This window comes from Mchenga conophoros, linkage group LG1, assembly GCF_057382185.1.
Source record: "Mchenga conophoros isolate Kocher_MC1m ecotype Shallow Benthic linkage group LG1, M_conophoros_male_GT1.1, whole genome shotgun sequence".
NCBI classification, from domain to species: domain Eukaryota; kingdom Metazoa; phylum Chordata; class Actinopteri; order Cichliformes; family Cichlidae; genus Mchenga; species Mchenga conophoros.
Genome location: NC_140526.1, coordinates 3823769 through 3894777, shown reverse-complemented (window position 1 = coordinate 3894777; position 71009 = coordinate 3823769). Strand labels below are relative to the sequence as shown.

Below are 71009 nucleotides of genomic sequence, written 5' to 3'. Positions count from 1 at the left end.
AGCACATTCATTCATTTATTCATGGACTCTGATAGATTTGCTTTTGTTATTTTATTCTGCAATTATGCTGCCCTGCTCTTGCAGTTTATCATTCACTTTAAGTCAAAATTCCTCTGATTGGCTGCACCTCACAAAGGGTTTTGAACCACAGGTGAGTCAGCCTGCCGTGGTCACAGTCAGAGGCATGTGCCCGAGATGGCATTTTAACAATATTCTCCCTCTAGGACATCATGCAGATCCAATAGAAGAAAAACCTGTCTGAAAGTGAGTGTGCAGAGCAGTCTGAAGCCTGAGCTGCAAGTGGCGGGTTGACGATGGCTGACTCCTCCAGTCCTCAAGTTGAAGCATCATTGGGAAAAATGCCAAACTCCAAATTACCGCTGATGGATCCATTGGAGTGTGTGATAATAAGAAAGTGCTGTCTGAATATTTGTGTAAATGGGTGAAGTGGCTTGTTATTGGCTCAGAGTAGAACAATGCTATATAAGTCCATTTACCTCCTGGCTCGCGGAGATTAGTTGTACATATTTTGGCCTCATCATTCAAATATTTTTCCATGTTTAATATGAACATCCGCCACTGAAAAAGTATATACAGAAAATAAGGAAAGAATAACAGGATTACTTTGAGTGGTGGCGGTGGTGGACTTTAGAGGATAATATTGAGGAATATTAATGGAGATTTGAGGAATCTTTGAGGAGTGTTTGGTCAATATTTGTCGGGCATATTTCTAAGTGTTTGGAAAGTGAATTCACATTGTTTATGGAGTTTTGGTTTAGTATGTGTGGGGAGCTCGGAGAGTATTTGTAAAGTGATTAGGGAGTGTTTGTGGACTATGTGGAGTGTTGGAGAAGTCACTGGCTGAGTGATGGTGATGGTGGAGCACTGGTGAAGTATTTAGACGTTTAGGAGATTACTGCCGGAGTATACAGGGGCGTGCTGATATACTGTACGACTACATCCTGTAGATTCACACATATGTTATCTCTCCCTGCAGACGGCTCAGACGGTCCTCCTGGTCGTCACTGTCTTCACTATCTGCTGGATGCCCCACCACATCATCGTCATGTGGGCGGAGTTCGGCACTTTCCCCCTGACCCAGGCGACCTATGTCTTCCGCCTCGTGTCCCACTGCCTGTCCTATGGAAACTCCTGTGTTAACCCCATCCTGTACGCCTTCCTGTCTGAGAACTTCCGCAAAGCTTGTCGCAAGGTCTTTACCTGCTACTTCCTGTACCCGCCGCCTCCCACAGAAAACGTGGTTCGTTTTCGCATGGAAAACTTCTCCACCACACACTCCACCACCAACATATGAAGGGCCAAGATAAATGACGCTCAGGGTGCTTATCTAGCAGTAAATGAGGGAAAGCTTTTTCTGAGTGGATCTGCTGCAGGCAGGTCACATGAAAATAAGACGGCACGTGATTGGAGGATTTATTCACAAGAAAACAAGAGACTCATCAGAAACTTGCAGAGCCTGCTGGACTGCTTTAAGTTTTGTGTAAAGATATTTCAGATATTGTTTTTAAGCTTTAAACTTAATATTAAAAAAACATTTTGTGATGTGTTGGTTTTTTTATCGAAAATTTTGAAACTTTCATACTTTTATGTTTTTTTTTGTTGTTGCTTTTTTTTTAAATAAGAAGAATTTTTTCAGACCATTAACGCAACCTGAAATCTTTCAGTTTGAAAATGTAAACTGTCATCATATCATACGGTATACAAACGAAATATACATAAACGTTTACATTTTTCATATTTTTATTCATTTTGTTTGGACTGACCGAGAGTCTAAAAGAAAGACATGCGAGTTTAAAGTAACCAGATCAGTTAAAAAATGTAATTATATTTAAAATATAATAAATAATTCTGCAATTTGTTTTTACAAAAATTAATTAATTACTTAAAAAAAACCTTTAAATCTGTATTTCAGTTTTAATGGTGTAAAATTATTTATCTATTTATAATAATTGTGCTGGTTCAGATTATAATTTCAGTTTTTTATAATTCAGTGTTTTTTATTCATTGGCAACCTTTTCGAACCTTTGAAAACATGAAATCTGAATATTTATCCCGATTCAAATGACATTTATAACATCTGGAGTTTGTTTGTGTCTCACGTTATGAAATTAGGTCTGATTCATTAAAAATGTATTAATAATTAATGAAGCTCGTTCAGCTTTGGTCCACAGTCAAACTTTGTGTTTCCTTTCTTTTAGGGGACAGAGAACAGAAATGACCATTTGGATGTGATGAATGTGTGTGCATGAAAGACAATAACACATGTTTATGGACAATTACTCCACATTAGCAACGTACTACCAATGATTTGACTTAACTAGGCAGTGAGCAAGGTCTGTATTTGATGATCTGTGTAATATTTATAGTGTGTGTAATCACAGGTGTTTGACCACAGTTTCTTTGTGTGTAAATAAAGTATGAACTGACTTCAACAAGCGTTGGACTCTCATGTCTATGTGAAGGGCATTGTCCGACATTTAGTGCCAGTATATGTGCAGAGCGAAGAAGAAAAGAAGAAACATATATATGGCATCAAATGAAAACCCGGCAAATAAAAGTGAATAAAACTACCATCTTTATTAAAACGTAAAAGCATAACAAAGGGAAGCAATTGTAATATTCTGTACTCTCGTACTGTTTGGTTAAACATGGTGATGTCAAGTATATCGCTGTATTCTATTATACTATACTGTGTATACTATACAACAGCGGTCCCCAACCCCCGGGCCTCGGACCGGTACCGGTCCGTGAGTCGTTTGGTACCGGGCCGCGAGAGTTGAGGCTCAGGTGTGAAATGTCTGGTTTTCAGGGTTTTATCGGTTTTCAGCGTTAGTTTGTTACCGTTTTTATCGTTAACTCGGTTTTCCTGGGTCTTTTCATGTGTGTTATGAATAAATCTTCTTTTTTTCGGTACTGGTACTAGTTTTATTTTGTTGTATTTATCCGCGACACCTTAAAGGCCGGTCCGTGAAAATATTGTCGGGCATAAACCGGTCCGTGGCGCCAAAAAGGTTGGAGACCGCTGCATTAGACTACACGTATGACCAAACATAACGACATATTCATATAGTGCTTTATTCAATACGCTTTCTATACCTGCCAGCCAATGTGGAATCACCAGTTAACCTAATATAAAGCATTTCTGTAAGTTCAGTAAGGAAGATCTGTAATCAATCATCTGACTACTTTCCTGGGTGTTAGTTCTGTTCTTTACATCACTACCTCTTTCTCATGCTGTCAGCCTCAGTACCGTCATCATTAATCTAGTCAAATCATCGTCTTCTTGCCCACCTTCTTTGAGCCACTCTGCCTCCAATTCACGTAGTTTAAATCTGTGCTCTCCATCTGCAGGGGAGGGGTGGAGATGTGCGTTTAGGGTGTGGTGTCAGGTGAGGCTGACTCACAAACCTGACCCCAATCATCTGATCATGTCTCCCCACTTGCGTATGTCGCTAGGAACTGAAGAGAGAACTGCGCGTGGTGTGAAGCTGAAGGAGGGCAGCTTGAAAGCTCCTGCAGAAAGCAATCGAAATTTAAAAACAAACACTGAGTGTGTAACGCTGTGTGAATACGTCCTTTATTATCACATTCTCCTTTTTACACTCGTGGAACCCACCCTCCTTCCCATCTCCACCAGACAGTCGCCTCAATCAGTCAGACCTCAGTCCTCATCTTCACCTCCGTCAGCATCCAGACTCCAGGGGCTCATGTCCTAAATCCTATCACTGCTGCGATTCCTTCATGCCATGATGGGTCATAGGAGTCAAATCACCAGATACATTAATTTCTCCTTCTCAATAAATCAAATTCTTACAAGTGATCTCGCCTTATTGAAATGCATATATGTATAATATGCTGGAGGAAATCTGTGCAGGCACAGAGATCTGATGTTCAAACCAGAACTCTTCTTCCTGTAAGGTGACAGGGCTAAGCACTGCACCACTGTGCCACCCACAGGACATAATGCATATGTCACGTGGGTGACAACAGGAAGAAAAAAGTTAAGAATGTTCAGCATTTGTAAGGGTGATAAAATTGCCATATAAAGCTGTTCATTCCACTCTCTCAGCAGTGCCTGTGGTGACCATGAAACATGAAGCAGTCTCCAGTCCAGAGCCGTACTGAGATAGAAGAAATGCTTTGACACAAAGTTCAAACTAAAACATTTTCTTAAATTGTTCATTACTCAGTGAGAGGTGGTCAGGGATTAAATTAAACAATGTTACAAAACAGGTAAGATTCTTATGATAATGAAGGCAAACGATAAACAGTGAAAATTTCAAGTCTACAGCAAGATTTTATGTTAATTAATCTTATTATTCTAGACAGTTTTATATTTATTTTACTGCAGATTTAATGAAGCACTTTAGTGCATAGCAAGAAAGAACACACGTGGCTTCTGTATGAAACAAAAAATCAGTCAGGTTTCGTTGTGTTTTGGCTTCAGTCCTGCACAGTTGCTATAAACTAATAAAGTAGAAGATTTCGCTGTGCTGCTGAGTTTAAAGACAAATATGTTTTTAATGCAGACACAAAGGAAAGCACCTGATCGTCTCATCATTGAGCTTCTCACTGAGGTAAGACTGTAATGTGTTTCCCTTAAAGTATGAGTTGCCTTTGTGATATATGTTGTTGTGAATAAAACTGAATTCATTTCAAGGAAATTGTTGTAGTTTATAAAATATGATCAATACAGGAGTAAAAAAAGTAGTGTTATTCAGGGAATGCTCATTGGCTAACGACGGGTCACAAGCCCGTAGCCAATGAGCATGCGATCTCTTCAGTTTTCCTTTCTTGTGCTGCTGTCTGTCAAGATCGTGACAGAGAAAACGATCAGTTAGGTTAAGGATACTATGTTTGTTGCAACTGGTTACATTTACTTTTTCTTCTGGAATTTAACAAACCAAATGCAGGAGCTTTGTGTTGGGCAGGAGGGGGGGCTGCAGCTTCAGGTTTAGCAGTTATTTCAGAGTTATTATTGGTTCAGGAATACTGAAGCATCATGCTTGCTTTATTCATCTCCCGTGAGTTCAGAGCAGGGTTCAGTCCTTCAGGATAAACAGTCGTCTGAAGAGTTCTTGGACCTGGTCCTTCCCCGTGTCCTCATGGCCCCCCACTGAACGCTGAAACCAGATCTTTGACGCTGCTGGCTGTACGTGGTGTTTCCTCGTCCTCCTTCTTCTTCTTCCTCATCTTTCTTGGGTTGGCATTGAGACTCTTGGAGCGCAGCGTTGGATACATCTGGTCCTCCCCTACCAGCAGCTCCTCCTCCTCCTCTGCATTATTATTCTGACCCTCCTGTTCATGGCTTTGCAGCTTGGTCTCATCTAGTTCCTCTTTGGATTCCTTGCTGGTCAATTCAGTGGCCCAATTCTGGTCCTGCTGGCCGGGGCTATAGATGATGTTGCTGACATACTTCTTATTGGAGGATGGAGAGCTGCTGAGGGTTGGAGAGGATAAATACTGTGTGACCTTTGACCTCTCCAGAGGGAAGGACACAGCCGCCTCCAGTCGGCCCTTCTCTATGGGTTTATCTTTGTTAGTGTCAGCCGAGTCACGTTGAGGTGAAATGGAGCAGATCTTGGGGGATTTGATGTCTGGGTCACAGGGAGAGATCAGAATGTCCACGTTTGAAAGAGACTGAGTGTCCTTAAGTCCTTGTACCTCCAGAGCTGAGCAGAACTCTTTCAATTCACCTAAAAAGAGAAGTTCAAACAGAGGATAACTGTTTACCTTCATTCTTCTGATATAATGCGTCCAATAAAGACTCATCTCCTGTCCTACCTGTTTTGGTTCTTCCCTCGCTGTTCCCACCTTGCCTCTCTGGACTCTGCTGGACCCTCTTGTCGTTTCCCTCCATGTCTCCGAAAACCGACGTCCTGTCGTCGTGCTCCAGCTGGTATCTGTACAGACTGTACCCGTCAGCGCTGTTGATGCTGCCTTGGCGCAGCAGAGTGCCCGGCTCACACACGGACGATCCTCTGGAGTGCGTGCGGACGAGCTCAGCTCGGTCGACGCCCGCCAGCTTCTCCAGAGCGTTCATCATTCGGTTAGAGAACTCCTCCAGCTGAGCCAGGCGGAGGTCGACCGTCTGCAGGGATGCCTTCATCGAGTGTTCCCTTTCATTTACCTCCTCCAGACGCATGAACATGTTCTCCACCCTGAACACACGACATGAGTACTCAGGGCTGTGATGGCAACAAGTTGTAAGTTATGCTGTCTCACTTAAGTTTCAGTTGCCGGGTAAATCATTACATTTTTGTTTGTTTTTTTTCACATTTAACAGCATTTTAAGTTTTATTCAGTTCTTAACGTATGTATTTTTGATTCTGGCAGTTTTGGTCCTCCACAGATTGCACGCTGAGATGAACACGAACCTTTCAGACGTGACTCTTATTCGCTCGTTGTTAGACGACTGCTTCTCATCGTCCTTCTCTCTGAAGTATTCCTCCACACACTGTTCCTCAAACTCATGCAGACTCTTCAGCTCATCTGCATTCAGCACCAGCTCTGAGGGAACACAGCATTTTAAACTCGGCACACAAACACACGTGACTGCAATGTGTGCCTCAGACTGGTAGAGGTGGTTCTGATAGCTCGAGAAATACCAGGATTATGCTGTATTCATACTGAGCCTTTAACCTACTTTAGCTTCTGTTAGTGATATGCTTAAACATATTACATTTTTAGATATCAGATACTGAAAAAAACTGAACAGGATCCAGAGTTTAAGTTCAGGTTCTGATTATGGCGGTCTCTGTCTTACGCAGTCGTCTTTCGCGGTCGTCGTACTCTCCACCCTCTGCTCTCCGTCTGCAGTGGCAGCACAGCCTCTTCAGTACAATGTAGATGTGGGGGAAGACGATTAGCGGCGGGGGCAAGATGGGGCGGTCATGGAAGGTCATGATCAGCTGATATCGCTGGAACTTCCACACCTGGTTAGAGATGGACTTCACCTCAAAAAAGGTGTTGCTGTGGAGCAAGTGGAGAAAATCTCTTAACTCATTCACTGCCATTGACCTCTATAGCCGTCAATTGCAGTGTATGAGTCAATGGGTTTAACTCATTCACTGCCAATGGCTGGCAGTGAATGAGTTAATTATCACTTTATCATTATATAATCAGGTTTTCAAAGTTCAAGGTGAAGTTATCAACTGGAACCGTGAGCTAACTAGAAAATGGTTTCTAGGTATTTTTCCTTCCCACCAGTTAATAGATTATGGTGACATCTACACAGGAAGTGACATTCCCAGCCCGGGCTATTGTTTTCAGTGCATCTCTACTGTACCTCTGTAGAGCAATTGAGGGGACACACTGCAGATCTAAGCAGTTTGTCCTCAGATGTTTCCTTGGATAGAAAATTTTCCAACAAAATGATTTCCTCTCAAGGTCTTGATATAGACACAGTATAGCACCAATAACATCAACTCGTGTTCCTGCTGCCAGATGGATACTTTGTTTCTATTGATCACACAGCCCTTTGTATCAGAGCAGAGAAGCTAAAAGGTCAAAGTTCATTTAAAAGCTTTGTTAAATTGGAAGTGTGCAAAAGTCTGCTTGGGTCTGAGTGATGAAAAATTTGTCATCAATGGGGTGAACATGAGGCTTCTTTTGGATGTCAGCATGCTCTACAGTCTGTCGCGACACTAATGTTACAGAGTTTGAACTATAAGGGCACAAACAGTGTGTTCATCCTCCAGCTCCGAGCAAATGAGTGAGTATAAGGCCGGGATTATACATGCTTGTGGACATGAACAGCTGTGTACTTGGGCAGTCACCACTTGATAATGAACCTCACGTCACATACTAAGTATGTACGTACGGCAAAGTAAACACTGCCATAATCAGCAGCCAAATGGTTTTTAGGACACATACGGATCATTCTCAGTATTTTGTCCACATATTTTTCTGTTTCCCCCATTTCCCCTTTTTCGACACTGAAACTAAACTCAACTCTTCTTCACTGCATTTAACTTGAAAAATATGACAAGTGTTTTTAAAGTGGGTTTTGTCTGAGTCAGTGTCTGCAACCCCTAATTTCCTTGTCTGCAGTGCAAGTGTCAAAGCTTAATTGACAGTTGTCTACACCTTACAAGGTGTGGATAAAGGCATGCCTGAGGCTGGCTTTGGGGGATGCCAGTTTTTGTCTTTGTGCTCTCTGGGCTGTCATGTGTAGCTCGGGTTACTAACGGATTTAAAATTAAATGTTGTTTCCTCTTTATGTTGTGACTTTTAAGCCACGACGGAACATATGTTACAGCTCGTGTCTGCAACGACTGCTCGGTGTACTGACTTGAAGACGGCAATGAGCAGGTTGACCAGAAGGATGTTGGCTACCAGCAGGTAACAAGCCATGATGGCGGGCGTGAGCCAGGCTCCAGGGATGCAGGGAGGAAGCTTCTTCCCATCTTCATCATATAAGTTTTCTCCACAAGGAGCTGAAACCCAAATACACACACACACACACGCATAGACTTGCAGCACTCATTAAATCTGACATAAAGAGTAAACTATAACAATGCAAAAGACAACATCAGGCAACAGCATTTATGAGCAACTGAGTTTTTATGAGTGTTACCAAAGAAATTTTAAATAGGGTCTGTAACACCCACCCTCAGAACCTCCTTGTTTCATAGACAGCACTTATGAAATGACACATTTTTGTGAGGGTAGCTTAGTTATTTCAGCTGCTAAACTCATTTCAGCCTCTTCTGGTTCAATGAGACTGAACCGAAGGGAGTTAAAAGAAAATCAGTGAGTTTAAAAGCATAAATTCAACAAATGATGGTCAGTAGATAATACAACTGAGATTTCACAACACTATGAGATTAGCCTTGTATGACCTCAAATGCACAGATGAGCACATTGACTGTTTGGTTTGAGTGGGTTAGTGCTTTTAGATGCTTACGGTTGATTTCCATCGCGTAAACTGTCCAGGAGCAGCGGAAGGAAAGAAGGAAGAAAAATAATCAGCTGAAAATCCTCAAAAAGTGAAGAAGACTTCATGTTGGAACCACTGAAGGAGATAATGTCTAACAAAGGAGAGGATGACAATCACAGTCACAATGAACACAACAAATCAACTGCAGGGGAAAAAATAAAATTCGTTTGTAGTATCCAAATGATTAATAAAAAGCATAAGTACAGTGAAAGTAAATACAGAGATCAATTGTTTTTGGAGAGAGAGGACAGCAGGGTGTGTGGACTAACTGATAGTTTACAGCATGGAGGGAGGACGGGGTAAGGACAGCATGAGGACAGGGGACTAACAGCTGTCTTACTATGGATTCTAGTCTTACGGTCTATGGAGTCGGCAAACACCTCTCCGTAGATCATCCAGTAGGGCATGTAGAAGATGTTGCGGGCCAAACGCCACGTCGGCTCCTCATCTGGGTGGAGGATGGCCTGCCGAGCTACACCAAAACTCATCAGCACCACCAGCATGATAACCACGAAGTACAACATGTCGATCATCTGGAGACATGTGGGAACACGAGACATTTAACCCAATCAATGTGGACTCTGTGACGATATCAATATTATACCACACGTATAAACAATAACCTGTGTGCACTGCTGGTACCCCACATAAATCTGATAATACAGTGTACATGTAGCTGTGTACTGTGAGGTACCAGTACATCACAGTCCTTTTAAATGTAAGACTATGATTTCCTGGTGCCTTTACAAAAGGTTGTGTAACATTGCGTTGGCCTGACTGTAAGTGCGGTTTCCTGAATGAAAACATAAGAAGAAACCCACACCAGGGGTCCTACCATTTTGCCGATCATCATGACATAGGGCCCCAGGTATTTGTTTACTCCGAAGATGTCAAGAACTCGGATGTACCAGAAGATGATGTCGACGCAATAGATGACGCGGCCATATCCCATGTAGGGCTCAGGCTCCAGCCGCAGCAGGAACCCAAAGATGAAGACCGAGATAGCCACCAGGTCTGTGATGTTCCAGTAGTCCTCCAACCACACGTTGATCTTCTGCTTCAGCTTCCCAGGCTCGGACATCAGGATCTGACCAAGCAAGTGTTTTCATCCAGGTCAGAAGAAAAGGTCAGAAGTTCATTTTTCAGAGACTGTAAACACGTTACTGTACAACCCGCTTGAACTGTAATGATTTGAAAAGTTTCCTAAAGTATCAATATTGCTAATGTAATTCAGTCTAATGCATTTCTAATGGAACAAAACAATTAAGGATCAAATGTTGTGGTAAAAGTGTAATTCAAGAAGAGACCCTTTAATATGAGATCACCTTTCAACCTGTCAGCTCAGAGGATTAAACCTTTAGGTTCCGCCATTGAGCATAATTTCAGTTGCATTTGGTTACATTTTTTCATGTAGTTTCTTCAGTAAAGTGTAAAATTCTAATTAGGCAAAAATAAAACTTTCTTTTTCTGTTATTAGCTGTTCAGATCTCACCCTGCACCCCGATCAGATTTCATTTTGTCCTCACACCTACTGAGCTCATGCTAACTGTTAATGGCTGTTTTGTTTGTTTGTTTTTCAGGCACAAACTTTGCTTTGCCTTCAAAATTTTAATGACCTTCAGAGCAGAATCCAGAGTTCATAACAAGCTCACACTCAGTCTGAAAATGTAAAAAATAGACTTGTCAGACAAGAGCAGTGTCTGTGTTATATAACACAGTACTGGCATACCAGTATAAATTGCAACTTGGAGCAGCAGAGATAATGTTGTTCTTGCACACCTTCACAGACTGGAAGAGAACCTGATGTGGATCGATTTAACCACCTGGGCCAGTTCTTGTGTAGTTAGGGACTGAAATCTGCTGCTGAGTGAGTGTCACAGAAGCAGGCGGGGGTTAAACAGCCAGGTGTGTTTGATGTTCACCTGTCTGAATTTCTCCAGGCCCAGAGTGACGATGTAAGAGACGACGATCCACTCTTGCAAAGACGGCCACCGCTCCATCTTCACCAGGATTATGTAGTTATACAACATCAGATACACCAGGTATGAGATCTGGCATGGACAAAAAACACAAGGATCATAGAATCTAAAAGTAAAAATTCAGCTTCTGGATTTATGATGGACAGCTAGAATTGGGAACGTTTCAGACTCTTAGACCTCTGAGTCTTGATGTGCCAATTTATTTAAGCACATAACATTGTCCTTCAGAGTTACGACTCCTGGGAGACCCGGGCAACCCTTGGATAGTAAGTTCATTAAAGATATGGGAAAGAGTACTTAAAAAGTATCAATTAAACCAGAGGGCCGGATTCCTTAAGTGGTTTGCATATGACCCAGAATTTTTGCCTAGTAAGATCGACTCAACATTCAAAACATGGGCAAATAAAGGTCTCACCACATACAGTACGTTGTTGAAAAATGGAAAAGTGATGAGTTTCCAGGACCTTAAGAAAAAGTTTGGGTTGCAAAATCAAGATTTTTTTTAGATATTTGCAACTGAGGGACTTTCTGAATAAAAAGTTAAAAAATCCTCAGTTATCAACTGGGAATGAAGAGATTATATATATATATTCGAGAATGTATATAGAGATGGACCCTATTACAAAATTTTTTCCAAATTATATTGTTCACTGATCAATCTACGGGGTGATGATACAAGATATGTTAAAGCAAGATGGGAAACAGAGAGCAACCTATCCCTAACAGGAGAGGAATGGGATGGGATCTGTAGACAGCAGTGGTCAGTAACAAGCTCCCCCTCATGGAGGGAATTCAGTTGGAAGAATGTAATTCGTTATTTTATTACCCCAGCTCGAAAATCCAATTATTCTCAGAATACAACATGCTGGAAGCATTGTGGACATGCAACAGCAAATCATTTCCGCATTTTTTGGGAATGTCCCCATGTGGTTCCATTTTGGAAGGAAATACATAAGGTCATGGAAACAATCTTCCAAAAGAAAATACAATTTCATTTTGCATTATTGTACCTAGGTAACCTAGAGAGTCTTAATCTATGCAAACCGGATAAATATTTGTTCAGTGTGCTGTCGGTAGCTTCCAAAAAGGCCATAACTCGCCTTTGGCTTAAAGAGGATACTCCTACTATAGATGAATGGATTGATGTGATATATAATATTTTTGTTATGGAAAGAATAACTTTTAGGCGAAAGTGGCAGATGGACTCATTTGACAAATATTGGTTGAAATATGTACAAAATGGGAGGCCCGATTTTGTATAATGTCATTGTATTTCTTGGTTTGTTTCGTTTGTTTTTGTGTTTTGTTTGGTTTTGTTTTGGTCCGTTTGTCTCTTTTGTTGTTGTTTTGTTTTGCCTTGCTTTCCCCCCCCACGGTGATTAAGTTGAATTTGTTGTACATGTTGTATAAATAAGAAAACTAATAAAACATAAATTTTAAAAAAACAAAAAAAACATTGTCTGTTGCAGTTCTGTCAAACACGAAGTTTCAGGGAAAATATTCATAAATGTTCAGTCTTTTTATATCTACCAGATACTTATTTTTATTATCTGAAATGCCCTTTTATATATTTCTCATTTTAAATATTGAAATGTGCACTTGCCGTGTTGAACCAGAACTTGGTGAATGGGGCATTGTAGAACTCATAGATTTTCCTCCCGATAGGAACCCTCTTCCCGTGCTTCTTGTCACTCTCATTTTCTTCTTCATCTCCTTTCTTTGAAGTAGCGTCAACATTAGATGCTGCATCCTGAAACAAAGTCTTAGTTACTCAAACAGCCTGATTTTATGCCGATGTTAACGACACGAGAGTTTTATACCTTGTTTGACTTCTTGTCATCTTTAGTTTTTCCATCATTGCTTCCTTTGGATGAATGATGAGGAGCTTCATCCCCAAGACGAAAGTCCAGGAGCATGATGGCAGGAGGGAAAATAATCCCTAAAATGACCTGGAGACAGGGTGAGGAGGGGACAAAGGTCAAGCTTAACAGAATTATGTTAACATATAGATGCCTCTACTGCTGGGATCCCTCAGGGTTCTATCCTTGGGCCCATTTAATTTAAAAATTATATTTTAACTTGTGAAGTTCTGAAAAGCAAACAAACTCTTAACCTTTTCTGTCTATCCAGTTTCTTTATTCTACCCTTTTCCTGAGAAAACCTTGCTGCTGTATTCTGCTGGTACCTTGAGGCTGTTGCTTTTGCCCATCCTCAGACAGCCCATCCACATGTCGGTCAGCAGCATCTGGCTGCAGGTGTGGGCAATGAAGTCTCTGTGTTTGGCAGCTACAGCCAGCTTCAGGCAGGTGGAGTTGCTCCAGTTTTTTAGCTCGTAGGTCAGGAGCTTCATGGCCACCTGCTCATCGTGTTTGTAGGATTGATCCAACAGCTCATAGGCCAGCTGACCAAAGTCCCTGCAAAGAAAAAGGCCAACACCCTCCTTAGGCTGCCTCACAGTGGATACTTTAAAGCTGGAAAACCAGCATGTGGCTTTAACAAACACAACTGAGAAGGTTTAAAAGATAACAAGGGCCTTAAGAGTATAAACAGAAGCTGGACACGATGTCCAGGATTGTGTGTGGGACTCACTTGGAGTTGTTCTCCAGGTCCTGGTAGATGTCATCCACCAGCTCGCTTTGGGAAGACTCGTGAGCCATGGCCTTGTAGAGCTTGCAGGCTACTAGAGCCTTTGCCATGGCCTCCTCCCCTCGCTGCCACAGGAACAATGCCATCTTTTGGCGCTTCATCAACACCGCCCACACCATCAGTTCATGGAAGGGGTATTGGAACCTGCTGACTTCAGGGTCATCTACATCAATGTCTACTTCCTCCTCCTTTTTCTTGTTCTTCTTTCCTTTCCCCTTTGGACGGGGTTCATCATCCTGCAGAAACCAAGCAGGTCAGCAAGTCTTCCTCTCAGAGCAGATCACCTTTAGTTTTCAGATCTACATGTACATACCTCCATGCCAAGAAGCTTCAGCGCTTTGGGCTGTAAGACACAAGATGAAAATGTGAGTAAATATTAGTGTATTGATGCTACAGCAGATGCAAGGTCATTTCTATCGCAGCTCCACCAACTTTACTCACTCTTTTGAGGCCATACAGGTTGTTATACAGAGTCCTGAAACTCTTCCTTGTGTACTTGCAGCGGTACGCTCCACCCATCAGGAACTCCAGGACCAGTCCAATATCGATCAGTGTGATCTGGTAATCTGGAGGAAGATTCCCCTGAAACACATGTCATTGGATTATGCATCTTTTGTTCAGTCATTCCTCATATTTTCTTTGATTTGCTAGTTTTCTTTCTGCAGATGCAGTGTAGAAGAGCCGATTTCCTTCAGTGAACAGGACACTTATACCTCGTTTTTAAAGGTCGTGAACATATTTTCTATGATGTGCAGCTGCGGTTCTGCCCTGGTACCTTCTGGGGACAAGCAGCCTGAGCTCAAAGCATATACTGCAGTTTAAATATTTCATGAACTCGGTGAATCCAGAGCACGGTACTCACCTTTTTGACATCTCGGACCAAAAAGTGCAGAGTGTTGGCTGGTCCCAGTTTCTGCAGAAACCAACCACAAAACAAGGTGATGCGAATAAAAACAGTGGTGGCTTCTCTGCTTAATACAATTTATACAAATTAACAGATTCACTTAGAGACCAGAGGACGTGATGAGCGGGATGCACGCAGACAGCAGCAGAGAGCTGTTTTGTAATCTGACAATAATGTGGTTAAACCATTGTTTTAAGAGCTTTTATGTCTGTGGATCAGAGCTAGATTAGAGACAGCAGCAGTGATATAACAGAAGAAGGACATTAAGCTGCAGAGCAACGTGTCAGCGAGAGTAAAGTGGTTAGAGCAGAGCTTTTGTTTTGTTAACAGATGTCCAAATTTTATTGAGATCAAACAAGCATGAAGGTATTATATTACAAGGGAAGAGTAACAAATGGTGAAGTACCAAGAAATTGGAGCATTTTCTGCCTGATGTATATGAGCAGTGTCCCTGAGAGAATTAAGATTTTTCAATGCATCATATAAAACCAAAACTTTTTTTAAGGTTTCTGCTGATTCAAACAGTGCAGTTTAATCTTACTCTCATATTCAACAAACCAGCCCTCATTACTGCATCAATAACAAACAGGCAGACTGGGAAAAACATTTGAAAGGTGACATAACATGTATTACCAGCAGGGTGTGCTCAAGCTCCACTGCAGCTCAGTTCAATGCTCTTCCAGCCCCCATTGAAGATAAGATAAAATAACTCTTTATTGTATTTTGAATGAACCTGAGGTTTATGTGTGTGTTACCAGCCTGCTGTGAGCACCAAATAATCAGGGCTCTCACCCTGCTACGTCTAACATCTTGATTCAGGATAATCACACCCAGTTTAACACCACCATAAATCGGTTACCCAGTTTCATTACCCCGTCATAAAATGATGCTTTGTACTGGGTTTAAAATGGGTTATTTCTTTCTGCTGCTGATGGATTTTTATGCTGATTTCATTCAAGGTCATTTTTAATTTTTATTTATCATATAATTCTTGCAAAGAGCACTTTTTCCGTTGTAAATCAACTATGACTCTGCACACGGGAGGTGTCATGGAGTAGGTCCTCCTCTCACCGTGTTGTACAGCTCCTCCAGACGGGGGATGGTGAGGAAGTGGTGGATGTTGACGCCGTTCTCAATCAGAAGTTTAACGAAGTCGACCCTGTCCAACACCAGAGCGTCCAGCATGGCCTGTTCCAGTGAGTTCACCTGTCCCACACAAAAACACCATCATGACAATCATCCCCTGCCACCTGCTTCTGGATCACAGATTTGCCTCGATGTGTCAGTCACTGAGCGGATGCTGGTGGCGGCTATTCAAGATGATAACATCACTTTTAGTCCAGTCTCCTACCCAGTTGAGCAGCTCCAGTTTCCGAGGGTCCGTCTCTTCAGGAGGTTCAGGTTTGCTTTTTCCTCCTTTTCCCTTCTTCCCCCGGGGTTTCCCTTTAGCCCCTCCTGCTGATGGTCGCTGGGCTACCGGGCTCTTTGGACGGTCAGAAGGTGAAGTTCGCACAGGCTGAAACAGAAAGCAAACGCAAGTGGGGAATCAATAATCCACAAACACATAAGTAAAAGACACCTAGGCTGAGGAAGCAGACAAATGGATGACAGAACGCTGATGTCAAAGAAAAAAGTTTCTCTTGAAAGAAAAACAAAGTTTACGGAGTGACTGAAGCTGTTGTATCTGTGAACTCACAGGCCAGTGGAGTCCATACACAAAGATCTGACTGCGAGCAATGTCCACTCTGTTCCAGGCCAGAGCCAAGCTCAGCTGATCAGACGCAGATGCATTTGTACCTGAAACCAGGAAAAAAGATCTCACCCTCAGTTCCGTCCCTACACAGACATGTTTTTGGAATAAATATTAGAAATATGAATGTGTTGCTGTTACATTGACCAATTAAACCATGTGAAATCACTGCGACTCCATATGCTTGAAGAAATTATCTGTATTGCCAGCAACATGTGGCTTTCATGACACTCATTACACCAAATGTCCCAATTTAAGTGGAGAAAAGCATAATTTGCTTTGATGTACTCAGACCTATCAGAGAAATGATCCTGAACTGAAACACAGGCCAACATTTCTCTTAGGCAGTCGCCTGTCTAAAATGTTACCTAACACAACAGCATTAACATTGTTGTGCGTTTCCTTCTTAAAACCCTTTCACACACCAACCTTTGAGCAGAGCTGTGAGGATGGACATCTCAATGTCCTGCTGTCCCTCTGAGCCCATCCTGAACACTGTAATCTACACAATCAACAAAGAAACAGCACAGTGAGCGACACAAACCGCACCAGACACCCAGAGCCTGAGAGGCAAAGCTCAGGGCAGAGAACCGGTCCCATTATAGGTCATCCGTCTCAAATCAATGTGCATCTTCTGCTTTGCTGGCTCCAACTTACTTATAAATCTTATGGTGCAAAGCTTGGACACATATAGACTGATTACTGTGACAATTTAGCTTCATTTATCTAATATTTTTCAAGATTCTTTCTTTGAGTCAACATAAATTAATTTAATGTCAGAAAGAATTGTGCATGCTTTATTTTGCATTTTATTTAGCATCAAATATTAGACAAGAGACCTTAATGTTTTCATAGTACTCATTCATTCACACAGTGACATTTTTAGCCTTTTTGAGATGTTCATGAAAAGTGGATCAGCTGATCATTTAAAGGATTCAAAAAGATCTTTAAAGGATTAAAAATATATGAAGCTAAAATTTCACAGGAATCATCATTTATCTTCAAACTATCTACAATAACAATTTTATGCAAATTGGAGACGATAAAGCAGGTCGTAAAAATGTGATTGAGATGGAATAAGGCATACGTAATCTGGTAAATCTGTACCTGTTATCTCTGAGCCGCCAAGGATCTATTTCCTTTGATCAGATATAAAAGTTGGATGCAGACATTAGATGTAAATGTGATGAAACTGTCAGAATTCCAGATCTAACAGACGTTGGTCTTGATTTATGCAGCAGACCAGGGTCTGAGCAGCTCTCCTGCAGAGGTGGTGTCCAATGCAGCAACCTGAACACAAATGTCTTGTGACATTTGCCAATAATGTTATTTGTATTTATTTTTAGATGCAGGCTGTATCACATTCAACTCTTAATCAACACCGATTGTGCATCTATTTTTTATTTTATTTAAAAAGACCTTAAATGAAAGAATAGGTCATCTGATGACGTCCTCTAATATATTCCAGCAGCATCAATCCAGCCTACTCATGAGGAAACCGTTTGGTTTTTAAACCCCCTTATCTGGCGATCTCAGCTAGACCATTGAGTGTCACTGAAAATGACATTGAAGGCTTCCCAGTGTGGTAAAATATGAAGGACCCTCAGTAAGTGTCAGTAAAGGATGAATCTGGAGTGAGAATCTGTTGTTTGGACATGTGCGGCAGGTTTTCAGATGCGTTGCACTGCTGGTTTCCCCCCCATCCCATCTGTATTCTGTTGATTTGGTCTTTGTGCTTATTTACTAATTGATTTACATTCAAAAGGCAGGTTCTTCTCTGGAAGAGATTAATGGATAATGATATCATCACTGGAAGTCAAAATCTGAACAGGCATTTTCACGTGTGTGATTTACACGAGCTTTATTTTCCTCATGTTTCTGACTTCAGGTCATGTCTGCAGACGAACATGTGAACCTGCAGCAAAGCAATTTTAATCTGACAGCAGATCAGTTTAAGTGAATTGATGTTCAGATTTTTACATTTATGGGCAGCCTGCTGTTGCAGCTGTTCTCTGGAAGAAGCAGAGGATTGTGGGATTAAATAAATGGTGGAGGGTCACAGAACAATCTCCACTAAGTGCTGCAGTGTCAGTTCAAAGGGAAACCCTTCATTGTGCAAATGTCACAGTGAACAGGTTTGTATAACATGAATCTGTAATCTGCAGAAACGGTGCCCAACCAGTAGTGTAGGTTAACGTACCACAGTTACACATGTGAGGTTTAAAAGAACTTAAACAATGTTTAAATTGTTTAAGTTCCACACACACACACCTGAGCTTATGTCATTACAATCAAGTGTTTGCTCAGTGCTGGTTCAGAGACTTAAGCCATTGTTCTCAAATTGGCACCAACACTTGTGCACCCTGGCATGTAAGGTAGCTCCCCCTGGTTGCGTTCGGTCATCAGGCCTCTACATGGCTTTAATTCTTTTGCAGGGTTGGACTGTTACAGGACACCCTGCCCTACACAGTACAAAAGAAAAATGGTGCATAGCCAAGACGAAGGAAAAATAAAAACCAAAATCTGGCGCAGACAGTTTAATTTTGAGAAAAATTAATGCGTTTCATTGTGAACTCAAATCACAGTTTGACATTCGGTTGTTGTCTTTAGTAAGTCTGCAGCATATTCATGCACTCCTGAACCACTCCGATCCAGGCAGGGATTATTTCGTCCCCAACAGTAACACAGTGTATGAAGGCAGTAGGGCTGGTTTGTGATAAATGACTGAGACGAGATGGGTTGGGGATGGAGATCAGGTTTATTAATGAACTGATGAGGACATACGTGACAGACAAATGCAGTTATGAACCCCCCCCCCCAAAAAAAAAAAAAAAAAAAAAAAAACCCCACACACCTTAATTTCAATTTGCCCCCAACCTACCAGAGCTCTCTTCTTCATGCACTCCATCACCATGAGGAAGATCTGCTGTGCCTGGCTGCGGCTGTAGTTGAAGGTCTTCTGGATGGTGACCAGCAGCTGGTCTTTGACACTCTCACTAACCAACCTGCGCAAGAGAAACATCCAGGTAGCCACATTAACATTAAACTGAGGAACGCAGAGGGGTATAACGATAAAGATATTCCCATATTAAAACTGGAAAACTATGAGCGTCTCACATGATCTGATAAATTGAATTATTAGTAATTGTGCATTTTAGAAGCAAATGTGATTTTCTACATGACATTGTAGTCTGGCTATTTAACTTCAATCTGTCGATGACAATCCTCAGTGATTGTATCAATACCATAACTGCCACCAGGTGTGATCGTCTAGTTAAGCCTGGCTTTTACGTTCGTTCAGCTCACCCATCTTCCTCGCAGTATCTGTGAGCAAACGAAAGGATGTCTGAAGCTCGACCACTGCCATCACAGACCACCACTGGGACAGGGGGCTCCTCCTTCAAGCTCTCCAGTGTGATTGAGATAACATTTGGACCACCTTCTACGATTAGACAGACCACTGGGACCCCCTGACCAAGACCTGAAACCACCATACACAAAAATAAGTTCTAAGGCCAACTTCTATCAGCATCTGCAATTCAAAATAATGACCTTTAGCATTCAGTGATTAGCTTCACTTGCACCAATTTGGTTTTCCTTTTCTGAAGAGTCACTCATTCACACAGAGTGCTGTGCAGCTTTAGCATTGCTGAGCCACCCACCAGAAAACTGCTCTCATGCATGGTCTTCCACCTTTATGCAGGACCACGTACCCAAACCCAGCACCCCTTTCACTCTGGAACTGCTTTCTAGCCATGCATTGTGCTCAAACTAAAAATGGTTTGTTAAAGACAACATTTCTGCCACAAGTAGTGTGAAACAGCCGCCTCACTTAGACTTACCTGACTCGATACAGTTAAGGTTTGATAGAAAAAAAAAAAAAGTCTTTATTTTCTGGTCATTTATGGTGGCCTCATGAAGTGAGAGGTGACAGCTGAGCTCCCCTTTGCTGTCCCTGCCTTACAGACAGCTCCAGGCATAGGATGACAAAGGGAAACCCACAGGTCACACAGATTGATGACTGATAAGCTTCAGACTGACACTAAAAGCAATTGTGCATTTTGGGTAGGTCACATGTTTGACTCACGTGTGTTGATTTTCTGCAGAGAGATATGCTTCTCCAGCTGCCGGCGGAGGCGAACCTCAGCGCCGTACTTTCCACACGTCCCGTTATCAGCAAGGATAAAGTGGGAGTGGCTGCTGTTCAGGACTGACAGCTTGCTGAGCGGGTTGGACATTGTCTGATAAGGCCGGGTCACCTAAAACATGAAACCCCATGTTTCACCCAAGTGAGGAACAGCACATTCTGCTGCCAGGTGTTTTACTACATAAATATCTGCAAACACTGTCGGCTTAGACTCCGTCTGGTTTGTCTTACATCTCTCCCAATCAGGTCTTCTTTGTTCTCCACAATCCCCCATGGTGCAATCCCGATAGCACAAACTTTCCCTCTGGACTTTGAAGAATGGTCTTTCAGAGCATCGCCAACATGGCGGATGACTCCTGGGGAAAGGAAAAAAAAAAAAAAAAAAAGTCATGATATACAAAATGACTCTTTTTGATGTCAAAGAACAGCAATGGCATCAAGTCATCTTTGCATAAAGAATGAAGGCTGTACCTGTACTGACTCCTCCAGTGAAGATCCAGGCTCCAGTGGTGACAGCAGCTTTGATCAGCCCTTTACCAAAGACCTGCTTCAGCTTGGGAGGCAGGTCAAAGTTCTGGAGGCCTCCATGAACAGAGATGAGTAGTGTGGGAAGCTCCAGCTGCCAGTCCTTCACCATCAGGTGGAGCAGGGAATCTGGTTTGGAGTCAAAGGAGACCCTGATGTACTGCAGGAGGAGGAAGAGGTGTCAGTGCTAGAACGCTACAGAAGCAGTGAAGCTGGCGTGTCACTCCTCAGGCACACTACCATGGCCTTGTTGACATGTCCTCCTCCCTGAAACTCCAGCACCCCGTAGGCATCAGTGGGGGAGACCTGGGTGTGTTTGAGGGCACTCCATCTCTCCGTAGATTGGACTTCCAGCTGGACCAGTGGGGCCCCGTCCTCTTTGGTCCCCAGAGGGATGGCGGTGTGCTGTGCCACCAGCTGACCACAGCTGCACCTGAACAAAAACAGCAGCACAAACAGGTTACAGGCACTGATGTTCATTTACCGCCTCACTGTGTAAGGTAACTGTTGCACTGAGCAGAGGGGGAACTGTCGTTTCTACTATAATATGACGAGATGAGAAACTATCATTTCCACTTTAACCATTTTTGCTTTTATAGGATATCAACTCTGCAGACGGGCTTTCATTAAATTGCAGGAACTGAATGTTTTGTGCAACATTACCGCAAATAAAATTTCTGAACCTGAAGTTAAACACTAATAGTACAGGTTCTCCAAGAATTCTTCATAGCAGCAGAACTCACATTATAAACCGGTGGTCAACTCGTTTTTACCATCAAGCTCGTCTCGTTTGTCATTTAACAGACATGAGGTCATATGACTAAAGCACATAATCAACAGCGAGTGACCAGTCACATTACACTGAATGAAGCGATCAGTGTAGAAGAGAAGCAGCTAATAAAGACAGACTCCAGTCACTGGAAAGCTTTTTGGCTCCTCTGGAACTTGAGTTGCTTGTAACAAAAACAAGTTAGAAAGCCGCACTCATGGCCTCAAGTACAACACAATTACAACACTCAGGCAGACGGGAGCGATTCCAGAAAACCAGCCTTAATTTACATTACACTCAAAAACCCGAACACCAACGAGCACAAGCTCAGAGCCAAGAACACACAGAGGCTAAGGTGAAAGACTGGTCTGTTTATACAGATGAGTTCATCAGGGAAGTGGAGACAGCTTGGGGAAAAGGGACACAGGTGAAGACAATAAGGACAATCATTAAGGATTAGCTCAAAGACACAAAAGAAACAAAGGAAAAAGGAAATAAACTAAACACAAAGGCAAGAAAACAGAGGCTGGAACAATAGACCAAAACACAAAAAATACGAAGAGCTAACTGAAATATCAAACTCCAAAAATGAAAATGAGGGTTAAAAAATTTAAAAGAAAAGAAATAACACAACAAACCCCAGAGGAAGCTGTAATTATAGCTGCATGAGGAGGACCAGCTGCTAAAGATCACTTGAAAGTGACTGAACGCAGCTCGTCTCCTCGTTCATAATCATTCTGTCCGGTGAGAGAAATTAAAAAGAAGAGAAAATTCTCTCTCTGAGGTTCTGCACTCGATTGTGTCGTTACCTGCTGGCGTCTTTGCTGGGAATGATCTGGATACATTCCCTCTTCTGGAAGGTTCTGTCGATCCAAGCTCTCTGGATCTGAAAATATGTGATTACGAAGAAACATGAGGATGACTCTGCTTCTCCTTCTTCACAGTAACAAAGTAACAGGTTAACTGTCATCAAGAAAAACATGAAACCGAATGTCCGAGAAACACCTGCTTCCTTTCATCTTCAAAGGAACTTTAATTATTAATTTATCAAATTAAACTTCACTCATCCAACACAGTGATGTTTTTAATTTAAGGACTATATTTTTCCAACTCTACTGATAAATTCACATCATCTGCACAAAGAAGGTAACAAAAGGCAAAGAGACAGAATCATTGTTTTGTCAGTTTGATCATAGAAAATGATTTATTCCACTTTTCCTGCTGTTAATAATAAATAAATAACTAACTATTTGGTGGTGTATCCTAAGGTGGATATTATGGATTAAATATGTCTCACATCAGCAAGATTACAAGATAAACTTAGTCGTGGATCAGAGTAAGTTTTTATAATAAAAACAAAAACTTTATTCAGTCACTAATATAGAAAACTATAAACAGGAAGTCAGCTGAGCGTGTCGGTGCTCTCTGTGGTTCATTCTTGTTCCTGTGTTCAGCTGCAGAATGACTCAAATGAAACACCAAACTGCTCATGTCTGAATATATCTGGCTAATTTCTGGGAGAGTGGAGCTTTCCATTTCTTTATGCACCCAATCCTCTTACCCTCCGTCCTAATCCTGGAGCTGCACAGAAAAACACACGGAACTCCCCTTTAAAGCTCTATTTCCTGTGTGTTTAAATCCAAACAGCACCAATGACTGGTTGTTATTGTATGTCTGCACTTTGTAAAATTCCTGCACTCTGGATGATGGAGGATTAACGTCCGAACGGCACATGAGCCTCAGCGTCATTGTCTATTTCACGTGAGCGATAACCCTCCACCATCATCATCATCATTATCTTTCCCTCCCCATCCTCCTGACAGCTGAGGAAGAAGAGGAAGAGAATCAGGTAAATTCAGTGATTCATCAGGCAGCAAACGTTCTGTAGAGAAGGAAACCAAAGTTACTGTTCTGGGTTTAACTTTAAACGAAACAAAGACGTGTCAGAGAAAATACTTCAGATGTGAAGAAGTCACAATTAAAGGGCATGATTTTCACATCAGGATGTGTGTGAGAATTCAAATGTAGCCCTCAGTACAAATCCGTCTGATATCCAGCAAGGCCAACATTAGAAATTAGAAAATAACTTTCTAATGTATGCTGCTTTATGTATGCTTGAGCCAGGCAGTGCCCACACCTGCAGCAAACTGAGTGTTTCCAGTAGTAAAAATGCTTTTCAGAGAGCTCCATGTGGGAAAAGTTGACTTTGTTCCCATCAGGATTCTCCCCAAATTGTCCAGAGTTTCCTGTGTGACAACAGCTAGAGGGAGAAATGGTTAAATGAAAGTGGGTGAGCCATTGCCTCTAGCTAGGATTCTGCAGTTGTTTTAGCCTGCAGAATAAAAACCCAGGAACGGAACCAATCCCAAAAAGTTCTGTTCATTTGGACGTAATGATTCAGTGGGAGAAACGTTTCCTTACTTATCCAAGTGTCAGCTGACTGCAGGTTTCCCCAACCTTATAAACAGTACCTTTGCACAATGACTGAAGCCAGCACCACTAACGATGGACTGCAACTGATTCATGACAACTGTCTGATTTTGTTTTTTCAAACCCAGAAAGCAGCTCGAAATTATCTAGTGGCAATGAAGGATGTCAACCTCAAGAATAGCCAAATTTTATGGTGGACAAAATCTTGCTTCTTGTTCGTTTCTCTTCAGTTTTTTCAGTGTGTCGAGGTCGTAAACACATTGACAGGGATAAACCTAAAAAAGTACTTTTTAGACATTTTTTAAAATTAATCTTTGAACAGATAAAATAGATTTGTTGTACATTCGCTCTATTTCTATCCACTATGAATATCATTCTTACAGAATCTTTCAGAAACCAACAAACCTCTCAGATGCTTCATGTTCAGATCGGGCGAAGAAGAGTCAGAAGTCTGTGTGGACACCAGCAGCAGCCTGCACATCTACTCCAACGTCCAAACATCTCACTCAGTGCTAAACCTGAAGTGAACTGCAGACCCAGCAGCTCTGTGAGCTCCCACTGGCTTCCAGCTCCGCGAGGACCCTGTGAGGACTGGGTCTGGGTGCAGCTCAGCAGATAAGAAAGGAGTTGACTTTATGCAGCTGAGCAAGTTCATGTGACAAGCATGTGAGGCAGCAGGGCTCTTTGTTCGACCTGGTCTCATGACTCCAGGCCGAGGTAATCCTTCTGGGAGTCTCATGACCCATCAAGCTTCAACACAAGAGCATTTTCATGAGCTGCTGGGACCAGACTCAATAAATCTGCTTTTAAAAATCCCCCAAAAACATAACCGCCCAAAACCTCCCAAACCCTGATCCTCCATGTGCTCAGCTTTAAACTGAAACCTGTTGAACCTGCTCCCCCTCAAGATTTCGGTTTGTCTTCATGGAAACTGAGTCCATCTTCTTTGGTTTGAATCGTTTTGCTTCTTTACTCCAGTTTTTACATTTGGTTGCTTTTCCACCGCATCTCAGAGAGGAATTCTGTGCTCTTTTCTTCACTACGGTCACCTCCACACAGGAGTTTAGAAATGCAGAGCCCACTTTAATTCAGGACGGCCTCACCTGTGGACCAACCAGACTTTCTAACATTTTATCATGGCACGAAAAGCACCGCTGATATAACTGCATCTGGATTCTGGGAAACACTCGTGAAAACAAAGTTTGCCTGCACAACAGACCGAACACACATTCAGTTCATATGACAGTTTAATCGATCAGAACATGTACTTTTACTTCTGATACTGTAAATAATACTGATGGACCTCTTCACAGGGATTTTATTGCAGTACTTATACTTGAAAATTTAGTGGAGTATTTGTTCCGTTCTTCTGTGCAATAATATTCTGCTAAAGTACTTTTAAAGTGAATAAAATAAAATCAAGGAGTGTTTTCTCAACGAAAACAGAAAAAAGGAAGGACTCAGCAACAATGCACAGGGTGTGTGAGAGAGGCCTGGAGATTTGGATTATCAGGGGTTTAAATGAGATTAATGCTGTTCAGAGGAACTACTTGTTTGCATAATGAGCTGTTGTATTATGCTCTATTTTATTTCATTCAGAGACAGGAAGTGGACCGCAGCTCTGAACCAATCAGAGAATAACAAGGTAGGAATAAACAGCAAATCTCTTCAGTCGGCACAACAGCAGCACAATGCATTGATGGGGAGGAATCAGCAAAAATCAAACACTTATTCTTTGTTTTTGAACAGATTTAGTGCATGTCACATATGTAGTACCAACACCAGTTGGGGTTGTACAACAATCCCTGGTGGTCTCTAGTTTGCATGTGTGTTTCCATGTGAACTGGAGCCTATTTCAATTTATTTCTATAAATATTGTATGAAAACATATTAAAAATATATACTGATGATAATTCGTTCAACGGTGAAAGCAATATTTAGGAAACTGATAAACCTGTGCCAGAAGTAAATGTGTAAAGTTCTTCTTTTGGACTTGCATCAACACTTAACTGAGGTTCATCGGGGCAGTTGTTACACAATCTTTCTGACAGACACACAAACAGCAACAAAAATATTTCTGTAAGATCTCAAAAAGTAGCATCAAAAAGCTAAAATAAAAACCTCAATGAAAAAATGCTGGAAGAATTTAAAAAGAAAAGAAAAGAAAAATCAAGCATTTGTGCCAAAAATACAAAAAAACCCCAAAAAAACCTGCAGTTCCCACGATCGCCACGGGCTTCCGTTTTTTTAAAATGTCCAACTTTACAGCAGAAATTTAAAAAATAATGTTTACAGCCTGCGATGTGAAACAGTTTTGGGTTCTCTTTATATAATACCTACTTCGTATTTCAGTTGCATTAAGGCTCAAAATTGGCATTATTAAGTCTGAGCTGGATGCTTATAAAGGTGGTTTTAGCTGAAATGTTTAACTGGTTACCACTAATTTGATTTACTGAATTGGGTCCCATGCAGGTTTACTATGATGATGCCTTTTGAAAGTTTTCATACAATTATGAATCCATTTTATTAATTTTATCAAACTCATTTTATATATGAGTATAATCTGTGATAAATATCAATATCAAAAATTCTTTGCTCCAGTTTGGGAGAAGGATATTCTAGGATTTTTTTCTAATTTAATTATGTTGTTCTATGAATGAATGTTCTTTCTGCCTTTCTGGCACTTTATCTTACAAAAGGCTTTGTGCAATCCTTTTCTTCCTATAGGAAAAGTGCCTGTCTTAGTTTTTATAAACAAGTATAACCCTCGATGACATTCAGTCAATTTAATTTGTTCCTTTTCTTCATAACTTCTAAAAACTTTTCACAATATGCAACGTTTTTTCCCATTTTTTTCATTCATCAAATTAACGGGAAACTGATTAACTGAGGAGATACAGGTGAAGCTTGCGTCTGACAGAAAGGATCTGGTTCGAGTGTTAAGACGAGCGTGTTACTCATCTGTGCGACGTTGGCGTCTCTGTTTTATTAATTAGACCCTTTGCTGTTCGCACTTTAATGTGTCTGATTTCACAGTCACATGTTTTCCAGGGAAAATAAACAGATGATTGTGTTCATTGAGCAAAATCACATGAAGCCAATGAACCGTGAAGTGAGCGGGCCACATGATCTGAGGAGGAAGAGGAGGGGAGAAGGGCATGAGTAGGTCACATGGTCTGAGAGAAGGTGCTGCTGCTTCCTCCCTGAACCTAAAAACAAAAATCTGATTTCTTTGTTTTGTTCAGATATTTGTCTTTTTGTTTTTTTAATTCTACTAAATGTGAAGTTGCAGTAGCACTTTATTTAAACCAGTTTAACTGTCCTCTAACTGACCTCCAAACCCAGCTTCCTGTTCTGACCCGGGGGGGGGGGGGGCCTTGCACTGTTACAACCCTCGGTCATAAAAGAGTGCAAAGATTTCTGTGTTCATGCTGTTGTTGATTGGCTGTCTCCCTGTGGATTCAGTGTCTGCAGATAATTTTCTGTGGAGTTTTTCAAACATTTCTCAGAACAAAACCTCAGAGTCAGATGGAGGCGGTGGTGGTGATGATGATCAGAACAAAGATATATAAGAAAATGCAAGACTGAAAGAAAAATGATTAAAACAGCACAATGGCACCAGTGAGAGAAAACCGCAAACCACAAACAAGGACCAAACCAGCACGAGGAGGCCTTCAGATATTCAGTGAGTGTTTTCAGAACTGCAAATGAGTTTCAGAACGTTTGCTGAAAAACACTGACACCAAAAAAAGTCCAGAAAAAAATCAAACAGGCTTCACAGAGTTCATCTTAACATCTTAACGGAGAGACCAGGAAACGTTTCTCCAAGAGCTCACTCTGGTTCACACCCACCAGCTAATTTTAACTTACACTCAAAACATCTGTAAGAGGCAGCATTATGCTAAACAATCTCAAGGGGAATGATTGCAGGATATTCATATTAAGGTAAGTCTGAGGTGCAGGGGTGGAGCCAAATAGTGGCCAGGTGGGTCCAGTGACAGAACAGAAGTCTTGCAGCATGCATGCATCCTATAGAAGGCTGTGCATGTGTACAGCTGATGTTACCTGCAGTGACTACTAAAGAGCTTTTTCTCTTAATGCTTGTTTAACCACCTGCTTTAATTGCAGTTATGGATGAGCTTCTTTAACAGTTCAAAAAGAGGAACTATAGGTAACATTTCAGGTACTTTTTGACCATTTGATGCTGTAAGTAACGATCTCATCCTGGCCACCGCAGTAAATATTGCCACCTTCCCAGGTGAGTTTTCCATCCTACCTTCTGTGATGCAGAGGATGCGCTGCGTTTTATGGATGAGCGCTTGAAAGACCCATCAGTTCCTCTCCTCCCTCTGCTGTCCATGTTGGTAAAGTTTAGCTTTCCTCCACCTTCATCGTCCCATCTCCCCTTCTGTACGCGTGTCCTCTGTCTCTTCTCTGTCTCCCGTGTCCTCTTGTGGTCGTCGCAATCCCGTCCTCAGTCTGTGATGCGTTCATCTCTGGGTGGGGTGTGGTGGGTGGAGACCCCATCCTGTCTCTCCATGTGTAATCAGGATTAGTGGATGCTACAGACGGCCAAGGGTGGTGCTCTACGAGGGATGCAGATTTAATAAATGATGATTGGAGGTAAATCTACTTTAAACCTTGCCTAACTCAGTGCAGACAGGATAAAGTTCTGTCTTTTATTCTTTCATAAAACTGAAGTACCACTCCAACATATTTGGATGTGCAGCTCCACCTCAGCACTTTCACTGCTGTGAAATTTTAAATGAGAGTGAGTTGGGTCAGATTCCCCACTGCTGTTTGCATTGATAGCATTAATGAGAGGTAAAGGCTCCATCTGCAGGTTGACTTGAACATGACAAATTTATTCATGACAAGAACATATCAGTTGCTCCAATTAATCATTTTTCTGCAGCATAAAGCAGGATCAGGTGACCCTGCAAAAGGCTCAGGCTGCAGGAGGACTTCCCCTGATGCACTGAGAACTTCTCCTCCATGTGCCTTAAGTGCTGCTTTCTCCCATACTATTTGCCTATACGCTGTTTTTCTTCTCTGTCCTCTCACGCCCCAACCATTTGCGGCAGTTCGCGCAAGCATCGTTCTGCAGAAGGTCTCTTCCTGTTTTAAGGGTGTTCTTCCTTCACACAGTCAACAAGTGCTTAACAAATTAGGACTAAAAATAAAACATTAAAACATATTTAATAAAACTTCTATAAAATAGAGTGGCTGTCACGGGTTGCCGGGGCAAGCCGTGTGGGAGTTATTTAGGACCAAAATGCGGCAGCTCTAGTGCAAGTGAGTTTATTAAACAGAAGTAGATACAAACAGAAATGGCAAAGGTGAGTATGGAACTACGAAAACCTAAACTAGGCAAAACTAACAAAACCAACCAGAAACGAAGATGCAGGGAGGCACAGGAAACCGGACGGCGAGAAGCAGACGAACGAGGACGAGGTAACACACACTATAAATACACACACCAGGAATCAAGGGATGGGAAACAGGAGGGGAACACACCTGGAAGACATCACAGCTGACGAGGCAGGGGGAACGTAAACAGAACACACTGACATAAGACAGAGCCCTTCAGAGTAAAACAGGAAACACATACGCGTAATGACACAGACTCAGAGACGCGGACTAAACACAGAGACCTAATACACTAAGGAGATACACAAGCAGGGAAGACACCAAACAGAGGAAACACAACTAAACCCTAGGAAACCCAAAACAACAGTCATAATACAAAACTATCAAAAGTAAAAGCACAAAACCAAAAACACTGGGTCACCGACCCAGGACCATGACAGTGGCAGCAGAATAAAAAATAGTCTTTGCTGAATCTTTGTTACGGAAACATCGGCATGGAGTTTGGGGTGCGATTCATCCCGTGTGAAGCGATGTTGAATTTCAGTGGAAGGGAAAAACAAGGATCTGCATTTTGTCCCAAGTGGTATGACATCAGTGACTCTGCACTGAATCTTGATTATGATTATGAGTCACTTTGGCAAAACCATCTTGGTGTTTTGCAACTAAATGTCATGGATGAAGCGTGCAAAAAGCAAAGGGACCAAAGTAGCCACGCCTTAAACCATCCCCTGCTTTATCATCTATTTCACTCTAACTGGAAAAATAATTTACAAAGTGAACTTTAACGTTTTGTTCAGTAAGACCCAAAACTGGTGACTGAGATCACAAATGTCTGAGGAAAATGTTTATTGAGGTCATAAGTCAAGTAAAAAGTTCTGTCATTTTTTCATACACTTCTATGCAATCAGACTTCTTTTGAGGATTTTCCTCCAGCTGATCATTAATAAGAAAATTTAAGGCTTTACTTTTCATAACTAAAGCTGCTTCCACCTTGCATACACAGTCTATCATTCAAATCACTTTTTATTTGACGACTGAATTTAATTTGAAAAAAATGTTATTGAATGCTTGACCATAACCTGGAGTCGCTCTGGGCTATAATCCAGCAACACACACATAAATAAAACCTGATTCAGTAAAAGGTTTTACATGATTTATATTACAGAGATTCAGGATTAATGTTACACTCTCACACCGGATTATTGATGAGGGTGTTTCTCTCTTATCATATATATTAGCATCTTCTATCAGAGGCGTCATTAGAAGTGATTTTGCTGGTATTATGCTTCAGATACACAGTGCATGGCGTATCCATGGAGGTTCAGCTATGGACACAAAATACTCCGTGACAGCTAGTTTGCTCTGTGTGATTTTATTATTTGTCATTTAATGTTTTTAGGCTTTTATTCTAAATAAATTGTCAATCTGGATCTTTGGTTGTCATCTGATTGAAAAGGTCCTCTGTCTTTTACAAATATGGTCAGATTGTCCAGAAACACCGCAGACCACGGCCTCTCTGTGTGAGGATCTAAACGTATTCTACGCTAGATTCGACACAGCGAACACCATGAGACCGGACAGTGTGCGCACCGCGGATGACGTCAGTGCGCACACTGTGTCTGAGGAGGATGTGCGGAGGTGCTTCAGGAAGGTGAACGCACGCAAAGCTACTGGTCCGGACGGGATTCCCGGCCTCGTCCTCAAGTCATGCGCGGCTCAGCTGGCTGGAGTGTTCACGCACATCTTCAACCTTTCCCTCTCTCTGTCTGTAGTCCCAGCCTGCTTCAAAATGGCCACCATCGTCCCTGTACCCAAATCCTCCACCATCTCCTCATTGAACGACTGGCGACCTGTAGCCCTGACCCCCATCGTAAGCAAATGCTTCGAGAAGCTGCTCAGGGACTTCATCTGCTCTGCACTACCCGACTCACTGGACCCTCTACAGTTCGCATACCGCCACAACAGGTCCACTGATGATGCCATAGCCCTGACACTACATACTGCCCTGTCACACCTGGAGAAGAGAGACACGTATGTGAGGATGCTGTTTGTAGATTACAGCTCAGCATTCAATACCATCGTTCCCTCGAAGCTGGACAGGAAACTGCAGGATCTAGGACTGAGCAGCTCCCTCTGCAGCTGGATCCTTAGCTTCCTGTCTGACAGACGCCAGGTGGTCAGACTGGGCAGCATCACCTCATCCCCCGTCACACTGAACACTGGTGCTCCACAGGGGTGTGTACTGAGCCCTCTCCTGTACTCACTCTACACCTACGACTGCACAGCCACTAACAGCTCCAACATCATTGTGAAGTTTGCGGACGACACTACAGTGGTGGGTCTTATCACCAACGGTGATGAGACAGCTTACAGGGAGGAGGTCAGCGCCCTGACCCACTGGTGTCAAGACAACCATCTCACCCTCAACGTCGCAAAGACAAAGGAGTTGATAGTGGACTTCCGGAGGTGCAGAGAAGTACACACCCCCATCACCATCAACGGCGCTGCTGTGGAGAGAGTGAGCAGCTTCCGGTTACTTGGAGTACATCTGGCTGAGGATCTTACGTGGTCAGTACACACAAACAAAACAGTGAAGAAGGCGCAGCAGCGCCTCTTCTTTCTCAGGAGACTGAAAAGATTCGGCATGAGCCCCCGCATCCTCAGGACCTTCTATCACTGTGCCATTGAGAGCATCCTCACTGGATGCATCACCACCTGGTATGGCAACAGCACCGCCTACAACTGCAAAGCTCTCCAGCGAGTAGTGCGGTGTTCTGAACGGATAATTGGAGGTGAGCTTCCCTCCCTCCAGGACATCTACAGGAAGTGAGCCTGAGGAAAGCGGGGAGGATCATCAAGGACTCCAGTCACCCCAGCCATAAACTGTTCAGACTGCTTCCATCAGGAAGGAGGTTCTGCAGCATCCGGTCCCGAACCAGCAGACTGAGAGACAGCTTCTTCCACCAGGCCATCAGACTGCTGAACACTTCATAGACACCTCAGTTCACTACTGGAACTTCAACATTATGCACTCCATACTGTACAGTAACGCCACTGTTTTGCACATGTCTCACTCTGTATATTTTATTTTATTTATTGTTTACTCTATTTAATTTGTAAAATATGTGCACACACACACACACACACACACACACACACACACACACACACACACACACACACACACACACACACACACGTAGAAAAATATTTAGTATACACATCCAGAAATGCATATACTATTATATATTGTACATATATTTATTAGTTTCAGATGTAGCCATTCTTGTATTTTGCTTGTTTACATTATTGTATTTTGCACAACTCTGTTGCTTGTGAAGCTCGCACACAAGAATTTCACTCACATGTGCTGTACCAATGTACCTGCACATGTGATGTGACAATAAAAGTGATTTGATTTGATTTGAAACCTGAAGGGCTTATTTGTATATTATAAACTACAAATACGTGAAATGTATTTGTATTCTAGCCCCAGCATCATGCAGACAAGGAAGCCTTAGGATTTTCAAAACCTGTTCCCAAACAAGTTTGGACGGCTTGTAAAATGTAAATAAAAGAATGCAAAAGCTGAACTCTTGCAGCAAAAATCTTTATTCCTCATCCCCCTGACTGTCTTCTCTCATTACTTTAAATAAAACTGACCTGCAAATGCCTTTTGGGACAAAAAAAACAAGAAACAAGAAAACCATTTTAAAGCTTTTATTTGTTCACTAAAGTTACTTACACTGCATCAACAACAATAATTAACATGTAAAGCTCTTGGGGAAGATGCAAAATATTTGTTTTGCAGAAGAAAAATCAGGCTGAAAACTTATATATAACAAAAAAAAGATTTAAAAAAATGCAAACATGGCTTCAGAAGCCTCAGCGCTGCAGAAACAGTTTGATCTTAATCTGATGTGGATCCAGAGATGATTGAGCTTTTTGGTTTGTTTGACTTTCTTTTTTGCAGGAGATTGAATATACTATATATATATATATACTATAAGTATTCATAAGTCAACACCTTTTTTTGTAATGGGCAGTGAGAATTTAATTTGCTAAACGACTTTACACACAAATTACAGCCCCATTCAGACACATGAACCTCATAGAAGGAGGTGAGCAATGAAGCCGTCACTATAGTTATTCAGGCTAACAGCAGAGGAGTGAAGTCTCAATAATGCGATATAGAGAGTCTAAGGAGGTTGGGAATAAAGCGATTGGACTCCTTTAAGTTTGGTGAAGACGTCTCACTTCTCATCCAAGAAGCTTCTTCAGTCCTGATATTTTATTGCTTCCTCCTGTGATGCTATTGGTACACCAGCTGCACATACTGAGATTTTTATTCAAACATGCAGGTGTGCTAAATGGATTCCTGGAATCAGCATTTCATGACTCCTCATGGAAATGGAAGAGGGAGCAGGGACGTTCCCTAAACTGCAGTGAACCAGAACAGTGTGGACAGCGTTAAATGAATTATTGTGTTATTGTGTTATTAAAGATGAAAGCAGAGAATAAATACATTTTTCTCTGCATCGTTGATTGTTGCACATTGTGTCAAATATCACGAGTTGCTGTATCGTGATACCATCATTATCACAGGTGACTTATTGTGATAGCATAGTATCATGAGTGGACTCGTAAGAGAAGTGGACATTCAGCTGGACAAATACAAAAGCCTCCCCATGGGGGCGCTACTGACTCAAAGGGAAGCAAAGTGTGTGCAGTTATCCTCAGAGATGGAATTTAGTCAACAAACTTAAACGTGTATCATTAGATTTAAAATGACTTCCAGAAAATGCAGAAGCTGTTTCCTGTTTTTAAGTCTGCTTCTGTGTAACCAAATAAAAACTATAGAGATAATCAGATTAGCAGCAGCACCGGTGCCTTCATAGGGAGAATGAAAGAATCTGAATCACATGAATGAGGCTCTGGACAGGGTTGAAAGCACAATAGGAGAAGCCAGGTCAGAGAAACAGCTCATTATTACTGAGCTGAACACTGAGTCACATGCTGCAGACTGGATTACCATCACTGAGCAGAGCAGGTACTGATTACATCACCCACCTCCTTGCTCTGAGTGAGAATGAACAAGAAGTCCAGATGTGTGATGAATATTTCAGCCTAAGGGGGGCGCTGATGAGTTGATATGAGGCCAATACCTCACCTCTGTCAGATCCACATCTTTATCTGCAAATCAGAATGAACAAAAGCTCTGTCCAGTGCAAACACACAGGCATCCACACAGACATAGAAGGGTCAAAGTTCAAGGTTTGGTCCAGACTAAGTGCTGTTGGGGAGCTGTGCTTCCAGTCAGCTCCCAGCAGGGGGCGCGGCCTCCGGCTCACTCATTTCTCAGCTTTCACCTTCGTGTCATACGTCCCGGCATTCTTGTACGCTCCCACGTAGCCCGTGTTCTCCACAATCTCCTCACGACCCTCGCGACCTTTGCCCTTGCCGCTGTCATCAAAGCGCTCCTTGTGTGATCCAGTGTAACGGGACGTGTCGGTCAGACGGTCCACCGCTGCTGTCTTTGCCACTTTCTGATGGAAGTAGAAAAATTAGATTAAAGTCAGTAAAAGAAAAAAATATCTTCCCTGCTTCAGGACGCGTCTCTGTTTTTTTAACAAGAGGGGAAAAATGAAGACAATGCAGAAGCGTCACAAACTGCTGTTCCTCTAATGACCACTTGAGGCCACAATGAGGTTGGCCCTTCTAGAGTTCCATGTTAACATATCCAACATTACAAAGCATGTTTACAGCCTCTAACATAAACCATCCACTACTTCAGGTCACTAAACATTATTTATTGATCGTGTGTTTGGGCGTTGGAGCCTTTTAGAGCATTTTAATAGATGACACAATAAATATTCTGGCTTGTTGTGTTTTATTCGTCTGCTTTTTAACTCACTGATGATAACGTGTGATTCCAAAAATCATCAAAATGCAAAATCATGAAGTCAACAAGTGATATCACAGTGGCTACAACTATTTTTCATAACTTCTATGTTTTCTGTACGACCATGGGTGCAACACGCAAACGCCACTTAGAAAGCAACTCTTACTGATTCACGTTTAGTTTAAAGTGGAATTAAAATTGTTGTTTGCTTTAAGCTATGATTCTGATCATTGCACAGCATTTTAGATAACACGGAGCCCTCTGCATTTAACTGCACTGAGTCCCTGTAAACTGCACCTTCATTATGCAATCCTCTCTGCCCCAGGGCATCAAATGAAGACTCCACTGCAAAACCACAACAAGAATAATATGTCTGCTTTCTTCATTAGTTTTCTTCAGGTAGCTGAAATGAGGATAAGATAGAGTAACTGGAAACTAAGCGAATGAAAAAAAGGCCCAATGTCAGAGCAGGCAAAACAAGGCAAACAGGAAGGGTAGTAGAAACCAAAGTTTAAAGAATATGGACATTTAAATAAAGCATCTGATAGTTTTTAAAGTCACATGTATTTAGCACCATTCCCACTTGATTAGCAAGTAGCAAGAGGTGCCTGCTCCTTAGCCTTTTACAGTCGTGTAGTTATCATATCAGTGTGAGAACCAATAGTGAGTGAATGGGTAGATCTGGATATGAAACAGTTCTTTTTCACCTCAGGAAAACAATGGATTTCACCAACAGTCCCATATTGTACTGCTGATAGGTAAAGTTTAAATGACATGCAGTGTCATTTGTAACTCCACAGATAGCCACCAAGAACTTCTTACTATGAAGTTCTGCTTTAATCCATGAAAACTTTAAAACTTTGAATCGATAACAGACATATGATAGATAATATAACGCTGATTCCTTCATGAACACAAAAGCTTGTAACTTGATCGTGTTTTTTACTCATGGATTGTCATCTGTAATGCATGCATTTCAGTCAGGTTAGTGTTGACTGTATCTGCTCTGATGACTGAAGAGCGTTTAATGATCTGGAGAGGATCCAGACTGCCTCTCTTGCTGGCTCAGGCTCTGAGGACCTCATCATTATAAAATAAGAGCTCTTTGATGTGTGCAGTTGTGATCTGATGGATGAACCAGCTGTGATTGAGCCATGGCTCTGAAATATTAGAGCAGAGTAAGACGCTTGTTTGTGGAGCAGCTCAGGACTTGTTTTTCTACAGCTGAAAACTGAGAAGATGAGCCTGAGGTGATTAAACGCTGAGCTAAATATAAAATATGAGCAGCACATAATCATACTCGTCTAATCATGTTTTCATGATTATGCTGCTGTTTTTCACAGACAGACACTCTTCTGTCCAAACTGTAGCTCAGAGTGTGGAGCTGGGAAATCGACTAAACTGATCAGAAAAATTCGTTTCTATGCAGATGATGCAGTTTTATGCATCATCTGCATAAAACTTCCGACTTCACTCGCCCCTTGATGTTTTTTATCATTACTTTAAATACACTGTGTTATCTACTGCCCTCTCAAATGAGGCCCTACCCCAGGTGTAGCTCCAGGGTGGAGTCCTGGTATCCCTGGTCCTCAGTCCTTAATGAATCCAATCATAGACGTTTTGAATCGCACTTAGTCTGGCCCCTCACCCAGGACCAGTTTGCCTTGGGAGACCCTACCAGGGGCAAACTGCCCCGGACAACATAGCTCCTGGGATCACTTGGGCACACAAACCCCCCCACCACGGTAAGGTGGCGATTCATGGAGGGGACTATTATATATAAGTATGGGTGTGGCTTAGTATGACAGTGTGGTTTAATCCATATAACTACATTATCACTTACCTTTAAGTCTTTTCTTTTGGAGACTCATTGCTTTTGTTTTTACACATATGCACAAAAAGAAAAATGATGCATTTCACAAAATATACATAGCATAGAATCACAATTTCCTGTTTTACTGTTGAGCATCTTTATTGTGGGATTTAGAGCTTTAAAACAACAGGCACACAAGCATCTTGTCTCACCGTCACACCAACGTTGGTAGGCTCTCGGCCTTCCACCAGCTTGTGGATAGACTGCAGTGCCTCCTCTTTGCTTTGACCTTTGAACCTCTTTGGAGCCAGCTCTTCCAGAGCTTTCTGAAACTCCTCGTAGTTGATGACCCGAGACGTCTTCTGTCTGTACAGAAATACACAAAAGGAACACAGACATGGAAGAGTTCAGAGTCTAAACTGTACTATTAATTCTCTTGGTTGGAAAATGTCTTTTAGCTGTTTTTAAATTATTAAACAGATATTTTGTTTCATCGAGAAAAGTTTGGGAAGCTGAACACAGGCACAACTGTCAGAGTAATTGTGGTGACTGGGAATTCAACAAGAACTCAAGTAACTAAAAGTAGAGCAACAAAACTACAGAAAACAAACAACAGCTGCCCCTTCGATACACCGCACTGCAATTCCTCAAAAACGTCCATCCCAGGAACACAGCAAAAAGTCTTCTTATTGCAGGTCTAAATCTTTGGCATAGTTCAAAACAGGTCCCTAAACATTTCCATTATTTTCTTGGTCCCCCGGTGTATGTTATTGTTTCTAAAGAAATACTTGACATCAATCATTTCATCCAGTGCTTAACATTTTGTCCCCCAAAACAATGATGTACTATTGTTACTAAGTTTTATAATGTAGTTCCACGACTGTCTTTATCCGCCAGTCCCATCCATGTTACACCCATGTGATGGATGACACTCATCAGTTTTCGGAGTATGACTTCAGCGCTCTGCCTGAACTAATTATGTGCTACATTTGTGTTCGAATATAGACTAAAGTGCTGCAGTTTTATCAGGGCGTGTGGAGGAGACACTGACTTAAAAACTAAATACGGAGCAAAAAGTCTTTCAGAGGTAAGATTTATGCACGTGTTTCCATACAATATGGCAACAAAAGACTTTAAGGGAGGTGGTTTTACAAATATAAGTTTGAATAATCGCCCCACCTTTGTTAAAGAGCAGGACACATTCACTCCCTGCACGCACTGTTGTCCCACATTACAAGCAAGGCTTGAACGGCGCTTCTAAAAGGGCGTTTCCAGATTAGCCATGATCTGTAGCGTGTCCGAGCACAAAGCCCTTCAAGGTTTGCACCAAACACTGAGCTCCCCATCATCCACATTAAATGTGCATATGCAATAAAAATGTGACAGCTACCTTGACAGTGGAGCACTGCTGTTTCATCAGCATAATGGTACTCAATTTTCCTCAAATTCAGTGTGGACCAGCAGGTCTTCAAATACCACAGTAAAATATCTCCAGTACTCAAAACGCACATGTCACCAGCAGGGTGTTGTGTAAAGTCACCTCTGTAATCCTTTTGAGTTTCTGGAGAGAGATTTGTACGGAAGAGGATTAGGGCGGAAGAGGATTAGGGCCACTGGAAGAAAAAAAATCAGAATTCTGACTTTTTTCTCAGAATTCTGAGAAAAAAGTCAGAATTCTGAGACTAAAGTCAGAATTCTGAGAAAAAAGTCAGAATTCTGAGATTAAAGTCAGAATTATTTTTTTTTCCCCAGTGGCCCTAATCCTCTTCCGTAGATTTGGCCATGTTAAGATGAGACGCTAGTTCATCAGCCGATGGTCACAAACTTGGTTATAAAGCTGGGAAAAATTTGCTTTCTGTTCCAGGCTGCACATTTTAATGATGACAGTTAACCAGTTCATTTCTACTGTGAGGCTGGGGATTATAAAATGGGACTCTCACTTTTGGAGCCTGCCTCAAGTGGACATTAGAGGAACTGCATTTTATGCAGTCTTTTGACACTGGCGCTGATGTGAACACTCACTTGACTTTGGAGAAGACGATGTCCACGTCAGTGCCGGTGACGTTCTTGCCGTCAGTGATCTTGCAGTCTTTGCACAGTTTGGCCCAGTTCTTCCCGGTTAGATCCTTGCCTGTTGCCTTTGTGTCTCCATGGACTGCAAACTTCCTGAAAGCTGTGAGGAGCTGCTCCATGTCTGCACTCTCCGCCATGATGAAAAGATAATCTACAATAAAATTAAGCAGAGGACAACACTGGAGATCGTGTGTGAAGGTAATCTCCTCCCCCTACAGGATTTATGAGAGCATTTTGAGTTTATAAATCAAAGCCATATGTATTACAGCTGTTCATTTAGTTTATTCACCTGTAGTCACCTGGAGCCACACACACTGTCAGATAATTCTAATTAAAATGCTTCAACAGTTACCAACATCACAGTTGTGGTTGACAGATCCAGTTTAGTGGTTCAGATGGGCCAAGAGAACAGGTGACTGTGTCGGCGGAGTCAGAGCAACCACACCCAGATCAGGCTGCCATTATGTTTTTTCATGTATGAGCGTCTGTGGAGATTGATTCGCTTTTGAAGTCACCCTCCGGTGGCCATTAGAGGAACTGCAGTTTCTGGCACAGCTTCATTACAGATTCTATCCTGTTATTTCCTGAAGGTCAATATGTCGTGCACAGCACTTTGTAAAATAAACCAGCAGAGTGGATATTTCCTCCTCTCTGTGCAAAGCTCCTCTTTCTGAATGGTTCTTGGAAACAATGCTTAGTTTTCCCTTTGGGAAACCTTCTGCTGTGCCAGTAGCAGCTAGAAGTTGTTGCTTCTGTGTGTAGGTGTTTTGGACATGAAGATCATTTTGATCATTTTGCAGCTCCAGCAGAAGTGTGCATGTGCCCACAGAATATGTGTGTGTGTGTGTGTGTGTGTAGGGTGTGAGACGTGACCTCACTGTGGTTTCTCAGGCTTGTGCGACTACACACACACACACACACACACACATTGATGCAATCCCAAACAGTGGGTTTCATGGAAACAGAACTGGCTGCATCTCTGTCCAAATACACTTGTGTCTCCTTGTCATGCTGCTTCTGGTGAAAATTCCACTTGCACAACTCTGAATCAGAGCTGCTGCAGGCCATAGCGGCTGAAGTTATAGTACAGATAGTTAATATGAGCCCTGCTTACACACACACACACACACACACACACACACACACACACACACACACACACACACACACGCACACGCACGCACACACAGTGTGTGAAAGGTGTAAGTGCATCTGTGCATTAAAACTGGTGTGTAGGTGTCAGATTCCAGGCAGTGGAGGCAGCTGCAGTTTTAATGTGAAGCAATCTCTTCTATTTGGAAGCTGATTCATTAAACCTGCTTTTTGTTTTTAGGAAGAGTGATCAGTGCAACTCCGCTGCAGTCTCTTTTTAGACGTCTCAACATAAGAAGCATCTCTGCATTCAATTGGCTCTTGTAACAATCTTCAGGGACTGACCTCTTGTGATGAGCAGCGATTTGTATCGCTTCTTTAGAAAACAGAAAATATCGCACAAAATCACACATTTAAAAATCAACCGATAGTTTAATTGCAAGGAGTCAGACTCTGGATTAGCTCACAGCAAGGCAGGTACTGTCTAACATCTATCAGATGTGTTCAGGTGCAAGACTGAAAGTCGGTCATCTCTGAACCCAAATCCCACAATCACGGCAGTTAAAACTGAAGACAGATCAAAGCAGGATTTAATCTGGTCTCATCAACAAGTTAAGACTGTTCTGAGTTCAGTCAAGTTTGAGCTGTTATTGTGGTAGAATGATTCACTCTGATACAAACCATTCCCAAGCCAACTAATCCCAACAGAGACTGACATTTAACGATCACATGTTAAAACATTCAAATCTATGAATAACTGTTAAAACAGGAGCACAGAGGTTGAGGAGAAATGCAGGAGCGTTAGAGACAAAGGAGACTATAACCAAATATTAATCGGATGTATCATGGTACATGCGATTCTAGAAATTCTAGAAATAAGAGGAAGGTGACACGGGAGATCGCTGCAGCCCCGAGGTTAAAACCAAGGTCACTGCTTACATAAACGTTAACGTCAGCGTACTTGAACTTAACTCACTGTAGTCTTTTCCTAAGAAACACGTATCGTTGCTCAGAAAAATTCCCTGCTTACTTGGAGGAATAAAACAAAGATGAAACAGTAAGGTTAAAGTTAAAATCTGGGTGGTGCACAACAAGCCGAAATGGCACCAAAAAAATGGTACGCCAGCAGTTGTGACATCACATCTGGCAGAAACAGCAAGCGAAACCTCCCTGTGCAAAGGTAGACTAACAGTTTGAAGCGTAGCAGTTTTTTTCTCATCCTCATTGTGTTTCTTGAGCATTATCGTTGACAGAAATAATGAAAAACACAAAAACATAAATTCAGATCAAAATTTGCAGCGCTAATTTAAAACATGCACTGCAGCTGGGAACTTTTTACGATACCACCCGACACAAACATTCAACGCAGTTATATGGGACATTAAACAGTGGAACAGTGGTAAAAAGTCAGCGTGACGTAAGATTTGCAAAAGGACTTCTTGTAGTGAGAACGTTGTTAGCTTCATGCTAGCACTTGTTGGGTGCTCCATGTGAGAAAGGGGAACTTCAGACACTCTCCTGAACTAATTCTTGTGAAATTGTCCAATATTTATGTGTGAAAATTACTTTTTTTTTTCCTTAACCATCGATAGACTGGGCTGCCCACATCTCGCCGTCTTTATTCTGCCCATAGTGACCAACAGCCTGTTACAAAAGCATCCTGACTGTAGCTTACTGCCTAAAGCATCTGCCTATCACTTGCACTTGTAATTCCTGGGTTTCCTGAAAAAACAAATATTCTATGCACAATTATCAGCAGGCAGGTAGGAAAAGCTGCACCTGGGTGAAACCCAGGAAAAAAGGCTGGGTTCTGACACTTCACTGCTCCTTTATGTTTTTGCTTTGAGACGCACAGACAGATATTGAAAACTTGATTGTTAATCAATAGTAGGAACTTCAGTCCTGTCTCAGTGTTAAAAACAAAGCTCAGCTAGGCTCACACGCTCTGTTTCTAGCAGCAGCTCTCCTTCAGTTTGAGTGCGTTTTAGTCATGGGGCCACACAGACTGTGTAAAGTGTATGGGCGTGCCAGTCAGTGTGTGTGCATGTGTGTGTGTGTGTGTCACTATGCAAAGACAAATAAACAGATTACCGACTGTCCACACTTTTAAAATTCATAAAACATGACAGCATGTGGCTGCACTTTAAATCCCTGCAAGTTTGTGTTCAGTAGCAGATCCCATGCACACATCGCTTTTCTAATTTTGTACTTTTTAAGCCAGCAATTTTTAGCAAATTGTAATCAAACATCTTGTCTGGTGTGAAGGATCCTGCTGTTTGCTGTTTTTTGTGAGATCTGAATATTTGTTTGGCGAGAACGCTTCATGGCTATTTCTTTCAGACATTTTAAGTTGATAAGTGGCAGCATTATTGAAGACGCAGCAGATGAATCACTGAAGCTTCCAGCTGTGCAGACTCCAAACATTCTGCTCTCTGTGCATGTCTGAAATTAAACCGACTCTGATCTTCAATCAGTGCAGAAAAAGTTTCTGGAATAAAACTAAAAAGTTGTTCCAGCACTGACTGCGTGAAGATTTTAAAAATTTATCTGAAAACTGTCCTTCTGTTTATATTAAACACATCAACTTCTACTTTTTTGTTCTTCTTAATTTTTCCATTCTTCTTCTTTGCTTTGCACTTCTGACATCTGCACCACACCCAATCTTTGAGTCTTATTCTCTAAAACTTTTTTCTTAAATTCCACGATTTCTCTCTTTTTTTTATTGCATGTGTCTCCTGCAGTTTCCTACCTGTCTGTCTTCAGTCCCCTCCGTCTGCCTCTGCTCTCCCTCTTCTGGCCCTCAGCAGCGGTGGCAGCATTCAAATGAGTTCTGAAGAGCTAAGGGCTTGTTATCATCTGTTTACCCCGTCGCCTTGGCGACATCCTGTCCAACATCAGGGGAGGGCAATAAAACAGAGAAAGAGGGGGAGAGAGAGGGAGGGTTGGTCCTACGGCAGGGCGCTTATGCAGGCTCCTGCAGTTTCCCACAGCTGCAGGTCAAAGGTCAGAGGTCATAATGATCATATAACAATGCTGCATGCAGATTTTTATGCTTTAATTGAAATTAAAGGCTGGATAAAGTGTAAACATAAAACAAGAAAAACACTCTGTTGAGCCTTTGGCAGGTTTTAGCAGCTGCTCAATACACTGGCTGAAAATAAGATTTAATGAAGTTATGATGACAGATTTCTGAGTAAATACTCTTTGCAGTCTGGCCCCTTCCTCTCTGTGTCAAAGCTGCACGTAATGACGGGCGAGTGGCTGAAAGGCAGCATCACTGCTGCCAGTGACAGAGAGGCAAACACAGAGTGCTTTGGAGAATTTCTAAGGTAAAAAGGAGACATGCGGTCATGTGAAAAAGCAAGTGCACCCTTCCTTCTACCATAGGAAGCCAGGTGCTGCTGATCAAGTGCACATGATTAACTGATCACCAACAAGTGTAAGCACCTATATAGAAGCAGGAGTTTCATCAGTTTGCTGTTCTGGACGACTTACATGTGTGTAAACACGTGTAATCTTCTTGCCATGTCCCAGAAATTCGCCCTGAGCTCATGCAATGCTCAGAGAAATTGCAAAAAACCAAGAGCTCTGTCTCAGACTCTCCAGGCTTCGGTTAGCATATTAAATGTTAAAGTTCATGAAATGGGCAATTAGAAAAGGACTGAACAAGTATGGCTTGTTTTCAGGGGGTTGCCAGGAGAAAGGCTCTTCTCTCTAAAAGAAGATTGCAGCACGGCTGCATGCAAAGATGCATCTGAACAAAAGCCTTCTGGATCAGTGTCACCTCAGACAGACAATGTGTGGGAAAACCAAACACAGCGCATCAGCACAAACACCTCATGCCAACTGTCAATCAGGGTGATGGAGGGCTGATGAACTGGGCTTGTTTTGAGCCACAGGACCTTGATAATTTGCAGTCACTGTGGTACGGCCTTTCAGTCGCTCGCCCGTGAATGCATTTGTCTGATGGCTAAAGCTTGACTCAAACTGAGTCATGCAGCAGGTGATTAAGCCAAAGCACAGCAGCAAATCTTGTACAGAGTAGCTGAAAAAGAAAAGAATCAAGCTGCTGCAGTGATCCAGTCAAAGTCCAGACCTGAGTCTGACTGAAACGCTGCGGTGGGACCTTCAAAGAGCTGGGCAAAAACAAATGTCCACAAACCTCAATGATCTGAGCCAATGCAGTAAACAAGAGTGGGCCAAAACTCCTCCACAACTATGAGACTGATAAAATCATAAAAAACATACTGCTTCACGTTATTGTTGCTGACGATGATTTTACTGATTCTACTGAAGCTGTACTTCGCTTCTCACTGAGTGCAGAGTCCTAAAAAGCCACAGGCAGACGGCGTGATAAAATCATAGCTTGGTGAAATGTCATAAACTCATGGCATTACTACAGGTGTAAACACTCCCAGAATGCACCGAGGCCTGCATCCATTGAGAAGTCTCAGGCCCTGGAGGCAGTCTGGTCTGCATACGATCACATTTTTACAGCTGAGTGTGCAAGAATGTCTGCACACGCTCTCGGCTGACATCTTCTGTGTAAGCACAACTGCAAACTCATTCACACACTGATAAATGAGCGAAACACAAACACGGACCGATTTCGCTGCGCTGGGATCAGCTGGTGCTACACATGTGCAGACTCATAATGTGTTTCAGAGCAGAAGCTGCAGAAGCAGAAGGGTGAAACTATTTTAACTCATTTTATTCCACGGTGCACCGTAAACCCTGATTTGATCTCAGGCACGTCTGGACCAGGAAAACTTTTGCATTACCTTATGCATATTTATAAAACAGAATATGAGCTGAGTGACATCTCTTGAGAAAATAAGTGTGACTTTTCCATGTTTTTTACACAAACATTTGAAACTACAGCAACTCTTTGAAGGCACAAAACCATCACATATATTGTGTTTTGAAACAGGACAGTATGAAACATTATTTTACTTCACTGTGAAATAACATAACAGTGCATTTTATTGAATTATTATTTTATTTATTTTATTGAAAAAATAATAGTAACTTGTCTTCAATTTTCATCCAGTGGGCCAACTTGCATCTCCTGATAGGCCAGACTGACACACCTGGTTTTAACTGTTTTGTTTATGTTATTCAGAACAGAATTCACTGATTATTGCTTTTGTACAGAAGATAAGACTAAAACGTGAAGCTGAACTTGTCAATGAGAACTTTCAAAAACAAAAAATACAAGGATATGACTCAAACTAAACCAGAAGCTGAAGTTAATGCAGAGGTCAAAAGGTCACGGTGCAGCACAAACGTGATGTTTTATTTCCCCTTCTCCGTCTGCAGAGAAAAAACCTGCAGAACGTTTTTAGAAATATAGATGCAGCACAAACAGTTCTTCTTGTGGCAGGAAACTGAACTTTACTGAAACTTCCTGCTGGACATGCAATGACAGATTAAATCATTGTTTGTGTTTCTGTTGTCATGGCAACAGTGTTTTGATGTTTGTCATGTAGAATCCAGTAAGACGGGATCAGCAGGCCTACACGCTGCTGCAAACATCTGCAGGTACTCCAGTGCATTTCATGTCCTGCTCAACTTGTTAAAAACAGAAAAATGCGCTTTAATCGTATTTGTTTGATTTTAAAGAAAGGAACCTCTCAGACACCAGAAGTTTTTATGGTTTATATTTTTCTCTTTTCAGCAGGGGAAAAGGAAATGTGCAAATTTGCATTTTTGACATTCATACCGAAAACACAAAGCTCTTTATTCTGCTTGAAACGGTTGAAATGCGTCTCTCTTCTCAGCACCATATTCACATAAACATTTCTCTCCTTATATAACACTGCAGACAGTCGTCACCTTAATAACAGAACAAAATGAAACTGCAGGTTGATCGGTGCAACAGGCCGACAAAGACAAAGAACAGCTGAGACGCTTTCATCGGGAGCACTTTAATCTCAGCATCTTTCTTGTTCAGTGGAAACCAAATTGAACTGGAAATTTCCAAGTTAGACATCTCAAGACCGATCGCTGAAAATGTAAACAAAGTGGCTGACAGCGATTTGGCAGGCAGCATTTTAAAAGAAGCTGAAACAAAGGCACCCTGAATTCTTAGCTATTTAGTTTTAGTCACATGGCGCTCTGCTTGAGGCACCACCAGCTTCAGGAAACCCTCCATCAGGCTTCCTGAAGTGGAACAATCAGAAGAGAGTGAAGGCATGTTGAAGAGGGAGCTGCCAGGCAGGAAGACAAAGAAGATGATCACAGAGACGGTTCATGGTTGTAGTGAAGGAGGACATGCAGAGGGTTGGTGTGACAGAGGAGGATCCTGGGATAGCATGACATAGAAGCAGGTGATCTGCTGCGGCAACCTCTAAAGGGAAGCTGAGAGAAGAAGAAGAAAGGCCTTAGTGAGGCAGAAGCTCAAACAGCTTGTCTCAGAAAGGAAGTGCTGCATGAAGGGCCAGGATGACAGAAAGAAAAATGCAGGGCCGTCCCCTTTGTTGCCATCAGATCAAATAAACGAGAGTGAATGATACGAAACAACCAACAACCACAACAGTTTCAGGAGGCTACCGTCCTAAATGCTGTAAATATCTGTGAATACCACAGAAACTACATTTCTGAGGCTCTCATTCACAGACTGTATATAAAAGATGCATGTACGGTCATGTGCAAAATTAGTGAGTCACTCTTTATTTTTTAATATTTTGTTTCCAAGGAGACTTAATTGTAATTATTAAAGTGGTCTTGAGCAATAGTTCTCCAGGCTTTTTGAAGGTCTTTCAGTTTTTCTTTGGAAATTGGCTGCTTTTTTGTTCATTTTCAGTCCAGCCCTTGGACCTGACCTCATTTTGGAGGTTATTAAGCTACTCAAGTGTGATCTGCGGATCATTCCCAATTACAAAAATGCAGATGCTGCTGGTGCAATAAGCCGTAGGTTTTACGTCCAATGGATGATGATCTGATTAGTCGACCAAAAATAATCGGTGACTAGTCGACTATCAAAATAATCGTTTGTGGCAGCCCTAATGTTTAATGAGACTTTGGATGTCTACAAGAGTGAGAGTCAACTGCTTCAAAAAGTTCAGTGTTTTTAATGTCACACTGTGCTGATTTTCCTAAATACTGCCTGTGCCACATGTCTCCATACAATAAAAGACTAAAACTAACACTGAAACTAATAAAAATAAAAGCAAAGCATTCTCAAGCAATAAAAACTAAAGTGAAACAAGCCCAGTAACTGAGACAAAACTGAATAAATAAAATCTAATTAGAAAATGCCTAACTATGTTAACTTTGGTATGCACACAGTACGTAGGAGAAGAAAACTGCTGTTTGTTTATCTGAACGACGTCCAGAAGAAGGACGGTTAAACTGACAAAGGGTTAAATCAAAGCAGCCAGTCAGAGTAACTGGTGCACGGGGCTCTGCTGTGGCTCACCGAGCGGCCTGCTAGACCATTTAACAGCGTGATTAAGTGAGTTTCTGTTCTTTACGGATAAATATCCAAACCACGATCCAGCTTTAATAAAAGCACGATAAAATGAAATCATTGTGGTTTTCATCAGCGTGGAAATGAGAACGTTCCCTCACACAGGACAGATGCTGCTGCCCTGTTTTTTCACACACAGCTTCCCAGTTTGTCTCTCACAGCGTGGGGAAACTGTCAGAGTATAACAGGTGCACTGCTGCACTCAACACTGACCTGCTCTCTGTTCGGCTCACATACTTTTAGCATTGGCTGCTCAGAGAGAAGCTAATGGACTCTGCTCACTTTCTGTTGATGGAAGCAGAACGGTTGATATAACAGAAATAACAGTAATTATCACCTATAAAAAGATATTCAACACAAAGCCTAAAGCTGAAGCTGTTCCATCAGTTTCTCTCTTTAGAAATATGAGCTGCAGTATGTCTCGTCTGCTTTGCTGCTGCCTCTTATAACATCTGATAACCTCATTGACTGATCTGAAGATGATTCGTATTGAAAGCAGATCAATCAGCTCCAGAAGAACAGATGAGATTATCTGCTGCCTCATTAATTTACCGCATGATTCTTCTTCCACAAGAGTTTATTTAACAATCATGTGTTTGTTTGACAGATACTGAGGACACTGATGAAAATTTAAATGATTTCATCATCTCGCTCTTTATTTGGTTTTCGGGTCACTGTCAGAATAATTTTGGTTTTCCACTTTGATGGGCTGAGTGAGCTCAGCTGTGATGTCTTCTTCATCCTGTTTAGGAGGATAAACACGCTGTTTACTTTTTGAGTCCGCAAAGAACAATAGGTCAGAGACTGTGAGTGTGTGTCTTTGAGCGGCAGGAAGTGAGCTCATGGCAGCGGGTGTGTCGGCAGGAAGCAGCTGTTGGTGTTCGGTTACATCATGTTGATCAGGGTCTCCAGGACAACCTGCGAGGACACAGCCATATGACTGGAGAGGACGTCAGACTTTGGCCAGAACAAAGCTTCCAGGAAATAGCCATAGCCGCACTCTGGCATCCTCCATGCTGGAGTGTTCATATTCACTCTTCGTTTGTCTGCATGTTTAGTCATGGCAGCATTAATATATAAAAATATAAAAAAGTCACCAGACTTCCTTCATGAATGCAATATTTTGGATTTTTTTCAGTCAGAGGGCATCGAATATTGTTCACATATTCAAATGAAAAAACAGAGGATAGATAGATAGATAGATAGATAGATAGATAGATAGATAGATAGATAGATAGATAGATAGATAGATAGATAGATAGATAGATAGATCGATCTTATCCTTCCTTTCTAATGAATAATATCAATATTCGCCTTACTTGTACACACTGATATGAATATAACAAACATATGCAATTATACACCTATAATCACATCTGTTTATTTATCTATTTACTTAAGCATACAAGCTACAATCAAAGGTCTCTAACTTTGACTCAAATGTCCTGATCTCCATTTTTAAGCTCCATCTCTGGACCACTTTCAGCACATCTGCTATTTTTTGATCACTCCATGGAAGACCTCTGCTGACCACTTTCACTCAGGACTTCCAGGGAAGCATCTAAAAATACTACAGATGCTGGAAGCTGTCCAGAGATGTGTGAGAGGATGACCTTAGAGGGAGATCAGGCAAACTAAAATCAGATAAGGTTTTTGCTTTTCACGGGCAGAGTCGTGTCATTCTTTGATTTCCACGCGTACTGTAAAAAAAGCTGCTGTTTTTTCTGGTAGTGTTGCAGCTCCTAAAGGGAGCAGGTGGAGGAATAACTGGAGGACAGCTGACTGCAAAAACATGACAATATTTGACGTTTGAGGCGGCAGCGTGTTAATGCGGCTGCTGACAGAGACTCACAAACATCAGTGTGTGTGTGTTCAGTGACCGCTCTCGGGTGTCACCACAGGAACACCCAGCAATGAGTGTGTGTGTGTGTGTGTGTCACATACTTCTCATTGCCACTCCTCTTTGATTGACGTTGTTATGATGTTGTCTTGACCGGTTGCCCAGGCAACTCCTCCTCACATCGTGAAGGGATGATGACATGCAACAACACACACGCACACATTATCAGCCTGTCAAAATAAAAGCTTTGGCAGATACGTGGTGATAAATATGATTCATTAAGTTAACGTCTAAATCATCCCTGTGGTGTGTGTAACCACTGTGTGTGTGTGTTCCTGTGACCTTCAGCTCTTTTGCCTCTTGCTGAGCAGCTCTGATTTTGGAAACACAAACAGCTGCAGCATGAAGGCTGACCCTCGGGACTCATAATGGGACCATTAGAGTGAAAAACAAAACAGTGCAACTTACAATTACTTTCCTAACAATGAATCATTCGAACTATTAAACATCAGAAAACGGCACAAATGTTCAGCACAGCTCCCCAGAGCTCTGATTCATTATAAATGGGCTTTTTTGTACAACCGACAGTCCAAACCCAGAAAATATTTAATCCACAAACTGTATGAGAAAGAAAAGCAGCATTTCTTTTGCCTAAATTAATGATTTCCAAATTGTGGGCCAGAGTTGCCTGGAAGGTTGTGAAGGATCTGCAACTGGGCTACACGAGGTCATTTAAATTCCCATCCTGTCATGTCTTGATCCCTTAATTCCCCGTGGAGTTATAGAAGCACTGAGCACACGAGCAGGATACCAATCCACTATCTGGAAAAGTTTTCCATGTTCACTTCTTGATGTTTTCACACCATCGCTTTCTCCGTCTTCCTCTGCACTACTTCCCTGGGCTGTTTCTTTAGTCATTTCTTGTGACCTTTTATTGCAAATAAAGGGAATGATTTACATTAACTTATTTCTAATAAAACACCTTTGATAAGACCAATCTAGGCTCTACCCCTGCTTCTTACCCCATAGCTGCTGGCACAGGCTCCAGCATGCCCACAACCCTGAACTGGATTAGTAGCTAAGAGAAAGGATGGAAACACAGCAGTAAGTTTGAAATTACATGTTATTTCAAATTTATTTAACAATTTTGGTCACTTGTGACTCCAAATAAAAAAGACAGCAATCACAAAAATGCTCAAATCAAAGCTTAAAACAGTGAGAAAAAGGTTCACAGAACAGAGTGACGTCATGGTGTGTGCCCATCTTTTATATACATGTTTCTATACTCTGAGTGCTTCACTAGCAGGATACAAGCTTAAATCTTCATTTGCATTTAATTTCTTCTTTTTATGTGGATGGATTACTCATTTACATATACAAAACCAAAATTTGTAGCTTAATGCTTTATCGTAGTCATGTGTGTTGATAAGGCTACAGAAGATTTTTATGAATTGATTGATTTTAGGCTTCTTAATCAACTAATTACTGTGGCTCTGATCTGAAAACCCAGTTGCTGTCATGACTCTTCAGGAATGAACAAGCAGGCACAGCTGAAAGTGCAGCAAACGAAGAAGAATTAAATCTCCGGACCAGCATCTGGATATAAACGTGTAACAAATGCACCAGCTTTCATTCTTTATTGTTAAATCAGCTGACAGGTGAAGCATCCTCAGCATGTCCAGCTGCACACAGACTTCAGGAGGAGTCTGAAAAAATGAAACATTTAAAGGAGCGGTTCAACATTTACTGAAAAACTTAATTCCTGTTAAGAAAGAGCCGTTCTAAGCTTTCATGTCTTTATGCTGCTTCATTCACACGTGACGGCTGAAAGAGCTACGTGGTGACATTTTCTCTGATCCCACGCCCACGCTGCACACTACCTACGCAGCAACAGCCTGTTAGCTTCCAGTTAAGAAAACTAAAGATCACCAATTCAGATGTTCGATATCTGGAATGAACTAAATGCTGAAGTGCTCCTTTAATAGGATTCAACCTGGTGTCGCAGTTTGCAGTGTAGCAGCGGGTGTAAGCTACACCCGGCAGACGTTTAAAGCATTTGTGATTGGCTGAAAAATGACGAGTGTCAGAAAATCCAAATTACAGATTTCACATAAGATAAATAAGATAAGATGTAATTGCTGAAGCTTTGAGCTTCATTTTCTAGCTTAGTGGTACTTATCGGATTAGTTACTGATGACTTCATTGACTCATTATTGGCCTTTTTGGGGTTCAAATTTAAACTCTTAAGCACCTGGTGTCTCTGTGGCCCACAGTTACCATGGAGACCAGGTTAAGTAGCAGAGGACCGATTGACAGGAAACAGTGAAAAACAATTGGGAGGTGTCCATAAAGTCTCCACAGGAACAGACACACAAACATCCACAAACACTTCATTTACCGAGACCTAAACAGGAAGTCAGGCTTTGGCTTTCAAAATTAAAGTAAATCAATAAATAGAGCAATATAAACCCTTCAGAATAAAAGTAAAATAGTTGTGCCAGTAAGTGATTGTAAAAAGATAAAGAGTAGCAGTCTGCTTTATTACTGCTCCATCCAAGAGGGAGCGCCTGAGCCCAGCGATGCCCGGGACGCTGGTCTGGACCCGGGTCTGGGCCTCAGTCCAGTCTTCCTCCTGCCCAGGCTGAGGACTTCCTCTAGGGGCTCAGTGGCCTCTCCGCTGGCCCGGCTAACGAACACTGAGGGAGGGTGCGTGGTGGCCATCTCGAACCTCAGCTCCGCCGCGTTCTTAGCGCGGGAGGAGGCGCCCTTCCTTTTAGTCCTGGGCTGTGGTGAGGGCAGAGGGAATGCCGGGACAGGCCTGTGTGAAGACGCGTCTGCTGTAGCAGCAGAGGCCGAAGAGCCCAGTTTGGCCAACGCCACCGGGATCTCCTCCAGAGACTCAGCAGAATCTGAGTGGTACTCGGCGGGAGGGGCGGCAGCCTGGACGGGGCCTGAAGTGGGGGCCAGGGGGAGCAGCGTGGCCCTCAGGGGGAATGCTGGGAAAGGAAGCCGCTGACCCAAGGACACAGTGGACACATTGCTGGGCTCTGCTAGAGAGAAAGAGACAGAGTCAGAAACAATTTACTTTCTTAGGAAAGAAAGAGGAAATTATTAATGTCATCATTTTTTTTTAGAACATTTAAGGACATATTTCAAATCAAATCAAATCAAATCACTTTTTATTGTCACATCACATGTGCAGGCACACTGGCACAGCACATGCGAGTGAAATTCTTGTGTGCGAGCCCCACAAGCAACAGAGATGTGCAAACACAACAACACAAACGAGCAAAATACAAGAATGGCCAACCTGAAACTAATAAATATATGTACAATATATAATAGTGTATGCATTTCTGGATGTGTATACTAAATATTTTCCTACGTGTGTGTGTGTGTGTGTGTGTGTGTGTGTGTGTGTGTGTATACACATTTTTACAAATTAAATAGTAAAAAAATAAAATAAAATAATAATAATAATAATAATAATAATAATAATAAAATATATAAAATATACAGAGTTGAATATGTGCAAAACAAGTGGCATTTATATACAGTGTGGAGTGGAGTTTCAGGCTTTCTGCCAGACATCGATGCAATTGTTTCATATTTGTAAAGGCTTTATTCTGTGCAGGAGCAGCTCTGTGATCCAGGAACAGAAAAATACACATTCCCACGCTACCTGATATCAGTCGCTCAAATCCCACAGCTCAGAGTCATTGCATGTCCTGACTGAATGCCACTTGAGACTCTGATTCTAACCTGAAGGAAAACACCTGAATGTTTTCCTGATTGGAGAGTTGGGGACCCTCGAGGTTAAGGCTGTGTGAATGGAAGAAGATCTCGGCTATTAACGATGGTCAGAATTGCCACCAATAGCTTGCCAATCGAGCTATATTTTTAGCATATGTGCCCATTCATCCCACCCAACCATTCTCTTTAATACATTAAATTAAAATGATCACCCTATTACGAGTCATTAGGAGTCTTGCTGCTCTTGGAATGAATGCATGTTTGGGAAGCAGCTACAATGATTCATCATCCAAAATAAGGAGAGAAAACAAACATAGGGTACTTCTGTCTGTTATTCTGATTTAATACAGCGAGCAACATTTTAGCTGTCCTACAGATAGCATCTGTTTATGGTTATCTATTCCCCCCCCACAATTTTTCCAGGTTTTTCCAGCAAATGTGAGAAGTGAAATAACCAAAACAGCAGCACCACAAATCTACACCACGTTTGGACTTGCTCCAACATCACTACAGGTCTGAACAAGATGCTTGTGAACATCTATGAGAAGAGTAAAACCTTTGTTGGTGTGACTCTAAAATTAATAAATGACAGCTGGGATCCTGAGAACAGGTACATGTTTTGTTAAAGGAGTTCAAAGTTTAGACGGGAGCTACCTGAAGACTGTCTGCACTCAGTGACCCGAGGCAGGTCACATGTGCAGCTGAAACATCAGTGTGCACAGCTGCACATGTGGAAGTAAGGGAGAAACAAAACAGGTGGAAGGGTTCAGGTTTAGGTCAATCAGTGCTCCCACCTCAAATCTAACAGTTTGTTTTGCTTTTTTACGTTGTCGAGCTGCTCTTCCTCCCTGACTTAAGGTGACAGGATCTGCTGTGTGAACACGGGACGGGCAGACGGACAGAAGCTTTGAGTGTTCCTGTTTTTGAACAGTTTCAGAGGAAAATCTAATTAAATTAAGCAGCCTGGATATGACCAAACTCAAAATGTTGCAAACTCTGTCTTTTGATTAGTTTAGCTCTTTCATCCCAACAGCTTTTCAGTAACTTTCTTTTCTATTCTTTTTTTTAAGCCTTCACTTGTTTTCACTTTGTTTAATCAGCTGGTGCCAATAAGTTTGACCTCTCCAAACAAATTCTGTGAATGGATTTGTTCTTTAATGTAAGATTTCGGATCTGTAATTGTAAACAATTTTCTCTTATTTTAGTTTCCAAAAACAACATTAGGAAAATATTTATTTTTGCTGATTAATCGTGTGCTATGCTAACTGAACTGACTGAAACTGCCCTCTGCTGTAAGGTCAAATGAAGCACCTTTATTTGCCCAAGGCTTTGTGTCATGACATTTGTGTCAGCCCGTTTTCTAACATCGCAGCTTCTGCTGTCAGACTTTCACTTCTGTGTGTGAACGCACCACAGGACCGCAAGGTTAACACCAGTAAATTTCAAAGAGGAGGTCGTTTAAGTGGAAAGCAGAGCAGACGCTTGCTACAGAGCAGCGGAACTTTGACAGCCTTTAGGTTCAGGTTAGAGAACACGGTGTGTTCAAAAGTGCCTTCATATGTACAGACAGGTGAGGCCATACCGGGAGGCGGGGCTGTGGCTGGGCAGCGCTCTCTGGTCACCTCTGCTGGGACTTTACGTACCTTCTTCTTCTTTTTCTTCTGCAGAAGAATAAAAATACAAAGCAGGTTTTTAAGTGCGGTCTCCCTCACTGCTGTTTTCTCATATTCGCTTCAAATATACACAAATTTATCCAAAGTTTCTCCTGATCCGTCAGACCTCCACAGTCTGTGCAACATCACACTGAACCTGTTATCGGGTGTGTGGTTTGTGGGCTTTTACCTGTGTGTGTCGATGTGTGTGTGCCGCTATGGCTTTCATCTCTGAAGAGACAGTGGGCGGAGCTTCTTCCTCCATGACAGGACTGGACATAGTCCTCACTCTACCATTAGCAAGGAACCTGGTACACACAAACACACACACAATGCATGATTATCTGATTGCGTACTACAGGCTGTACTAGTGCATCTAAAAAAAAAGTACCTGGATACTGTGCAAATCGTAGGAAATATTCTAATAATTTGAGACACTGGATTTGATGAGCTATAAGCCATAATCATCAACAGCAAAAGGGCTTAAATATTTCACTTTACCTTTAATGACTATAGAATAGAAACACATACACAAAGTTCTGTGAACACTAGAGATCACCCCTTAATACAGAGACCTCCTTCTCCACCAGCACAGTGCTGGTGCCCGATCTAGAGCCAGTTCCTCAGATTTCCACCAAATAAATAAATAAAGGCCTGGTGCTGATGTTAAAAAGCTGACACCAGCTTGGTACAACAAAGCTGTGGAGCACAAAGTTGGAACCAATAACACGGAGCTAGATCTGCATTGGCACCGTGTTGGTGTAAAAGAGGTAATAATGTCAATAAAAAGTAGCACACTTGTCTCCTTCACTGGGAGAAACCTCAGGTAAAGAAGACACGTGCTCAGAAAAAAGAAAAAGGTTATTACAGCTGTTGTGGAGAGGCATGTGGCTCAGGGTCAGCACTCCAGCGTCTCACCGTCGACCAATGAACCCTGTCAGTGCAGGTAAATAATCTACCTGTCGGTCGCTCACAGATCATACTAACGCTGTGCTTCTGTAATGACCCGACACACTGGAACTAGAACAATTTAACTGGACAACGACAGATTCTACGTGTGATTAAGTATCTAAACTAGTTTCCCTGTTTGTCAGTGTTTTATTTTGTGCCCTCCACGTTGTTCTCTGACTGTTCCTGCTCCACTATAAAAAAGGTTTCCTACGTCTCAGATAGACAGGATTCAGAGCAAGTGTTAAAGTGAGTGGGATTATTTATCAAGCCTTTCTGTCACACACACACGCACACACACAAAAAGCCTCCTCCCTTTAGCTCACACACACACACAATCCACACTTTGTTTGCTTCCTGAAAGTTGAAGCCAAAGAATTTCATGTTGCACTTTGTTTTCTGCAAAGAAAACCGTGTCCATGGCGACGAGGTCCGGCCTCCTCGTGTGGTGAAATAACTGTTGCCAGCTGTTTACTGAGACGTGTCGGGACCCGGTCAGTTCATCTCAGCCAATCACACGCGCCGGCTTTAAGTAGGACCCGGCCATCTGAACCAGAACAGGAGGAGCTGAGAGACTTACTCTGCCTCTCCTCGCACGGCCACAGCAGTAGGTTCCTGCACGTCCAGCTGAGGGTTGGTGTAACCCAGAGTCCCTGAGTAGTTCACATCCTGATGAGGGGACAGCAGAGGACAAAGACTCAGAGCCTGAACTCAACCCCACCCAAACCAGACTCTTTCTCCCTTTATTAACAGAGCTTATTCGCCTGCCAGTCAGTCACCTTGAGGACTGAAGGAGCTGCCGTCTCTTTCACAGATCCCGGTTTCCTCAAGTCTCTGTTGTCCACACGGTGGCGCTGCCTCACTATGTACTCGTACGTACTGAGCCTGTTCCACACTGAAACACACATACGTAAACATACATTTCCCCAGACCCTTGAACCCCGACATGGCCTTTAAAGGTCCGTCTTTGTGAAGAGAAAGAGGAAGTGGACTAAATGTCCTCAGAGGACCAGTTAAAAACACACACATAACACAAAACACACACCCACAGGATTTGTTCTGAAACACTGACGGGGTCTTGCAGCATTACCATGAGGTCAGAAACAAAGATTTAATAACCTCTGTGAGAGCGTAGACAGCACGAGGAAGGAAAAGCTCTTTATAGCTCCTTCATGCTGCTAAATAAACAAATAAATATCCAAACGTATGATATGCTGGCAGCATCACCTGAATGTGAGTGAAGTTATTAAAGAGAATTTTTTTTAACTGAATTTTCTCTCTTGGTTTTATCGAGCTGCAGACGAGTGATGTGTCTGACTCAGACTGCTGAAGCCTCATATTGCTTTTAAATAAATGAACTCTGCAATAAATCTTTACAAAGAAGGCAGACTGTGGATTTTATGCTCAATTCCCACTGAGCAGCACATCAGGTCTAATCTGAAGAAAAGGAATTATTAAAGCAATACAAATGCTGATGGCCCCCCAGTGCTACCCCTCAAAACCTTTATAAAATGCTCACATAAATATCTGATTGTTTACAAAATAAAAATAGTAGTAAAACTGATGCAAACTCACAGTTTTGTGGATTGTTATCTCTTTATAAAACCTAAAGACAACAAATGGATTCTGAAACAGGAAAACCTATTAGTTACTTTGAAAGAAAATGCTGTTTTGAAGGGACCTTTTTTTTGCCCCACTGTCATAAATACAGAAGCCATTCTACAGACTAACGTGACGTGTTGCCTGTGAACTGCACTGCCTGCATTTCATAAGCATGCTGTACCTGCAGCAGATCACCACAGAAACTTAAATCTGTGATGTACTAAAATCGGTATGTTATAGAATATGTCTGAGGCTGAGCTTCACTGGGATCATTTTTACATACGTTTTGAATTTTGAAAATATTTATTATGAACATCAGACATTACAACATTAACTGCTGGGCAGAAAATAAAGAAAAGCTTCCTCTTGTCAAAGATTTGACACGTGGACAGACAGGCAGGTGTGTTATTTCTTACTCAGGTAGATGTGGAAACAAAGCAAGTGGCAGAGCAACACGCAGGACAGAAGACCCAGAGCGATTGTGATGGCAGCCAGGACGGGAATCACCGGTGCAGCTGACCGGAGAGGCGCGACGGGCAGGAAGACGAACCACACACCTGTCTCATTCCTCACTGCGGGACACAAGAAGAGCCAACTGTGAAAACAGCATTTCTTCATTTAATGGCTGAATAACCAAACCCCAATATATCAGGAAAATCCAAGCACATCAGGTATAACTTTGAGTTTGTTTAGCTTTAAAAGTTGTTGTCGTTGTATCTGTGAGCTGGCTGGGGGCGTCAGAATGATCTTTCTAATATTCCTCCTTTTTTAGTTTAACAAAATTTCAGGTTCACGATGAAACATAATAAAAAGTCATTTATAGAGAGACAACAGTGACCTTTTGAACAGCAAAAATCACCCTAAACTCACTGAAACAACTATAAGCTGTCGACAAACTAAATAATCTTCCTCACATGAAAACACGAGACTGAAGGACAAAGACATCAGTCATCTCACTCTCCTGATCTTCCTCCCTCTGCTGTGGATGTGGACTCTCCGCCTGCAGATAACACTGAGAGGAGGGGGCATGCTTTCTCATCCTGCAGCTGAGACTGCACACAGTTCAGTTCAGTTTGCAGGTTACTCCATTCACTGTGAAGCTGCTAAATTCAGAGTATCACTCACCTGTGCTTCTTGACAAAGGAATGGGCATGGTCAGCAACAACACTCAGGTAGGCTGTGGGGTTTAACTGATCCTGAGCTGGTACTAAGGGGCCCAAAGTGTGCCAAGATAATATCCCCCACACCATAATACCACCAACTTCCCGAAACGTTGATATGAGGCAGGATGACGCCGTGCTTTTCACTCCACATTCTGATGCTACCATCTGAGACTCATCAGACCAGGCAAAAGTTTTCCAATCTTCTCTGGTCTAATTCTGTTCAGCCTGCAGGAGCCTCAGTTTCCTGTTCTCTCTTGAACAGTGGCACCCAGTGTGGCATTCTGCTGCTGTAGCCCATGTTGTGCATTCAGACATGTTCTTTTGCATACCTTGGTTGTCACAAGTGATTTTCTGCGTTACTGTGACCCTCCTATCCGCTTAAAGCAGCCAGGCCATTCTCCTCTCACCTCTGGTATTTTCCCCTTGAGAGCTGCTGCTCACTGAATACTTTCTCTTCTTTCTCTCTTTCTCAACCCATCTCTGTAAACCCACAGATGGTTTGTGTAGGAAACAAACTACTCAGACCAGCCCACCTGACACAAACAACCATGCTGCATTCAGTCACTTTAATCACCTTTCTTTCCCATTGTGATCCTCAGCTTCCACTTCTTGATTTCTGAACACCCTAACTGAGATTTCTTTTAAAATTTTTAATAAACACTATAGACTCACAGCTTTTTTACAAGGTCAGAGGTCAAATCTTACCCAGAAAGTGTTTGTCGGTGCGGAGTTTAGTGGGGTCCAGAAAGAACTCGATGAAGACGTAGGAGGCAACAACAAGAATGAGACAAACTCCCAAAAGAGCTGAGATCACACTGTGGAGGAACAACCTGCAGGACACACAGCACTGCTCAGCACACACGCCTAATGGGCATGAATGTACAAAATATATATTTCAAAAACATTGATTAAAATATTTAAAATACATAACATTTACTATCTTTGCAGCCCATGTCTATGTTGCTCCAGTATTTTAGAAGAGACTTTTGGAAATGCTTCTAACTCGGTTTTCAGTTAATGACACTTTCATCATTACAGGCAGAAGCACAGAATTATAAAAACAATGACAGACACGACTCCTCACTGAGTCACATCAGACACGACGCATCCTCCTCTGATTCATCACTCCCATCATATGGCAGCTGCCTCGTTCTGTTAGTTTGTCTGTGTTGCGGTCGTGACTTTCCTGTTTTAAAGACTTTTAATGTTGGAAAGACTCAGATGTGCACGTACAGGTGCAACAGAATCTCCTTTTCTTAAAGGAGATTCAGTGCTTTGCACAGAGCTGTATATCAGCCTCACTTCCCTGTCAGAGACAGCTGTCTTACTGGGAGTGAACCAGTGTCAGGTGACAGCATCCTTCATTGTTTGACTCCACAGAAAATTAACCAGTACTCACTTATAGTTCCTGCTGCCCACACAGTTGTTGAGCCACCGGCAGTGATGGTCGAAGTTCGCCACACACTTGTTACAGGCGCTACAATGTTTCGACTTCGGTCCCCTGAAACAACCACATACATATATCTGTGTTTACAACGAAGTGCAGCCTAGTACTAGCACTACTATACAGAATGTACAGCACGCATTGTGATACAAATCTAACTGAAACACATTCACGTTTGATGACTTTACTGCTTTGGTAAAACAGTACCAGTCAAGTTTGTTTTAATGTGTGTGGATGTTTAATGTGTGAATGAGAACTTTTTACTTCCAACACAATTCAGGTTCTTAATACACAAAATGGTACATAACTGTTATTTAAACAGCCAATCCCAGAGTTCACATCCTGGCGTTGTAAATAGGCCGTATATGCAAATAAAACTGAGGAATAATGAGGTCAGTGCACATGAGATAAAAGTCTTTTTTCTACTTGTGTGAGAAGCCCCGCCCACCAGCTGCACAAACTTCTGAGGGGCAACCAATCAGAAGAAAAATAGAAAACTGAAAAGAGCTCGAAAAAAAAAGCTCAAAAAGCTCGTTTCAGACAGGGGATGAACTGCAAAGATAAATAACATCATTTTTAACTGGGAGTCATGCAAAGCTACTCATGGAGCAGCACAACAAGCATAATAAACCACCTTTAAAATTAGTTTTCAGATTCTGAGTCAATGTGTAGCTCCTTCTCTGCAGCAGATCCAGAGGATTGTGGGTATTCATATCCGGTCCCAATGTTTATTCTGAAATGGGAGTGCTGCGCAAAGCAATGTCAGATCAGATCCAGGTTTGAGAGGGGGTTTACGGTCTGTAAGAGCCCCTGTGACCCAGTTCTCTGAGGCCTACTGAGACCAGCCCACTGACCCATATTTTTTTTTCCTCAGAGGTTGTCACTGCAGTTCAGCTCAGCTCATCACCTCCTGGCTTCAATGAGCAGCTCTATTATTTACTCAGGAACTGAGCTGCATTCAGCTGCTGAGGACTATGCAACACTGCAATTAATGAAGCCAGTAAAATATTTAAATGGAGACTTAAAATCAGCAGAATTCAGTGGTGAAGAGCTCTTGTCTGCAGTGCAGATGTACAGACAACTGGAAGCAAGTCCCAAACTGTTGTTTCTCTGAAGGTCAGTTCTGATTCATATCAAAGATGACAATCAGCTCACGCTAAACCGAAACATGTGCACCTCATTTGTGTGAGCATACTGTGAAACAGCTAATTCCTCTCGGCATTTCTTACATCTAAACACGCAGAGTCTGGAGAGTCACCAGACTGCCTGAACTGTTTCTTTAGATCAACAGTCTGAAAAAAAATCAAATGTTTTTACAGTGAATCTACACAAAGACCCTTTCAGAGTCTTTGTGTAGATTCAAATTCTAAGAAATATTGTTAGATTTAAGTGTGCACAATAGGGCCCGGTATCAATTTCTAGAATCGATTCGATTCTGATTGACAAGGTTCGATTTGATCCACGATTTCGATTCAAATCAGGGAAATTTTGCCTCAAACAGTCAGAAATATTATAATTCTGATTATTTATCAGTACTGACACTTCTGAGACTTCATCAGAGGTGTGAGCATCACAGCAGATGTCTTTGTGTCAAAGTAACTGAGGATAAAACAAAAAACATGAAGGAGATTTTCCTGGCCTGGCTTTTTATAGCAGATAACCTTAAAAATATTCTGCAGTAGAACATTTTGAAAAGTTTACATTTCTTCGGAATTGAACAGCAGAAATGAGTTTTTCTTTCAGAGGTCTTTTTAAAAAAAAAAAAACAGCGGCCGACAGCGCTGTGCACAATGGTAAACTGGTGGGTAATAAGCAAGCGAATAATGCAGAAAATTGTGATTTTTAGATGGGAAACTGTTCTTAAAGTACACTGAGAGAGAGAGAAAGAGCTGTGCAGGAAGTGTGAATTTATTGTGGTGGAAGCAAAACCGCAAAAGTAAGACAGAATTCATGACGATGCTTATCTGAAGCGTAATGTGAAGCTTAGTTTGGATCTTCTTTTGCTGCTGGTTCAGTCAGTTTTGGTTGGAGAGAGATGAAACCTGCAGCATCAGAATCTAGCGCAAAAAAAACAGTAAACACGACACGCGGACCTGACGCATCAGAATGTGCGAGGTGACAGTTTTCAGCCCCGACGATGTGTCCGACCGCGTACGTGCCGTCTGGTGAGAAAGCCCACAGCTCACTGATTCTGATGCATCAGGTCCACGCTTTGTGTTTACGTCTTTTTGCAGAATCCGTTTACCTGCTCTCATTTACTGTTTTAGCTGTTTGGTGGTTGCTGAAATAGTTTTGTGAGGTTTAACCTACATTTTTAAAAATAGATTCAGGATTTTAATGAATCGATATCGCTTTATTTAAGCTAAAATCGATTTTCATCGGAAAATCGATTTTTGTGATGTTCAGGACATAAAATGTCCTGAACATCACACTGACTTTATGCAAGCAGCCTGGCAGGTTAAAGACCATATGAGCTCTGATCTAACGGAGATGGACACTTGCAATATGTTAGGTAACATCTCAAAGGGTTCATGACTGCAGAGCATGCTTTAAAAAGGTTACAAGGAGCGGTGGACTGGAGGGAAGGAACCATCATGGGTTTAAAATTAAATTTAACATGACACATTTTCAGTTCTTTCAGCTGAAGCTTTGTGACCTCGACTTCAGATCAGTAACACTTTGTGGCATTAATAAATAAATGCAAAGTATGTGGCTGTAAATTAAATAAATCCATGACACCTTCACTTTAGTTATGGAACAAATCTTTTCTGTGCATGCAGAGAGACCCCTGATAAACAAACATGCTTAAAAAAATACTTAAAAACACCGGAGTCTGATTGGACAGTGCAAATCCAGACCATGTGACAAGCAGCTCAGAAGATGAAGCAAACTTCAGTTCATGTTCATGTTGCTACCAACAACACCAAAGCTGCTAACAGCTGACAAGCAGTTTGTGTCTGCATGTGTGTGTTTGTGCAACCTGCAGAGACTGTCCTCCTGTGAGAGACACCCAGCAGGGACATGCCAATAAAAACTCCAACAGCAGCTCAAGTAAACATACCTCCGTGACCTATTTGCAATGTTAGCTTGATAGGAAGCAAAAGGACAATTTGAGCTACAAAATCTCAGCTACTAACAGCCAATGGGGAAACTTGATCAGAAAGAGTTTCAGCCAGTGTTAGCACCATCTGCTGGCAGCAATCCACAGTGTGGTAGTTTTGATTAACCAGATCATTCAGGGTTAATGACAAAAAATATAAAACAGATGGGGTTCCTTTTGTTTGTTTTGTTTTTTTGGAGACCTTAGACAAAACCTGATTTCATCTAAAGGTATCAGCCAACACCAAGGCATCAACTGAAATAGCTGCCTGGGCCATATTGCTGCACACGAAGGGGTATAAAGGCCTTTTAGGCTAAAATGCAACAACTGTGCCTGCATCTCTTGGAAGACTTACAACACAAATGAGTATCCGCCTGCAGCTGTCTGGGTCCAATAGGGTGTGCCATACTGAATCACCCCTAATAACATCGGTTTAAATTTTGAAGTTAGATAAAAGTGTCATATCATGATATCATAGCAAGATCATGTGTTTATTTTTCCTAGTGCACAACGAGATGAGCCCAGGGATCTCTGAGAGCGAGAGCCACGTGTCAGCATCCACTTACAATTCAGTGCTCACCTCAACCTCCAACAAAGCACAGTACTACTAGAAAAATAAGCAAGAAAACTGCTCCTGCTGGAGATGGACAACTGTGGCAAATATGTTTCACCAGAGATATACCTCCAAATTGAACCAGCCAATAGCTGGTGACGTGTGACCCAAAAGTAAACAAATGACTCAGCGACCATCTCTTTTAAAACTACTGCACTATAATGCTGCTGCTGCACCTTGTAGCAATAGATTCACCCATTGCATTAGGTGGTCACAGTAACTCACTGAAAAATATTTTTCATTTTGCCAGCATAAAAAATGCAACTGCCTGCAAGCGATTACAGATCATTTAATTTTTTTTTGTCTGTATCCTCATAAATATAATTTATATCATGAATATAATTTTTGCAAATTCCCTTAAAAAAACATGACAGAATTTGGAAGCTATATCCTTACCAAACCCTAGTGTCCACTTCAGAAACAATATAATCACTATAATTAATACATTAGAATCATACAAACAACACATTTTATATAAAAAGTGAAAATCACTTGTTTTACATTTCAATAAACAAAAAGAAAATAATGTGTATTGCTCTAAAAGGTAAATTGCTCAACAGCAAGTGTAATTACAAAATTTAAAGATGATCTGTACACATCCCTATTTTTAAAAAAAATATTCCACAGCACGCTGAGACTCACCCTGAGATTAGTGCATCGAACTAACCCGACAGCATCCCATCTGAAGAGGCTGTGAGCTTTCAGATTTATCACCGCTGCTGCTGACTCATCAACAAAACTCAACAATGACCATAAAACAGCTAAATGTTAAAATACAAGCTTAGAGAGCACTTGAGAGTTTTTATCATTGGGATGAAGGTATCCGGCAGTTTCGGGAACGATAACATGATGCAGCATACATGCGTTGAAAAGCCTCTGTTTGTTACTCACACTTCGACCTGGCACAGGTAGCAGTGGCAGTTCTCGATGACGTGCGCGTGTTTGGAGCGGTCGAACACGGGGACCGGGCCTCGGACGCTCTTCGCTCTGACATTGTAGTCGGCTGGATCGATGGACACGGCCATGACGTGGACAAACAGGTGACACACAAACATGATGCCCGTACACTGACACAGAGATCAGGAATCAAACACAGATACGCCGGAGCAACACTGTAACACCTCACCTAAAGAAAAGACCTGAAATCACTGTCTGTCCCCTCAGTAACAAAAACTCAATGCTATCAGACAATATGGAAATTACATTTTGAATAGGGGTCATTTTTCATATTTTCATAGGCATCAGACACTACCAAAAACAGCTCCCTAACACTGCCAGACTTTACACTGGCTGTGCTAAATAAACCAGCAGACAGAATGAATAAATTATAGATTGTCGACTGTACAACCAAAGTATCTGGGACACAAATTTGAGAACTCACCTGAATTACGATCCAGTTAAAATAATAAAAACTGGAATTTTTAGAAGACAAAAACGCGAAATATTTAGATAAAAGCTGTAATAATTTGAGGAAAAGCATCGTCAGCTTTTGAAAGACAATTTGCTCTATTCTTTGACTAAACTAACACTATATTTTAAGGAAAGACGTTTTACTATATTTTGAGGAAAACCTCCCTTTTTTTTCCATAGAAAAAAATGCTACTGGTGTAGAAAGTTCACATGTGTTTATCTGTACACCTCGCTACCAGTGGTGCGGTGGTGGTCTGTCCACGCAGTGGAAGGATACGATGTAGCCTGCAGGGATCCAATGTGCAGGCAGCAGGGGGACGAATATGCCGAACCCGGTGACGGCAAAGTAGATGTAGAGCAGCCAGGCGAGCAGCTGGAAGGGGTGCGGAGGCCAGCTCCAACCGTTGGTCCGAGAGCAGAGCAGCACGTCAGCTCGCCGTGGGCCGTCCTCACCGACCGGCGCCGTCCGGTTCGGGTTCCTACAGCACACGTCCATCCCGAACGCGCATCCAGCATCAAAGAGCTGCCGTTTGTTGTCAGGCACAGAGCGTGGTCTCCATCACATGAGCGAGAGAGTAACCGCAGGCTGAAGCTGCATAAAGAGCCGCTTCATGATCAATGAGTTTGAGCTGCAAAGGAAACAGAGAGAGAGAACAGAGGCTCTGATTCAAACAACAACACACAGACCAACAACAGCTCTGCAGCATCACAACCGTGTGTCCCACTGTACAACACACAGCTGCAAACAGCAGTGATCTGAGACCATCAGCCCAATTAGCCACAATCAGTTTTCCACAAACCCTCAGCTTCCACCTTTCTGTAATCTGAACATCTGGGGTGAGGTGGAGTCTCTGAAGTCTTAATAAAACAATTATACCCTTTCCCTAAATTATTCATATCATCAAATAAGTTACATTTTTTACCGGTATTTGAGTTATGAGTTGTTTTTTTTATCCAGGGTCCATTTTCTGATTATTGTCATGATCAGTTCATCTGCTGGTTAATTTCTTTATCAGTTTGTCTTTGACAAAAGTCTGCATACAGCTTGGATTTGTCCAAGCAGGCTGAGATAGTAAACAGATTATTAAACAGCAGAGGTCTTTAATTGAATATCAGAAAAGATGCAGATAATTTTCGTAATCCAATCACCTCAGCTGTAAGTTTTCCAGCTCCTGTTTTTCCTGTCTCTGTTCAACTAATCCATCATCTGAGTAATGATGGTTTCACAGACTGTTATTTTACTGGCTTATACCTGAATTTATCAAAGTGTAATCAGGGGGAAATTGTTTATGTGTTTGATTCTACATGCATGATTTTTTTTTTCAAACGTTCCTGCTGAGCAGCTGGAACCAGACAACACTGCCTTCTACATGCTGCAGCTGAGGAGCAGTTCATTCATTAAGTAACCGAGTGAATGGTGCAAAAAAAAAAAAAAATGAAGTCCTCACAACAGCATCACATAATTTATCGACAATTTTTTTTGGCTTCATCTCACCACCGGACCTCCTGCTCTACGAGAGGGCAGCCCACCTGGTTAACCGGTACCCGAGCCTCATCTCATCCCGGAGCCCGGGCCTGAGCAGCGGCGTGAAGCTTTGCCGTCCCCCTTGTCCCAGGGGAAGGGGGCTGCTCTTGGGTAAACCAGAGATCCACAGATCTGGGCCACACCGTCCCAGTACTCCAGCTGTTAACTCACATCCATCCTGGTCGGCAGCCGCAGTCCTCGTTTTATCCCTGGACCCGAGCTCATCCACTGTCGAGCGGCCTCGCCGAGACCGGTGCTCAGGGAGAAACTGTGATTGGTATACAATTCTGATTAGCTCGCCAGATAGCGTGCTAAGCTGCTAACGAGACGCGACTAGCGGGACACCGCTGCTGCCATGCTTGCTCTCACTCCGGCAGACGGAGGGGGGAGGGTAACCGCAAATCAACCGCAGAGCGTAACGTTTAATATTTAAGGTGAACGACTGTTTTAAAAATTTAAGATCGCTGTGGATCCCATTAGCCTGCTAGCATGATACCCGTTAGCCTATCTGCTGCTGCCTTCCACAGTCTCCTAGCGTCTTCCAGCCTCGTAAACCGTTTCCCTGGTAACGCCGTAGGTCCACACCTATTGGTAACTGGAGCTGACCCCGCCTACTATATGAATGTAAAAACCGAGCTCCGGGAACTGATAGTTGTGTTAGTGACGTGGATCCAGCAGAGGGCGGCACATCCACGACCAACAGAACGCCGCTATGTATTTATTTATGTTGATATTTGTATATGTGAACTAGAACCATTCTCTTCAGGCGTTTACAATTTTCGTTATTATTAGCATTATTATTAGCATTATTATTATTATCCACTGTTATCTCGTTAAAGTTTTCGATTTTTAATATGATTATTAATTATTAATACTTTATTTTTGTCATTTTACCACCCGTGTTATATTTGATGTTTCACTTAGTTTTGTTTATTTTTTCATTCGTCTCAAAAACCCTTTGCTGTAACCTCAGTTTTGTCAGTGGTTGGTAAAAGGGTGCTGTTTTTTTTAGTATAAACTAAATCAGTCTCAGTTTTTGGTCGTTTTTTGAAAAGTTTCTCATTATAAGATGATCAGATAAATGCTGAGAAGTATTGCAAGCTAAAAAGTGTTTATATATTTTAATGCTGTATTTTTATGTGCAAATACAGCATATACAGCATATAAAAAGAAAGATGTAAGGTCTTTAATCTCATACATTCACATTTATATTTTTGATGCAACACTAAATTGTTACTTTAAGATCAAAGCAATTAATTTAAAAGAGATTACAACACGGATTCACTACATACAAAAGTACAAAAAATGTACAGCTAATCCAATTGAAGCTGCCTTACATACCTTCAACCTCCTACACAGTTTTTTCATGGCTCTTGTGAACTCTGGTAATATTTCACTTGTTGGCATGGAGCGTAGCACATTTACAATAGTCGACTTGAACAGACACATCTGGAATGTAGCTGTTTTATGCAAATTCTGTCCTTTTCTTTTGCATTCTTCACTCTTTGAGCAGAAAGAAAAAAGCGTGAAGTTTGTTGAACAGCTTGTGACATGCACATATACAAGTTTACTGTGAATATTCAAAAGAATACAATACAACTGACATAAATGGACATTTAAAAATTACCCAATGTATTTATTATCTCTATATGAGTAATTCAAATGTAATCCTCAAAAGGGAGTAGGAAGAAGTAAAGACTTTTACGTTTATATGAAGTCTATCTATCTATCTATCTATCTATCTATCTATCTATCTATCTATCTATCTATCTATCTATCTATCTATCTATCTATCTATCTATCTATCTATCTATCTATCTATCTATCTATCTATCTATCTATCTATCATTTGACCTGTTGTTTTTTCACAAAATGAAATTCTTACTGGTTCATGTAACTTTATGAATGAAGTAACCCCGAGGAGCTCAGCCGTGATATCTGGCATCCTGTAGACATGACCTAACCCAGATACTATACTGGAACAATGCACATGAAAAAGTACAGTTAATCAGATTAAAGCTGCCTTACGTACCTTCAGCCTCCTACACTGTTTTTTCATGGCTCTTGTGGACTCTGGTAATATTTCATTTGCTGGCATATTGTTTACAGTAGCCAACGTGAGTGGGTACATCTGGAATGTGGCTTTTTCCATCCAATTTTCTCATTTGACTTTCTTTCCAGAGAACTCTGCAAAATTTCTCCAAGTTCCAAAGGAGAAGGGTGTTCTTTATGCAGCATGCGTGCAGCTGATCCTGACATTAGATATGAAATAGGCTGGCTGTAGTTGTTTTGTTGGCATGTCCAAAGCAAGGATGTATCATTTTGTTAAATGTGGGGGTTGCCTCAACTCCTCTCTCCTGGAGTCCTCTATATGCCTCCTCCACTCGTTTCTCTGGTGGGAGTGATGAAAACATGAGGAGAGGAGGTGAGAAGAGAACTGAGGATGTATAAACTGAAACAATGAGGAGGGAAAGGCAAGGATACGCAGGGAAGACTGGGAAATTTTGCCCCCCCAGAAAATCTCATATCATGATCTACTGGGCCACCCTAGATCCTTTTTATTTAACAAATTAATAAGTTCCTCAACCAACATCCTGAAAGGTCAAAAGATTCATTCATCGTCATGTTGTGAGAAGAAAATCAAGAAATTGGGATCCAAAGTGCAGATGCTTCATATTTCTGTTGAAACATGTGATAAAAGATGCAGGAAAAGTTTCTCCTGATATTATTTAACTGTTTATGTAGCTTCGGTCCAGCCGACCCCTGAGCTGTGCCGCTGTCGGATGCTGTAGGAAAAGCTCCACATGGAAACTTTAGGATCTCCTACAAAACCTGCTTATTCTGGTTCTGACTCCCACAGTGAGCAGAAAACGACAAACATGCACCTCACTGACAAATGTGGGTCCCACAGGGGCCTGCAGCGGTGCCATATGACGGGGCTCTTTGACTTGTCTGCAGGTTACATAACAGATTCAAGGTCTGATGGAAGGTGGCCAGCACTGAGTTTCCAGAGAGGAAACTACCTTTATGCACACAAGCGAACGTGAAGAATGCACGATCCTTCAAGATATCTGATCTTATCTTATTTTAACATCATTGTTTTACTGATGTTACACTCTTACAATGGCGTTAAACTAGGTTATACTTTTTATGACCAAAAGGAAATAAAACTTTTGCCGCACTGCAGAAATGTTCAGCACAAGTTGAGCTTTTGATATTACGCTGTTGTTAAAACTTGCAAAAAGGTTTTTAAAACAAGCCCAAAGTCCGGGAGGCTCGCAGCTCAGGTGGCATGTTAAAGGTCATGTGTTCCTCTGTGCAGATGTCAATAAAGTTGTGGTCACAATACTTTGGCATCTCACTTACTCTACTGTAGATGAACAAGTTGAAACTGAGTTAAGTTTTTTCAAGTCACAGATAAATTTAACTGCAACATTTGGAACAGCTCATATAATATAAGGCTAATTGCTTCTATGCAGTCTGGATCACAGCCTGTCTGATGGCTGAATGTAAAGCGGCTGTATTTAACAGGAAGAATCAAATCCTTAATCTCTGATAACTTTCCTCTCAGAGTTGGAGGGAGGCGTACGGCTGAGAGGACAGGAGAGGAATATGACACAATATTTTGTGATGAACTGGACATTTAAAGCTCATATGTGAAGTCCTCACTCATGTTAGACTTTTTAAATCAGTGAGTGGCTCTGCAGATGATGTGTTGCTGAAGTTATCTGGTTATTTCAGAGTGAGAAACGTCTTTGAAAACAAACTAATTATGATAATTCTATGTTATTTAAAGTTTATACTGAACAGACAGTACAGGTTAAACTGGGTAGTTTGCAGTATTGTGGTATAGTTTGCAGTGATGGAGAATGATGGATGAGTGCAGGGCAGACGGTGGTAGCAGTAGAGAAATTATAAAAGAAAGGCATGGCACTGAAAGGAAATGAAATCGATGAGAGGATTGTGTAACAGCAAAGCTGGGGTAGAAGCATGATGTCAAGTGAATAAAAGCTTTTATAATCATATCTTGGGGCAAAGTCAGCAACTTTTCTGTTTTTATGATCACTGAAATTACAGCAAATTTAGATAATATTTCAAAGTAGCCAAAAAATACCCAGTGATGGGC

The 71009-nt window shown here is 41.8% G+C and overlaps 4 protein-coding genes across 6 annotated transcripts in view; 1 reads left to right on the top strand and 3 right to left on the bottom strand.

Moving 5' to 3' along the window:
• galr1b (galanin receptor 1b) overlaps positions 1-2442 on the top strand; it is a 15320-nt gene extending 12878 nt beyond the window's left edge. Inside the window, exon 3 of the mRNA XM_085286589.1 lies at positions 998-2442. Coding sequence (XP_085142715.1) covers positions 998-1315 — 318 coding nt within the window. The 3' untranslated portion in view covers positions 1316-2442. The remainder of the gene's footprint in view (positions 1-997) is intronic.
• Positions 2443-2579: 137 nt separating this feature from the next.
• Positions 2580-28678, bottom strand: LOC146582753 (transient receptor potential cation channel subfamily M member 1-like). Of its 2 annotated transcripts, XM_085286469.1 has the most exons (28): positions 28389-28678; positions 22492-22568; positions 21154-21346; positions 20860-21073; positions 20620-20744; positions 20329-20500; positions 19548-19722; positions 19123-19246; positions 16671-16743; positions 16188-16288; positions 15843-16007; positions 15563-15697; positions 14450-14500; positions 14029-14169; positions 13901-13930; positions 13531-13823; positions 13127-13355; positions 12762-12890; positions 12545-12691; positions 10885-11013; positions 9798-10049; positions 9321-9495; positions 8930-8950; positions 8315-8459; positions 6788-6993; positions 6399-6531; positions 5806-6182; positions 2580-5717 (listed from the first exon to the last, which is right to left on the bottom strand). In XM_085286469.1, exons 1-28 carry the CDS (start codon positions 28470-28472, stop codon positions 5125-5127), a joined length of 4689 nt encoding a protein of 1562 aa, XP_085142595.1. In that variant the 5' UTR covers positions 28473-28678; the 3' UTR covers positions 2580-5124. The 2 variants fall into 2 exon arrangements, with proteins under 2 accessions (XP_085142595.1, XP_085142522.1); XM_085286396.1 differs by lacking the exon at positions 28389-28678 and having other exon boundaries at positions 22492-24511.
• Positions 28679-33188: 4510 nt separating this feature from the next.
• Positions 33189-43180, bottom strand: tppp3 (tubulin polymerization-promoting protein family member 3). Its single transcript, XM_085286267.1, has 4 exons — positions 43112-43180; positions 39220-39421; positions 37410-37563; positions 33189-35028 (listed from the first exon to the last, which is right to left on the bottom strand). The coding sequence occupies exons 2-4, from the start codon at positions 39405-39407 to the stop codon at positions 34834-34836; spliced, it is 537 nt and encodes a 178-aa protein (XP_085142393.1). The 5' UTR covers positions 39408-39421; positions 43112-43180; the 3' UTR covers positions 33189-34833.
• Positions 43181-50782: 7602 nt separating this feature from the next.
• Positions 50783-67519, bottom strand: zdhhc1 (zDHHC palmitoyltransferase 1). Of its 2 annotated transcripts, none has more exons than XM_085286065.1 (11): positions 66889-67519; positions 65636-65987; positions 64840-65015; positions 60191-60292; positions 59497-59621; positions 58045-58200; positions 56806-56921; positions 56607-56695; positions 55269-55386; positions 55009-55087; positions 50783-52723 (listed from the first exon to the last, which is right to left on the bottom strand). In XM_085286065.1, exons 2-11 carry the CDS (start codon positions 65852-65854, stop codon positions 52215-52217), a joined length of 1689 nt encoding a protein of 562 aa, XP_085142191.1. In that variant the 5' UTR covers positions 65855-65987; positions 66889-67519; the 3' UTR covers positions 50783-52214. The 2 variants fall into 2 exon arrangements, with proteins under 2 accessions (XP_085142191.1, XP_085142269.1); XM_085286143.1 differs by having other exon boundaries at positions 50783-52720; positions 66889-67517.
• Positions 67520-71009: the final 3490 nt, after the last annotated feature.

What these genes read in the sequence shown, in the direction of transcription:
- zdhhc1 (XM_085286065.1), bottom strand. Translation starts at nt 65,854, where the DNA reads ATGGACGTGTGCTGTAGGAACCCGAACCGGACGGCGCCGGTCGGTGAG. An exon ending in GGATCCCTGCAGGCTACATC is followed by an intron (nt 65,016 to 65,635) that starts GTATCCTTCCAC and finishes TCTCTGTGTCAG; the next exon opens with TGTACGGGCATCATGTTTGT. An exon ending in AGCCACAGCCCCGCCTCCCG is followed by an intron (nt 52,724 to 55,008) that starts GTATGGCCTCAC and finishes CTTTCTCTCTAG; the next exon opens with CAGAGCCCAGCAATGTGTCC.
- tppp3 (XM_085286267.1), bottom strand. Translation starts at nt 39,407, where the DNA reads ATGGCGGAGAGTGCAGACATGGAGCAGCTCCTCACAGCTTTCAGGAAG. An exon ending in ATCGTCTTCTCCAAAGTCAA is followed by an intron (nt 37,564 to 39,219) that starts GTGAGTGTTCAC and finishes ATTTCTGTACAG; the next exon opens with ACAGAAGACGTCTCGGGTCA. An exon ending in CTACCAACGTTGGTGTGACG is followed by an intron (nt 35,029 to 37,409) that starts GTGAGACAAGAT and finishes TACTTCCATCAG; the next exon opens with AAAGTGGCAAAGACAGCAGC.
- LOC146582753 (XM_085286396.1), bottom strand. Translation starts at nt 22,664, where the DNA reads ATGTTTTTCTTGATGACAGTTAACCTGTTACTTTGTTACTGTGAAGAA. An exon ending in GCAAAAGCAACAGCCTCAAG is followed by an intron (nt 12,891 to 13,126) that starts GTACCAGCAGAA and finishes CCCTGTCTCCAG; the next exon opens with GTCATTTTAGGGATTATTTT. An exon ending in CGAGGGAAGAACCAAAACAG is followed by an intron (nt 5,718 to 5,805) that starts GTAGGACAGGAG and finishes TTCTCTTTTTAG; the next exon opens with GTGAATTGAAAGAGTTCTGC.